The 72,089-nt window shown below is 35.5% G+C and overlaps 1 protein-coding gene across 2 annotated transcripts; it reads left to right on the top strand.

Annotated features, from left to right (window-relative positions):
• The first annotated feature begins 16,409 nt into the window (after nucleotides 1-16,409).
• Nucleotides 16,410-70,759, top strand: LOC149562513 (vesicle transport protein GOT1-like). 2 transcript variants are annotated; one of them, XM_089823890.1, is made up of 7 exons: nucleotides 16,410-16,639; nucleotides 31,135-31,337; nucleotides 40,429-40,520; nucleotides 40,618-40,698; nucleotides 69,947-70,044; nucleotides 70,222-70,303; nucleotides 70,386-70,759. In XM_089823890.1, the coding sequence occupies exons 2-7, from the start codon at nucleotides 31,310-31,312 to the stop codon at nucleotides 70,422-70,424; spliced, it is 420 nt and encodes a 139-aa protein (XP_089680016.1). In that variant the 5' UTR covers nucleotides 16,410-16,639; nucleotides 31,135-31,309; the 3' UTR covers nucleotides 70,425-70,759. The 2 variants fall into 2 exon arrangements, with proteins under 2 accessions (XP_089680016.1, XP_089680015.1); XM_089823889.1 differs by having other exon boundaries at nucleotides 16,423-16,639; nucleotides 31,150-31,337.
• The last annotated feature ends 1,330 nt before the right edge of the window (nucleotides 70,760-72,089 follow it).

The following is a 72,089-nucleotide window of genomic DNA, read 5'->3' as shown; positions in this document are numbered from 1 at the left end:
AAGAAGAAACAAATCAATAATGGATTGTGCAAGAACATTGATGATGGAGAAAGGCATATCATAGAAATATTGGAGAGAAGTAGTTGTTGTTTGTACCTTGAATAGAGTTCAAGTCAAGAAAGGTACAAATGCTACACCTTTTGAACTATGGTATGGTTATTCTCCTAATGTTAAATATTTCAAAATGTATCAAAGTGGATGCTATATACTAAAAGATAATAGGAATGGAAAGCTTGATGCAAAGAGTGAATGAAGGCATATTCCTAGGTTATTCCACAAAAAGAAAAGTTTATAAGTGTGTAAATTCTAACACTAACAAAATTGTGGAAAGTGTAAATGTGAGAGTTGACGAGTTTGCAGAAAAAGATGAGGTTTTATGTAATGAAAAACCTAAAGACTATAGTACATTCATCTATGTGGATGATGATCCTCCCAACACTCAATATGAACAGATAAGCCAAGTTGCAAGTTCCCATCAGACAAGAAATAATGGAGTGCAAATACAAATTGCAGAGCATCAGAGAGTCGATGCTGAGCAACAGACTCAAGATATCGAATCATAGATAGACAATGCCAACCATTAGATAGTGAATTTTGAACACTAATAACCTGAACTAGAACTAGAACAAGAAAAAGGAAATGAGCCTAAGATTGTTTTTCCAGGTGAACTCGAAGAAGAGCCAAGAAGAAAGCTACTTGTATTTGAAAAATATGTAAGAGGACATCATAAACCTGATCAAATCATTAGAAATGGTGAATCAAGTGTTATGACAAGGAGAAAAATCAAAGGTGACACATGCTTAAAATGTGAGTTTGAGCCTAAAACAATTAAATATACTTTGGTCAATGAAGATTGGATACAAGCTATGAATGAAGAAATTGACCAAATCGAGAACAACAATACTTGGACCCTAGTGCCAAGACCTAAAGACAAAAATGTCATTGGGAAAAAGTGGGTTTTTAGGAATAGGACCAATGAAAATGGTGAAGTAACAAGACACAAAGAAAGATTGGTATGCAAGGGTTATGCACAAGAAGGAGTTGATTATGGAGAAACTTATTCTCCTGTGGCCAGACTTGAAGGAGTCAGAACTCTACTTGCATACTCAGACTACAAGGAATTCAAGGTATATCAAATGAATGTCAAATATACATTTTTTATGGTATACTGGAGGAAGAAGTATACATTGAACAAACTGAAGGATTTGTAGATCCAGAGAAGAGGAACATGGTATGTAAATTGAAGAAAACTCTTTATGGATTGAAGCAAGCACCGAGAGCATGATATGAAAGGTTACATAACTATTTAGTGAAAATTAATTTTGAGAGGACAAACGATAACAACAATCTGGATATTAAGAATGGTGAGACCAATGAAGTATTGTTATCTAAGATATTTTTTGATGATATGATATTTGGAGGAAGGGAAGCATTATGTAAATCATTTTCTAATGAAATGAAAAAGGAATTTGAAATGTATATGTTTGGTGAAATCAAATTCTTTCTTGGATTACACTTGGTTTAAATGAAGTTTGGTATTTTCATTTCACAAACCAAATACATCAAAGAAATATTGAAGACTTTTGCTATGGAAGATTCAAGGCCAGTGAACACACCTATGTCTACAAGACATAAGCTATCTAGGAAAGATGATTCTATTGATGTGAACCAGACCCTATACAAATTCATGATAGGAAAATTACAATATGTTGTTCACAATAGACTAGATATGGCATTGGTAGTTGGGATAGTTGCTATATTTTCAGAAAATCCCAAAGAGAATCACATGATGGCTGTAAAATGGATAATGAGATATCTAAAAGGTACAAAAGATTATGGATTATACTAAATGAGAAGTGATAGATTTTAACTAAAGGTTTTCACTAACTCAGATTGGGAAGGAAATATTGATGATAGAAAAAATACTAGTGGAGATGCATTTTTTCTAGGAAAGAGATTGGCGTCATGGACAACCAAGAAACATAACTATATTTTCCAATCAACAACTAAAGCTGAGTATATGGAAGCTACAATGAATTGTTCAAATATAATTTGGATTAAGCAATTTTTAAAAGGTATGCAAGAAGATATTACAGATCCAATAGTTATCTATTGTGGTAACACAAGCTCTATTAACATTTCAAAGATTCCAGTGATGCACACTAAGACAAAGCACATTGCTATCAAGTATCACTACTTGAGAGAATTAGTTCAAGACAAAGAAGTGAAGCTAGAATATATGAATACAAGGGAACAAATTGCTGACATATTAACAAAACCTTTACCCAAAGATGCTCATGAATATATTAGGGGTAAATTAGGGGTTACTACCCTACCTAAAGCTACTTAAGGAGACATGGTGCATTGCATCACATGTGCTAAACATAACATTCTACACACTGGTGAAATACAACTCTGCTTTGGGACATGCCTATTTGGTAGAATACTTCAGTACACCATAAAAGATCAATCATAGATAGATGATACCTATTAGCCAAACATGCAAAATATACATAATTCAGATGTATGAAGAATTTGAAGCCAAGAAAGCTACATGTCTTTGGCATTATTTTGAAAGAGGGATAGAATGAAATAAGATAAGAAAGAATGAAAATGAGAGAATGAAATAAGAAACTCATATGAAAGAGGGAGAATCATGAAAGAAGTCACAAGATTACTGAGAAAAGAAAGATAAATCTTAGAGGGAGAAAATCATGAAAGAGAGCAAACTGATAAAGGGAGTTTAAAAGTTTAAATGGATGAGAATCAAAATGAAACTAAGGATAGCGGTCACTCATGGAAGCAAAATCTTTTGGATTTTATGGTAACTAATTTATTGCTATTATTTTAGATATTTGAGATGTTTCCATCAATGCCAAAGAGGGAGATTGTTGGAAAATTACAATTGGAACAATTGTTGTTTTGTCATTGATGTCAAATCTATGGATGAGACATATTGCTACCTAGTTTAAATGCCTTATTTATTGATTGATGAAGAGGATTTGAGAGTTACCCATAACTATAACACCTAGAGGAAAGGTTGAAGTTGTGAAAAGAAAGTTACAATGGAGATTTGATTAGATAGAATTTGATAAAGCAAAGTAATTGTTTATGTTGTGGAAGATAAGCCAAGTTGAGCAAAAGAGTAAATACTAAGGAGTGCCAAGTAATGCTAGTGTCAACCAAGCCACAATTAGTGCCAAGGAAATATAGTGTTGACTGAGCATTAGCATCAATTGAGCAATTTAGTTGATGCCGAGCAAATTTTTTTATATAATGAACGAGTATTTCAACATTGATTGAGTGTCAGAATTTAGTGATTGCTAAGTGATAGTAAAAGATCACATTCAAAGGAATCGTAAGATCAAGCTGACTTAGTTGATTTCTTGGGAGATGTAAAACATGTTGAAGATAAGTTTCATGAGTTGGATCATTAAATTCAAGGTGATGATTAGGTGGAGACCTAAAAAAAGGATTCTAGAGAGGTCTCTAGAGGATGATCAATAATATGTACAGATATATTGAATCGAGTTGACCCTGATTGTAAACCCTAAGATCTACGGTGTATGTAGAAAAGGGTAAAGCACATATTTAATATTTAAGGTGATACAAAGATGAACATTTGGTAAATCATAGATTGCCTATTTAAGGTGATATAGAGCCGAACATTTGGTGCCTTGGCTAGCCTAGTTCATCTCCAGCTTGTGTATGTGTGAGTTTGTATGTGAAGGAAGTCATATAGAGAAAGGTTAATTAGAGAACACACAAGTAAGTGGATGAAAAGATAAAAGAGAAGGCTTGCATATGTGATGTTGTTGTTGATAAGTGAATTGAGAAGAAGGCTTAAGTGTTGATGAGAAAAGTGGACTGATTTCTTGAAGGGTGACGAAGCAGATCAAGATTAGAGATGACAATGGAAGGCTTATCAGTGAACCAATGTAAGGGCTAATCAAAGATCTGAACCAAAAAAAGTGAGTTGTAATCACACATATCAAAACCTACTATTTTCTTCTTATCATTATAAACAATTTGTATTGAAGTCCTTTTAGCAGAGGTTGACCTAACAGTCATTTGAAGACTTAACAATCTATGTAAATACTTTAACTGGTTAGCATTATAAATGAAATGATCAAAGTCTTCTTACAAGGCCACTCCTAACAAGGTGATTAAATCCTCTAACTAGGTCACATTTAATAGTGTGTATTGTAATCTTCAACAGGGTTGGCTCCTAATAGAGCTCACTTTGAGAGAGTGAAAAAGTTTGATATGTTGCTGGTGGTTTTTCCCAAATTGGGTTTCCACGTAAGATCCTAGTCTCAAACTATGATGAATTTCTTTTGAATGGTTTACATATGATAATATTTTCATTAGGCAATGCAAGTTAAGTTTATGAAAATTTTTATAGTATAGACCGAGCAACAACATGATAATCAATATAAGAAGGGTAGTGGAGTTTAATCTTCTATTGTTTAAGTGGTACATATAGGCCTTATGTATTTGATTCATCCCCCCTCAGTTATTCTAAACATTTCTAACATATATGCTTGTAGTTAGGCCTAAGATGGATCACATTAAGGGGTTAAAATAACAATTAGCACATTTATTTTCTATGAAGGATTTGGGGGAAACTAAAAAAATCCTTTGTTTGAAAATTTACAGAGATAGGAAGAATAAAAAATTGGCATTATCTTAGGCTAATTATATTGAGAAGGTGTTGCAATGTTTCTCTATGGAAAATGCCAAAGATGCTAGCACACCTTTGCCTAGTTATTTACAATTGACTAAGGAGATGTTTCCAAAGACTTAGGAAGAGGAGGATAAGATGTATAACGTACCTTATGCTTTAGTTGTAGTGAGCTTGATGTATGTCATGGTATGTACTAGGCTAGATATTGCACATGCAGTCAGAATTGTTAGCAGCTATATGAGTCAGCTTGAGATTGAGCATTAGAATGTAGTCAAATGGATTATCATATATTTGAGAGGAACATCTAGTAAGTGCTTAAATTTTGGGGGCTCTACTAATGATTTACAAGGCTATGTTGACTTAGATTTGACAAGAGATCTTAATACCAGGCGAAGTACTACAGTTTATGTATTTACTGTTGGTGGGACAACATTGAGTTGGATTTCTCAGTTGTAGAAGGTTAATGCTTTATCCACTACAGAGGTAGAGTATGTTTCTTCTATAGAGGCAACCAAGGAGTTGATATGGCTTCAATTCTTCATGGAAGAGTTGGGGCACCCATAGATGGACAACTATTTGTTTACAAATAGCTAGAGTGTCATTCATCTTGCAAATAATTTTGCTCTACAATCAAAGACAAAACACATACACTTGCGGTACCATTTTATTCAGTTAGTTTTGGATGATGAAAAATCAAAGTTGGAAAATATACATACAGATGATAATCCAACATATATGTTTAAAAAGGTAGTAACAAGTGAGAAGATGAACTCCTCTTCAGCTTCGGTTGGTCTTCTAGACTAAACATAATAAAAGAAAAATAGAGTTCGGGGTGGTTTTACATTATAGTTGGAGATACAAGTTTAGCAGTACTATGGCTAGTCTCCAAGTTGGAGGTTATTGTTGTGGAGTATGATCAATCTCCAAGTGGGAGATTGTTGTGATGTAGAGCCTAATTGGACTTAAAGCTTATTTTTTCTCACTTTATTCAGTACAATTTCCCCCTAGATTATTATTATGGGGGTTTGGGAATAACACCCCCAAGATAGGGTCAAGGGGTAGTGCCCCTTGTGGGGTCATGGGGCAGAGCCCCTAATGCACTCCTCGTCTTTATATAGGGTGAGGTCAAGGGAAACTTCTCCACATGGGTTTTTGGGGGAAATGCCACTGAAAGCTAGGCCAACTTTATTATTGTAAAAGGCATCAACTGTTATTTTTCTATTGGATGATGTATTCAACCCTAATTTTGTAAGTGACAAAAATCTTGTATGAAATGGGTTAGTGCTAGGGATTTCAAATTGTATAATGAGATTGTAGCTTCTTGCAGTGGTATTGAGCTATAAGGGATTGCAGATTCCAATCACTTGATAATAAGAATATTGGACTTGCTGGTTGGTGGATGTAGCCTAGGGATTGGGTGAACCACATTAAATATTTGTGTCTTGTGTTCTCTATTGTGCAATTGATTATTTTATGATATTAGTTATATTTGCATGCAATTGTTGATTTTGTCTCTGATATTGGTTATATTTGCATGTAATTGTTATTTTTGTCTTTTTAAACCTAACATATCTTGATAGACTCACAAACACATGTCTACCATTTTTGTAGTAACTTTTGATCTACTTGACTAAATGAAAAACAAATAGCATATTCTTGTTTTATAGTCTAATTTACACATGTTAAACAATAAGATTGTATTCTCAATTAATTTGATGTAAGTTATGCTCAATGCACAAACAAATACTATATTATCAAGATGTAGTCACTTCAAAAAATCATACAAAAAATAACTCAACAAAAAAGTAAAAAAAGATACACAACTTCTAGAAACTACCATCCTACTAAATAATTTTTCAAAATACTAAATCTAACTATATCTTTTGTTGAGTGAACAAAAATTGCTATGTTATGTTTTTTGAAAAAAAAAGGGACATATTTTTAGGCATAAATGATTTGACCCTCTTAGTCTTATCCATCTCAAAAAAACTTTAGTGGTTTAGAAGCTAGATTCAGAGTAGTATAATTATTATTCTATATAAATCTTCTAATTTTGAGTGCATGATCCTCAACTTTCTCTTTAAATTTTAGGTTTACTTGATTTTAGGAAAAAGTGGCTTCTAATACCCCTCTCCCCCACTTTTTGCACACCATCTTGGTGTTCTTACCTTTCTATATCACTTAAATCTACAAAGTAGGTTCAACTTTTGTCTAGATTGTGTGGAAATATTCATACACTACTCCAATCAAGTATAAATATTTTCAATAAAGTTGATGTGTTGGTCCATGCAATGAGATCCATCTAGTATCAACATCCTTAAGATGCTTGTTTCCATTTGTTATTCTATTGAAAAAATTTTGAAATTCCAATTGTTTTTGGGACTTTGACATAAGCATGAGTAGATCTTAGTGACTAAATTTTCAAATACTTGTTACTACAAGTCACTTGCTTACACTTTTGAAAGAGATATTCATTTTTTGGTCCATGTAGTGAATGATAGTCATGAAGGGTGAGCAAGATGTTTCTAGCCTTATACAAAGACTATTCCTATGACCTTGCATTATTGAAGCTCCATCAACTCTTACACAAACCAATGTTTTACAATATTCAAGTCATCCATACCTCCATATTCACTTAAAAAATCTTAACTAATTGAAATAGAGTTTTCACTCTCATACTTTCCTTCAATTTTGGAAACACAATAGATGAGGTTAGAAGACATATTTTAATATAATATAAACATCTATATGTACCCAATTCATATTACTTCTTGGTCATCACTTTCTCTAAAGGAAATGAAATAAAATTTGAATCTTTTAATTTTTTCTTTAAATTTTATTTTTCAACTGAGCAACAAGACAATTTTCCCATTCCCATCAACTTTTTATTGACCAATGCTTCAAGGAACGTTAGGAATGCCCAAAAGGATAATAAAGTACAATATTTTAGGTAGTCTTTTGTATGACTCCCTTTGGTCAATATATGAAAAATAACACTTAACAACAATTTTTCTAGTTTTTGTATTGTCATTGCCTTTCCAAAATGAGTTGGAATATCTAACCTCTAGATTTAACAATATTTTCTTGTCTACAAAGTGATCATCATATTCTAAGACACACTTAGCATGATGAATCTTCTCCTTTGTTGTCCATCTTAGTACTATATTTTCAATTCCATTTATGAATTGTTTTTCTTAAAATTTACCATATGCTTTTCTATAGTGTCAAGTTTTTGTTGCGACTTAATCTCCTGTTTATATTCCCAAATATAATTTTTACACTTGCATTGTATTGGAGGTTCACCTTTCTTTAGATTCTTGACCAGTTAAATGAATAGATACTTTGATAACCAATCAATTTGATAATTCCTTGCCATCTCCCACTCGTGACATATTTTTTATTTGGTTTTATTTTGCCCTTTTATGCATCACCATCATCTCCAACATTATTAACCAATTTAATTATCTCATTCTCAATACCATGGATATCTACTAGAACATCTTCTTCATTGTTATTTGAAATATCACATTTTTCACCTCCTTCAATAATAAGAGTTAATTGTGAATCTTAAAGCTGTGATGTTGCAGTGTCATGCCCAAACTACGAGGGCAAAAACACACAAACTCTTTTTTTTTTAAATTTTAATTATAAGAGTGCTCAAAGTTCGATAAGGTTAAATTACATTTCAAGAAAGGACTCTCTTCATTACATCATAAATTACATATCTTGAGAAGGAATGAATCGTTAAACTAATATCGACGTTTATTTCATTTCAACTAATCTTAACACAATAAATTTAAATTTCCTCTATAACAATATAATTAAGATAGATTTGACATTTATTACATAGCATCTTTTATCTCATATAAAGTTAACATTATAAGAAAGAAATTTTAATCAAGTTCAACTAGATCAAGTTCAATTACAAATCTCATAGACAATTATCGATTTACAATTTAATCGATATTGAAAAGTCGCTAAGAAAAAAAATTAACTAGAATTAAAACATATTATATATATATAATTTAATTAACTTTACTCAAATCTCAATTTTATTTAAACCCATAATGCTATTAAGAAATTAAACATTTCCAAAGATATTTACAACATAAATTACTCTTAAATTTGACTAATTGATAAATAGGGACAATTTAACATTTTCTATATGTCTAACATATACTAACGCAATAAAACAAGATAATAGCTCTCAATAAGTTTATTAAAACTTTGAAAGCGTAAATTTATAATTTAAAACCAATAGCTATTAAACAAACATAACTAAACAACTAAATAATTAAAACTAAAACTATAATATAAAACACTAACTAAATTAAATCTAAACTAAACTAATTAAATACCAATAAACCAACTTGACTAACAAAGAAACTAACATAATTAAAACCTAAACTAAACAATACAATTAACTAACTTATAACTTTAAATAAATAAAAAGTTTAACATCAAATAAATCCTAACTATCCTAACAAATTACTATCCTAAACTAACATATAAAAAAATTAAATCCTAACACTAACTTACCTATTCACCCCTCACATCCTACCCTACTCCCCCCCAACATGTCACATCGACCCCTCAAAGCCCATGCTCTTTCCAAGCGTTGACCACTGCAAAGGATATGGGAAACCAAAAGGAAAGAGGGCAGTTTGCACTAAATTGAAACAAGACCCAAGCGCAACTACCCACGTCACATCAGCTCCCAACTTGCAAGCAAATGCTATAAAAGGACAGGTCGACCCAAGGAAGATGCACCTGACACAACAAAAAGGTGAGGGTGACGCCCAAGACAAATGGTCACACATCCAAAACGCTTTCAACACTAAACAAGAAAATTCAGTGCACTCTCCAAGGGAGAGAATCGACCCTTGCACAAAGTCAAGAGGTGATGTACAAGTGATGTCACCCTAGACTGACGTTTTCTACCATGTAAAAAGGCTAATCATAACCTTCCTAAGCGCTGGCGTCAAGTGGATGCAAGAATTAAAAGCTTAAAGTTTATATGGTAAGAAAAGATATTAGTTAGTTAGGATATTTAAGTTTTTATAAAGTATTGGTTTTGTTTTATTGACAGTCTATTATTATTTTAGTCTGTAATAGTATCAACTATATTTGTGTTTTCCATACAATTTCCAGAATGATATATGTGCTACTACAAGCTTTTTTTTTTACATGCATTTTGAAACTTACTTGTTGGTTTAAGTCTTACTATGGAGTCTTATAGGATTAGTGTTTTTAATTCTTAATGATATTAACTTATCATCTTATTAAACATCATGCTCAACAAAACAACTATTGCAAGATCATCAAAATCTATGTAAATCTCTTATGAATTCCTGGTTAATAATTTCCATGAACCCCAAATGCTATGCATTTCAATGATACCCACATTTCATGGAATAATCATCTAAATATTCATTTAACTATCTATTATAACTGATGGAGCACAAATTGAATAACATAGTGACTAGACTAATCTTAGGGTAATTGAGAAAATAAAGAGATTAGAATGATAATGCTCTATTCATTTTGAAGGGAGTATCAAAAAACACCAAGTTCTTTCCTCTATCGTGTTTCAAATTTAAGTTTGGATATCTCTTTCCTACATGTTCTTGCAAATTTACTTTCAACACAACCAACCATGAACTAAATCATATCAAACTCAAAGGAGATACCATACATTTAGAAATTAAATCTTGCATAATTGAACATCATCGTTTCATCTTATCTTTGATATACATTCATATGACGAAATAAAATATGAAAACTTCAAGAGAAGCAAAAATTACTCAATCACTTATTTTATTAGCAACCTGATTCAAGGGCTCAGCCGGGAAAGAACCAGGAAGAAAACTCGGCGTCGTGGCCACTACAAAAAAATTGAAATTACAAATTACATAGGATAACAATCCCAATTACAACAATTTAATTGAGTTTTCTTCATGACCCTCATCAAAGGATTCATAACAATTTCTGCAACACATTTCAAGAACCATGGAGGGAACAAAAAAACCTGATCAGGTGACAAACAAGCATAACCAAGAGACAATAAAACATGCATAATTGTACATGGTTTACACAAAAGGATTCACAATGAATCAAAACTAGGGAAAGGTGGATTCTTCCAACTAGGAGAAGTCAAGCACAACACCAAACAAATGCCCAATCGGGGCTATAAACCAAGAACTTCCGTTCTTCCATTTCAACATACCATAATCATACAAGGTTTGTGTTGACAGGTAGGGGCCCATAACACCCTACCCTTTCTCCCTCTTCTCATCCTAAGAAGAGACTCTACACTGGTTGGAGTCCAACTAAACAGACCTTTCCCAAAATTGGCCACTTCTGCCCTCTCCAAGGGTGAGTAATGCCAAAACACCCATGCAAGAACATCTCAAAATTCAACAAAAACATGAAAGGAAATCATCCAAAAATAACATGGTTTTCGAATCTTCCCAACATACCCACAAACATACAAATATTCAAACAACACCAAGGTAGCATAAGCATGAAACAAATATCAAATCTGAACAAGGGAGGTGACAATTCCTACCTTCACAAAGAGGTAATGGAAATGAACAAGTTTGAGTAGAGCTTCCCTTTCCGTGCTTCAATCTTCAAGAACTCCTCTCTAAATGTAGAGATTGGGTAACAACCTCCACTAGACCAAGAAAGGCCTCTAAATAAGCTTCAAACTCAACCACCCAAAAGGATCAATAACTTCTCCCACCCACTAACAATTCTAGAAACTCCTAACTCAACCCACACTATGGTTAAACGCTAAGTGGAGGTGGGGTAATGAAACTCATGGTAGCTATAGTCAATTTTCGTACAAAAGCAAAAAGAGACTTTTTGAGTGGCCTCAAAAGTCAATAAAAGGGGCTTAGGGGTTGGAAAAGACCCCTAACCCATACCCATACCCCTTGGGTATAAATATTCCATGTTTTAAAGCCTTAGGAAAAGGTTTAGAGCCAAACAAAAGTTAGGAAAATAATTAGGGCCAACTAACAACTCTAAAATGAAGATTAAGCACTAATCCGGATTAAGGATGACTAAACTCGATTAAGGACCAAAATTAGCAAAAGATACTAACTTAATCCGACTTAGGTCCATGGGTTACACAACTAACCCTAACTAGTAGGCTAAAGGGCACAAACAATTCACGAGTGTCAAACGACACTAAACGAACATAGTTACGAACATTAACATTCACTGAACATAGAAAGATACATACATACATCTCATAATACAATACTTGAATTATGAACAACAAAGTTTCCAAAATTAACACATAGGGATCAGTTCTGTTCCTCCGTCGATTTCCTCGGCTAAAAATATCTGCACACTCATTGCACACATTAGTAGTCCCAAAAATCACATGTACATATGTATATATACGTATCAGGAATCACATAAATTGAAACATACATCAATCAGGGTTTCTTGCATCCTACTTATATCCTTAACCATAAAGATTCCAAAATCAATGTGTTCATCCTACATTTTACTTAATTCATCAACATACATATACCTAAAACCTTAAATGATGAACATTAAATATCTGAAAATAACATCACACAACATGAAATAATATAATATGTTCAAGTATCTGATAATGTCTCGACATCCTGAGTCGTGAGTAAAATGATATAGTAATAACTAAGGCTACGAAGGGTTGGGGCGAGGCCTCACATGCAGCTTGATCTATTAGACCACAATGTTACCAAAGTACAAAATTAAGGTTATGTACTTTCCTAGCTTGTCTAGCTCTCACCACATTCAAGACTCTTACTCTTCTTCCTATTTGACATTTTCAACTAAATAAAGGCTAAAAAAACTATCTAGTTGTTTAAGAGACAAAAATAGACTACAAGTTTGATTGGCCCTAGGGCCTATAATCTACGATGTCTGAGATCTCCCTACAAAATAAGAATAAATTAGAAATTGCAAATGGATTGAGATAAATCATATTATAACACTTAAAAAATAATCACTTACTTTTAGATTATGAGTGAGTAGCATTAGTGGTTGATGTTGCAACAACAGTTGCTCCTAGTTTGCAACTTGGCTATTGATATGAATTAAAAGCCCATAATTAACAAAATTCTGTAAAAAGTAAATTTGATCTTTTACTATAGTTATGCCAATCCATATTTGACAAATTTAGTGGGAATTTTAAATGGTATACAAATATTTGATAAATCCTACTTAATTCTAACATGTTTAATGTAAATGTTGTACGAATCAAACCTTGACAAAACATACATGCTATAATTTTCTAGGTGATTATGAACCATCGATTATGATGGACTTACAATATTATTGGTGAAATCAATTCTCCCAACAACATTGAATAATGGTGTTGTAAAATACAACAATGAATTAAGATATACTTCCAATTGTGTCCTCATACAAATTTAACTACTAATGGTATTGGTGGTATTGAACTAAGACACACTTCCAAAATTGTAGATGAAAATATTAAATATACTATTGTGAAAACAAATTTTCTATTGAAAAAATCTTTGAATTGATATAATTCATGAATTAAAATGATGAAAAAATAAATTACATAGTCCAAGGGGTTTAGCTTAGTTGGTTGAAGCGATGAATTCTCATTGTAGAGACCTTGGTTCGAATCCCAAGAGGGACATCTTTGTGGAATTCTAAGTTGTGACTCTTGGTCTTCTATTGGTTGCCTTTTTCTCATTGTAAAAGGTGGATTCTAAGTTGTGACTCTTGGTGTTCCAAATGTTGTTTCTAGTGTGGTTGCTTGAAATGAGCTTGAATAAGTTTGTAATTCTCATATTGTTGCTTGAATGAGCACAAGATTTGTAAATAATTTCAATACTTAAAAAATTAAAAATAAAATTACATATGATAAAAAATTGATAAAGTTGGGGAGATCCTACCACCCCATTCAATCCAATCTATTCATCAATTTTGAAATTGTCTATAACAACTATTCATTGCCAAAGTTGTCCATGTCATAGTTGAATGTATAAATGTATGAAAAGATATGTATAAATAAATGATAATTAGTAATACAAGTGATATTTACAAAATTGAATACATGTATCATAATATTTTCATTTTGGATTGAACATTGTCATCAGTAAGTCTCTGGACATTATTTGTTGTGTGGTGTACATATCACATCATTATCATCCACTCTTGAAGAACAATGCCCCAAAATGTGTTATTTTTCTTGTTTAGAAATTGAAAATACTATCGGGAAAGTACAGAGCGACCAAATAAGAATTAATTATAATAAATTTAATTTAATTTTATGATGAAGGAAGACCATTCACATTCTTCAAAATAGAATCTAATGGCGAAATGTAATATGAAAACATTAGTTCCTGCTATTAAAAGGGATGGACTAATAAACCACAAGATCATCAACACCCATTCCTATAAAAAGACAATAACAACTTAAGCTATTTAATAACATTGACAGTTGAAAGCTTGGCCTCACATAGACTTGTTTTTCCCATCACATTTTAATAAACATTGTGTACAATTATAATTTTCATTATCTTCATACAAAGCAATGAAAACGATACTTATTGTTACCAAAAATATAATGTTTTCCTCAAACCACTTCTAGATTTAAACTCTAGAGGAGTCTTTTTGAATCCCAAAAAGTAAAAAATAAAAGCTATCTTTTCAAGATAGTCGGGATGTTCTTTCTGAGAAAAGATTATATTCTCCAATTGTATTGTTGTTAAAATCTCTCATTTCAAAACAATGTAAATAAAAAAATGTGATCCTATAATAGAAACAAACACATTATATATTGAAAAGTAAGCATTATATTTATTTACTTACTAAATCTGGGGAATGTTGAAAGGGTTGTCTATGTCAGATGCCTCAAATTAAACCGTAACATGTATTGGAGTCCAAACATACACATGAAAACATTAACAACAATGGCTAATTGGTAGAATAAACAACAATGACAATGACATATTTGAAGACAAAATAATCAATTTTTCTATTTCCTAAGAAATAGAAATAGTTTTTCACACAATGGAGATAATACATCATTGTCAAAAGTATCTAAATGCAATGTAAAAGGCATAGTAATAGAGGAATCCCAAAAATATATTTCACTCCATTATATACCACATGCATAGTAAATAGATCATTGTATCATCATCACATTAGATTACACCAGAAACTATAAAATCTCAATTCAAGCTTTTGGATATAGAATAGAAATACAAAAGTAAAACTTTACAAGAAATTGTGCAAAACAAAAAAATTCCACATTGGAAGATTATTTACACTTTGAAATTGAAGCAAGCTTAGGAAGAACAATAGTGGCTCATATTTGCAATGAAATTACATATATGAAGAAACAACTGTCAATATTCACAAAGATTCTCAATTGCATATAAGAAATAAAATTCATGGAATTATTATTACCAAAGGAAAATTTAAGATATATACAAAAAAAAACAAACAAAGTAAGCACAATCATGAGAGAACATCTAACATGCCTAGAAACCCATGATGCACACTTAACTCTCAGGCAACAGGACCTTTAATGGAGGATGGCGTAGAATCAAAGAATTCTAAAACAAAATTTGCCAACAAATGAATGTAGATAGAGAAGGGCGAAGATGCAAGCTTTGTGAACTATCTTTTTAGCACCTTCAAGGACTATGTCTCATGAAGCCTCCATGGTTACATAATATGGAGCAATATATATTTAATATAAATCCTTTGAAATTCTTAGGAAATGCAATTGATGGGTGCAAATCTAGATTCCACGATGCTTCCTAACATTCCTCATTCATTGGCGCTAAAATGGAAGTTTTTAAATGTGTACAAACAACCATTCAAGAATTATTTTCTTTGCAAAATATGGATTTGATTAAATGGTTTTTGAAACATTCAAACAAATGTATGTTGAGAGACATAGAAACAAATTCCACATCCCTTGCTAACATCCAACCTGCCTGCACTAAACTTAGATCCACATAATAAGACATAGATGATGCAAGACTTTAGGGTTTGATTGAGCTATGGAGCTTTGTTTTAGAATAAAATGGTGAGCATTTTATAAAGAAAATAATGATTAACAAGACTTTAGAAGGGATTTATGGGTATGCAATAGATGCAAAATATAATATTCATTCAAATGACATGTTTGGAAGCCCATACCATGCTAGAGGAAACATAGAAGAGACATGCTTGCAAAAGCCATTAATCCCTCGAAACCTATTTTTAGTGAATTGACATATGTTTGCGAAGTGTCATGAATCCCTCAAGTGCTATTTTTGATTTTTAAGAGTAGGAAAATTAAAAGACTGCTGAATAAATGGAGAGAGCAAATAAAAAATAGAAATAAAATTTGAAAATTTTGTGTAATAATTTTTTTTTGTTAGAACCATGGTATAAATGAGAATTTTTAGAATTAGGAGGACAAAAGAAGTAACAACTAATACCAAATTATAGGTTTGAAAACTATAATTCACCAACCTAAATAAAGGGACTAATAAGACTAAATATAAAATAAGCACTTATAAAAGCATTATCGCAATCACAAAGCCAAATAATTTTTTTAAGAAAAGGCATCCAAAAAAACAAGAAGAAGAAAAGAAAAGTCAAAATATTTTCTGCGATTGTCTCCAACCCACCACAACAATTTTTTAAATGTTCTAAATTTGATAAATATAATGTATCTTCCGCATCAAGCAAGATTGTTAATTGTTCTAAAATTTTAGGGACCATCGGTATTGGCAAAATCTCAAATCTCTTAATCAAGTCGAACCAGAAGTTCAGAGTTTGTTTTAACAAAACACGAGTCTCAGATCTCTTCTACACTGGCACTCTAATATTCGCAATGTTGTCCGGTCAAACCAACACTGTTCAATCAGAGGAAAAACCATCTCGCAATTCTCAAACTAGGCTTATAAATTGATAGAGGTATATATCAATAATTTGAAAATATTATACACATTTCTCTGCATGGGAATTTTCTGTTTTAATTGGCATGGAGTAATTACTCAATGAGAGATTTGTTTTCCCCTTTCTATTTGATGATTACTTTTGGTTTCAGAGATTGATAAATCAGCCTTATTTTGTGGCTCAATTTTAAGTTTGGACCGCATTCGTAAGAATAATAAACATTAGGTTCCAATGTGCTACAGAATCTTTTAATGTCATCCTGACTACTTTTCCATTTACACAGACATTCCATGCTTGCTTATCGTAGAAAGGGATTTGGAAGTCTAATTACGCCCTCACAAATTTTCCCAGTTATCTTTCCTCCGCAACCTTTGGACTTGGACCACATTCTCGTGACTAATAGACGCAGTGTCTCAATGGAATGCACCCTAGAATTTTTTACAAGGAAACCACACCAGATTCCAGGCCCGCTTCATTGTAGTTATCTTTAACTCAGCAAAAGTGATAGAACGAGGCAGAAACCAACACCGTTTAAATCGAAAATCTATGAAGATTGTCAGTCAAGTTGAAATTGAAGTCTGTAAGATTTCTTCTCTTTTTAAGAATCTGCCTCTTTTAGCATTGCTGGGTAAACTGCTCTACTAGGCGCCTATACTCATGGCTTTACTTATTCCTATGCCCTCGCCTTTGTCCTCAGTGTTAACGATTCACCATTGGCAGATAATCTGGAGCAACTGGATTTTATACGAAGTATAACCCTATCGTAGCCAGCTGATGATATTGGTGTTGCCACTGGGATTTCCACAAGATTTGTTTTGTAGTAACCCCAATACGTTATAACTTCTTCAAACACCAAATTTTTTTATACTTTAGTTGTTTGACATTTCATCAAACACTTTGCAAGCAAGCTCTGATGCTACTGTAGTAACCCCAACAGGTTATAACTTCTTCAAACACCAAAATTTTTTATACTTTAGTTGTTTGACATTTCGTCAAACACTTTGCAAGCAAGCTCTGATACCACTGTAGTAACCCCTCAAGGAACTAATATTCAAATGCAATTCTTTTGGTATTATTAGTGCAAATACATGGAAACGAGATGTAACAATGATGCCAAAATTTTTGATTCTGAATTATTACAACAAAATCATATGCTGATGAAGTACAATGATAATAGTGATGTCAGAGAATGGAAATAAATCAAGCATAGATGCTGTAGTGCGGCATCCTGCATGCGTACTGTAGCAATCAAAATTTATTCTCCAATTTAAGCACAAAATAGAACTCCTGAATTGAAGCTCCCAAATACCAAATTCAATAGATATTTCACCACCTCAAATGGTTGCAACACTGAAGAGTTGACGTTCTCCAATGGCTGGTTGAAATTGAAAACCTTAGTTTCTTCTCCCAACTTGATATCAAATGCAATTCACAAAATCAGAGGATAAACAATGAAGCTCTCACCTCTTTTTATACTTTTCCTTGACCCTCATAGAAAGAAATAAAATATTTAATAATTGCATTCTCTAAAAGTTTCCCCCTTCCAATAATTAATGCACTTGCTAGAAGCTTCTCTCTTGCAATACAATAATTAAATAAAATATTTAATAATTTAGAAGTTTCCCCCTCCCAATAATTAATGCACTTGCTAGAAGCTTCTCCCTTGCAATACAATAATTAATTGTGCTTCTAGAAAATTAAATTACTAGAAGCTTCCCCCTTCCAATAATTAATGTATTCTCCAATAAATTAAATTAATTAAATATAAAGTCACTCTTTTAAAATTTTTTTTTTTTGACTTTATAAGAAATTAATTTTATCAATTTCTCCTTATTTCTCCACTTAGCCTTCGGAGAATGTAAAGGCCAAGAACTCCATGTATATGCTAAAAAGATGGGGACATTACAGTCCACCCTCCTTGAAATTTTAGTCCACAAGCAACTTTAAGTCTGGATGCTGAAAAATCTCCTCATTCTCCCATGTCGCATCCTCAACTGGCAAGTCCTTCCATTTTACCAAATACTCCCTTATAGTGCACTGCCTCAAGTTCCTTTCCTTGAAATCGATGATAGCCTCTGGCACCAATATCAATTTTCCCTCATCATCCAAGGGAGGAAATATTGCAGAAGGCACCACATTCTGACCCGACGCCTTTTTGAGGCATGACACATGAAACACATTGGCTCCAACTCATAAGCCACCTCACCAACTCGCTTGACGATCCTAAATGGTCCATAATATCGTGGCTTGAGTTTCTCTGCACCACTTTTCTTGAGAGTGGATTGCCTATATGGCTGCAACATGAGGTAGACCATATCATCTACCTCAAAACTACGCTCAGTCCTCTTCTAGTCTGCATACTGCTTTTGCTGGTTTTGAGCTCTAGCAATGTTGTACCTGAGAGTAGCAACTATATCCTTACTCTCTTGTAATAGTTCACCTGCACGGGGTACCTGACTGTCACCCAACAACAAATCTAAGAAATTGGGTGCCTCATAACCGTAAAGTGCCATGAAGGGTGTCATTTGTATAGTCATATGGTATGTAGTATTGTAGCAATACTCACAGAGATATATCCATCTGACCCAAGCTCACTGCTGAGCTGCTACATAATTTCTCAAATACCCTTCCTCCCATTTGTTCATAATCTCCGTTTGACCATCGTTCTGTGGGTGATAACTAGTGCTAGGTGTAAGCTCGGTGCCACAGAACTGGAATACCTCCTGCCAGAAGTGACTCATGAAGCGGCTGCCCCTGTCACTCACAATGTTCCAAGGCAAACCATGTAATCTGAAAACCTCCCTGAAGAAGACCTATGCCACCTGAGCTGCTGAGTATGTAGTAGTGATAGGGAAGAAGTGAGCATATTTTGTCAGTCTATCCACCACATAGATACAATCGTGCCCTTGGGCCTTGGGCAAGCCCGTGATAAAATCCATGGAGATGCACTCCCATTTCCTGTCAGGAATAGGAAGTGGTTGTAGGAGCCCTACTGGAATAGTGTGCTCTTGTTTGTTCTGCTAACAAACAAGACACTTATGCACATACTGCAAAACATCAGCCTTAAGCCCCTTCCAAGTGAACCGCTTCCGAACTAACTTGTAAGTCTTGAAATACTCGGGATGGCCTGCTGTAGGTGAATCATGGAGTGCTCTCAAAATCAACTGCTTCACTTTCGATCTTGGGACTAAGTAAATCCTATTCTTGTAAATGATCAAATCATCTACAAGAGTGTACCTGGTGTCGATCACTGTTCCCTCCACTATTTCAGAGGCCTATGTGTCTCTGGCATATTCTGCTACAATCAAGTGTCGCCAATCCTCTGATATTTGAATCATAGAAGTGAAGTGTGGCCTATGAGATAAAGCATCTGCAACAACATTTTATGTCCCCTTCACATATGTGATATCAAAATCATAGGCCTATCACTTACTCACCCACTTCTGCTGACGATCGTTCAGGTCCCGCTGTCCCAAAAAGTGCCTCAAACTGTTATGATCAGTTTTAATACAAAATTTGCAGCCCACAAGATACTGTCTGAATTTGGCCAAGGCATGCATGATGGCCAACATCTCTTTATCATATATGTTGAATGATCTCTCAGGCTCTCTGAGTTTCTTGCTCTCATAAGCTATAGGATGCTTGTCTTGCATGAGTACAACACCAACTCCCTCTCCACAAGCATCACATTGAAGCTCAAATGGCTTCGTGAAATCAAGCAATGCTAATGCTGGGCATGTAGTCATTATTTCCTTGAACCGCATGAAACAATCCTGTGCCTCCTGAGTCCACACAAATGCCCCTTTTTTTAGAAAATCTGTCATAGGTGCTGCGTGTCGTGAGTAGCCACTGGCAAACCTATGATAGAATCCACATAGACCAAGGAACCCCCTCAACTGCGTAAGGTTCTCTGGTGGTGGCCAATCAACAATAGCGTAGATCTTTTCAGGATCCATCCGCACTCCCTTCACACTAATGATGTGTCCAAGATACAACAGCTCTGTCATCCCCAAATCACATTTGGACTCCTTGGCATACAAGGACTCCCTCTGTAGAATGCTCAATACTGTCTCCAAGTGTTCTAAATGTTCCTGCCAAGTCCTGCTATAGATCAAAATATCATCAAAGAACACCAGCACAAATTTCCTCAACTGATGGTGGAAGACCTTGTTCATAGTGGACTGGAAAGTGGCAGGTGCATTAGTCAAACCAAAAGGCATGACTACAAACTCGAAGTGCCCACAATGACATCTAAAGGCAGTTTTCTCAATATCCTGCTCTCGAACTCTGATCTGGTGATAGCCTTATCTCAAATCAATTTTTGTGAAATAACAAGCCCAATGCAATTCATCAATCAACTCATCGATGCGTGGGATGGGATACCTGTTCTTTATAGTTCTCTTATTCAACACCCTATAATCAGTACACATTCGTAGAGTACCATCCTTCTTTTTTACCAAAGCAACAGAATATGCTATAGGTGACTTACTTGGTCAGATGTGTCCCACTGTTAGCAACTCCTTGATGGTCCTCTCGATCTCATCCTTGAGTCGTTTTGGGTGCCAGTATGGTGTGATCATGACAGGCTTAGCGCCTTCCTCCAGCTCGATAATGTGCTCAATGCCTCTGTCTGGTGGCCTGCCTGGTGGAATCTCGCTGGATGCCTTCTCATACTTGGTTCTCAATTTCTGAATATCCGGATGATATTCAGTCTTATGCTGCTCCTCCTGGGTAGGCATCAAGGTGCATATTGCCGCCCACTCTATATCATCATGCTTGGCTAATCTCTCCATCCTCCTAAATGAGATCGTCTTGACATCACCATTATGGATAGCCTTCAACACATGAGTCCTGCCATCCACCTCGAATCGTATCTCCATATCCTTCAGTCTCAGGGTAACCTCCTCCAAAGAATGTAGCCACTGCATCCCAAGTACTGTGTCCATGTCACCCATGTTGACCACATGATAGTTCGCCTTGAACTCATAGTTGTTGAGGTGCAAAGGTAGATCTCACACCATCCTGTCACAACGAAGAGTATATCCATTAGCTACCTTGACTCTCAATCCCTCGAACTCCTCAGTAATGAGTCCACGCCTCTCCACAAATCATGCATCAATGAAATTATGTGTGGCACCTATATCCAACAGAGTAATAACCTTTTGTCTAGCCAAGACTCCTCGAAGTCTGAAAGATCCCTCTCTCTGAATACTAGACAGGCGTGCCTCCTGTAAATGTAGCTCTGGAGTCTCTTTTTTCTCAGCACTATCTACCTCCTGTTCACCCTCTGCCTCATCAGGATCCTCATCATGGCGCTCTGAGCTATCTAAATCCGAACCCTTGTAATAAGCCCACATCACTCGGTTAGCCTTCCCCTTAGGCCTCATAGGACAGTCATGACCAAACTCATAGGGACCTTTGCAAAAGAAGCATAGCTTCTTCTTACGCAGGTCATTAAGCGTCTCCTTATCCAAAGGTGCAACTGACTTGCCTTTTGAGTCACTAACCTTCTCTTTACCCTTGCTGAATCCCCCTTTGTTATCTCTAAATGATGAAGAACCTTTCGAACTACACCGGTTTGCTGGAGCTGCAAGTTCCATACTGCGGGCTTTCTTCATGGCTTCCTGTAATGTAGGATGATCAAAGGCCTTTACCTGCCCCTTGAGTGGTTCAGTCAATCCCTCTGTGAATAAAATGACTAGCCTCCGTTTTGAAATGTCAGGCACCATCATTGCAAGCTTCTGGAAGTCATTGATAAATTGTTCTAAGCCTCCTGACTGTCTCAATTGGGCTACCTCCCGGAAATAAACTTCAGGATCCTTTTTATCAAACCTTCCAATCAATCTATCCACGAACTCCTGATAAGTGGTTACTTGATTGTGTTGCAATGTGATCATGCCATGTGTCCACTAATCATGAGCTGCCCCGTCTAAGTGTAAAGTGGCATACTTGAGTGCTTCAAATTCTGTCATAGTCTTCAGAGATAGGAAAGTATCCACCTTATGAATCCAAGCACGAGCAGTCATTTTCCCACTGCCATCAAATGTGGGTAATGCCAACTTGTTGGTGACTTGTTGCAACTCACTGCGTTTATTTGCCTGCTTTTGCCTGACAACTTTGTAGTTCAGGTACCTGTCAAATATCCATCCGTCCTATACATATGCTGGTAATGAATCCCACTCATTCCTCACTTGTCGGAGTTCATCTGCAATATTTGTTACCATAGCATCAGGTGTGAGTGCTGGAGTTTCTTCCTTGAATGTAGGACGTGTGGGTCTGTCAGCTATCCCAGACCGAGTCCTATGATGTGATCCTGCTATGCTCCTGTCATCCTGGTCATGATTATTTCTCCTGTTTTCCCCAATCAAATGTTGCATCATAGCCATCATTGCCTGTGTACTTGCCTCTATTGACTGTAGAAGCCTATCCTGATGCTGTAAAGCCTCATCATCTCTCATAATTCTGGGTGGGCTTTGAGAATGTCTATCAGCCATGTTCTTAGCTGTGCTGGTTCCTTGTGTAAATAGAGCCCTTTTGTTTTGGCTTTTGTAGACTAAATTGAATGGTGGCTGCATAAACCCTCTCAGGCTGGCAGGGAACCGCTCTGATACCACTGAAGTAACCCCAACAGATTATAACTTCTTCAAACACCAAAATTCTTTATACTTTAGTTGTTTGACATTTCGTCAAACACTTTGCAAGCAAGCTTTGATACCACTGTAGTAACCCCTCAAGGAACTAATATTCAAATGCAATTCTTTTGGTATTATTAGTGCAAATACATGGAAACGAGATGTAACAATGATGCCAAAATTTTTGATTCTGAATTATTACAGCAAAATCATATGTTGATGAAGTACAATGATAATAGTGATGCCGAAGAATGGAAATAAATCAAGCATAGACACTGTAGTGCGACATTTTGCATGCGTACTGTAGCAATCAAAATTTATTTTCCAATTTAAGCACAAAATAGAACCCCTGAATTGAAGCTCTCCCAAATACCAAATTCAATGGATATTTCACCACCTCAAATGGTTGCAACACTGAAGAGTTGACGTTTTCCAATGGCTGGCTGAAATCAGAAACCTTAGTTTCTTCTCCCAACTTGATATCAAATGCAATTCACAAAATCAGAGGATAAACAATGAAGCTCTCACCTCTTTTTATACTTTTCCTTGACCCTCGTAGAAGGAAATAAAATATTTAATAATTGCATTCTCTAAAAGTTTCCCCCTTCCAATAATTAATGCACTTGCTAGAAGCTTCTCTCTTGCAATACAATAATTAAATAAAATATTTAATAATTTAGAAGTTTCCCCCTCCCAATAATTAATGCACTTGCTAGAAGCTTCTCCCTTGCAATACAATAATTAATTGTGCTTCTAGAAAATTAAATTACTAGAAGCTTCCCCCTTCCAATAATTAATGCATTCTCCAATAAATTAAATTAATTAAATATAAAGTCATTTTTTTTTTTTTTTTGACTTTTGACTTTATAAGAAATTAATTTTATCAATTTCTCCTTATTTCTCCACTTAGCCTTTGGAGAATGTAAAAGCTAAGAACTCCACTGATATGCTAAAAAGATGGGGACATTACATGTTTCTCGATACACTACTGGATATGGATATGGATATGAATAAGCAACAGCGTTAAATAAAGTTTTCACATTTCCGAATTTCTACTGCTGGGATCACTCCCTTATTAGTAATGAATTTGTCTGTGTAACAAGGGAATTGTTTTGACATAACTATTGAACTTTTTGGTTACTGCATTGTATAGAGATCATCTTCTCCTTAGTTTGCTTCTTGAGGGCACATCTGAGATCCTCAAGATATCAATGAATCCAACCTGTTTATTTTCGTTCCTATACATGCTACCTATGTAAGTCCATAGCTTGTAATAACAAGTGGGAATGATATGTGTTTTGGTCTAGGCCTAGCCAACACTCACTTTGCTAGGGAAATCCTCTGACAAGGCCAGGGTTGCTCATTCTTGAATAAGGTCCAATTTCCATGTCACCATGACCACTCTTTAGAAGTGACTAGTGCACATTTTCAATTCGATTATCTCTAGCTTCTGTAACTTGGGCAACAGATCAATAAGGTTAGGGCACGTATTCATGTGCTGAAACTCACCAAATGAAACTAAAATCCCAGCCACTGTTGTTTTAATTTGTTACTTTCCTGGCAACACAAAATAAAACAATGGATGTTGAAATTCTGTCTTTAAATTTTTAGGTGAATCTCCTTTTATTATTCTCTAAAATCTAAAACAAAAAACAAGGTTGCTGATGTGAACACCAATTTATTCTTCAAGGATCTGCATAAGGATAAAATAAATAAACAAACTTGACCTATTTTGTTTTGATCTGAGAGGTTAGATAATGAGACATTAAAGAAATCCTATCTCAACAACCAATTTTCTCAATTTATGATAGCCAAAGCATAGACAAGAATACCATCAAAGGGTTAAAATATGGATCCCTTGGAATCATAACAATAATTTGATTTGGAATAGAAAACATTACACATGGAATAGCAATGCCCTGAAGAAGAAAGATAAAGAGAAGTAATTGTTACTAAGACATTCAAAGTTGATTTGTAACCATGAACGCTGTAATTACATAGTTAACATAGATCTTCCTTCTGAATTGAATTATTTGAACGATTACAACATGGGGTTTTCTAACTTTGAATAGAAATATTAGTGGCATAAGCAAGCTTCAACATCTCATTCACTTCATACAAACACAAACAAGATAATTTAATTTCGAACTTGAATGACAATTTTTGCAGTTTAAGTTTGGTTCAACTCTGATTACAATTTTTGTGTAGATGACACATTTATAGCCTTTTTCTGCAGTTTCTTGAAGTTTCAACAATAACAAATTAATTTCTTTGAGAGCAATTCTATCTTCTTGCTTTGAATATAATATAAAATGTTACTTTCTTTTCTTTTCCACTCCTTATCTCGAGTGTCCATTTGAAACAAGGACTATCCTCTTTTGATTTTGTCTTTATTTTGCTTTTATTGATCCTTATCTCCTTAAGAGAAAATAATAAGATATTAATATGTTTCATCTTAGGCATCACTTTGAATGGAGTGCTTGTAGTCATCTCTTTTTCTCCTTTATTTCACTTTATTTTCTTTCCAATTTTCACTTGAGCACAAACATTAACTTGGGTGTCATTTTTGTTATTTCTAGGATCGTTTCTGCAAATGTACTAATAATGCCATTGTATTGATTATCTTTCAAATGCAAATTTGAGGACTCATAAATATGAGAGGAGGAGACATGTCTCATCATGTCTCTATGGGTAAACATCACTAGTTAACATATTAATATAATAGTAATATAAATAACCATAAATATTACTCATCTTAAGCATATATGTAATATTAATATGTTAACTATGTATGTAATATATTATTCTATAATAATATATAGTATGTATTATTATATTATTATATGATAATATATAATGTATAATATATATAATATATATTATGTATATAAAGATACTTACTATCAACAAGTTATCTCAAGTTAAAATCATTCAATTCACTATGAGGCTAAGTTTCTCACCTTTCATAACACACAATAGAAGCAATTTCCATAACTTTAAAACACCACCTTAAGTGTGGTCTATAGTAGTAACTATGTCATGGTGTTTGGCAAGAGCCGGCCCAAAGAACCATAACAAGTTGATTATCATGGTGTCTGGCAAAATCCGGCCCAAACAACCATAACAAGTTGGTTATTATAGTGTCTGGCAAAATTCGGCTCAAAGAACCATGATAACAGGTCTACCATTGATAAGATCGCCATCTTACAATGGTTACCTTTTGCCTGTTCATTATCATGACTTTCAACACTTTGGGACAGCAACTTAATGAAGTTTGTCATGATAATAGGCTTACCATTTATATGATCATCACCTTATAATGGTTGCCTTCTATTTATAAATGCCAATGAACGATCGTCACCTTTCATTACATATCATATGTGAAATAGTAACTACCATGTACCAAGTTAGAGGGTGGTGCAAAGGCTTTCGCCTTAATTCTTTCTCATAGAGAAGAATGCATTACAAGGAATTTCACTTAGAAATTCTCCTCATAGAGAAGATATCATTCACAAAGGATTGCACCTCAAAAAAAAATCTCCCTCTTAATAGTGATCCTGGGAAGTCAGGTCCTGTAGTTACTCCCTTAGAGGCTCTCTTCCCCCAAGGATTCTTGTTAGATTCACTCTGAATCTAATATCAATTTTTTTGATTTTCAAGTGATAAGTCATCACTTCCTCATGATATGCCTAGGAGTAGGCTCATCAATATCATGCAGTCACACACATGTATTTCTAGACTCCCTTTGAGTATCAATCTTCCAAGCTCCTGTGTTGCTTTAGAAGAAGTGTCATACTCTTTCTTAATGTAGAAGGATCTCATAATCTCAATCATCAAAGATGTTTGTTTCAAGAGCCTCACTTTATCCTTTTTGATCATCAGGGTCTTTGGAGCTACTATCATTAGATTGAGTTTGCACAATATATGGTAGCATTTGTAAAGTACCAACTTTCTTTTCCTCTGCACATCTTCTTTCTAAAGATGGTTCAAGTGGGAATGGAACATTGTTTATTATATTCCCCTCTTACAATGTTATACTCTGACTCTTATGTCATCAAACAATTTTTGCATTATATTCAAGGTCTACACAAAATTCTTGGCTTTCTAGAACACCTAATGTATGACTTGGTGATCTCAATGATCAAAGTATCATTGTGAATGATATTGTTGATGCAATATCCTGAGTATATTCATGCTTGAAAAGCTTGTATTTGTACATGAATGACTCTCTTATGCAAATGTACTTGTTTGATTTCATAGTAACATGAGTGAAAATAATAGAAGATAATATGCTTCCCTTCTAAAGCTTCAAGTATACGTAGTATCAACATCTTGTCTTCTATCCAAGGTTGCCTTTAATGGACTGTCAAGCTCCCTATGAATCCTAATCTCCTTCTTCCTGCAATAACATTCTTGGTAGCAAAGATCAAACACATAGCTCTTATAGTGTGTATTGAGGATAAAAAAGAATGAGAGAGAGAGAGAGAGAGAGAGAGAGAGAGAGAGAGAGAGAGCAATAATACTCAAGAATAATCAACAATTTTGCATAATGATATAAAATCATTTTAATAATATAGATAAATGTCTATATTTTGAGCATATATTCCATCTATATATATACTTAATAATCTTAAGTAACATATTCATAATGAAATAGAATAATACGTACCCCTACCTTCCATCCGCTTAGGTAACCTTCAATGTACGGTGGATAGGTACTATAAAATGTATCTCCTCTGTAAGAAGCAATCTCTGCACTTGAAGGGTCTTTTGGTGGTTCACTGATGTATCCTACCAATGAAAGGTCTTCCTTATCAATACCTTCTTAACTACTGCCCGCCCTATTTACTCTTATTATGGTCTGCGGTCAATCTATTCATATTCTTTGATGCCCTTATTCCTTTGTTTGTATATATCATTTTTGACCCCATCATTTTTTCATGCCATGTTGTATCTGATTGCCAAACATGGGGGAGTAAACTTGTACCTGATGCTGATGTGTTGTTTTGCATATTGAAGCAGACTATGCTTTGTCTTTTTCCTCCTGATTTGATATGAACTGCGGTTTATATATAATTCTAACTTTCGAAGGACGTGATGTGTGGGGTATGGGGTCTGCCTTATTCATTCTTGTTCATGTCCTCCCTGTGTTACATGAATGTCATGTCCTGGTTGCTTGCTGCTCCACGTGGCGGTACACTGTATCCATCCTGATTTGACTGTTGCTGCTTATATGTCTGATGGTTCCTCTGTCGGATGACCAAACTTCCCAACGTTTTCACTGCAAAGCATGACCAACTTGCAAGTTGAGTATTCTAAAAGTTTATCCTTCTCTAAACCATTTGAACCTGGTGTTCTCCTTATGCAAAAGTATTGGTCTTTATTTCTTGTAGTACATTTGCAACCTGCTTTGACACCATGTTATTTCTAGGATTGTTTCTGCAAATGTACTAATAATGCCATTGTATTGATTATCTTCCAAATGCAAATTTGAGGACTTATAAATATGAGAGGAGGAGACATGTCTCATCATGTCTCTACAAGTAAACATCACTAGATAACATATTAATATAATAGTAATATAAATAACAATAAATATTAGTCATCTTAAGCATTTATGTAATATTAATATGTTAACTATGTATGTAATATATTATTCTATAATAATATATAGTATGTATTATTATATTATTATATGATAATATATAATGTATAATATATATAATATATATTATGTATATAAGATATTTACCATCAACAAGGTATCTCAAGTTAAAATCAATTCGATAGAAGCTATAACCTTAACAATTTTTCCTTTCTTTCGTTCTTTGTTTTGGCAAGAAAAGGATGCTCTTTTGGAGTCAAAGAATTTAGGCGCCCAACTATTATTATTTTATAAACTTCATCTTAGAATCATAAAAACATTCTAATTTGATTCTCACTGGGAATATAGTTATGTAACCCAAATTTGATTTTGGTGCTTATTGGGAATTTTACCTTGGTGGATGCCAAATTGAGTATTTGGATCACTCAACGCTAAATTGGTACTCATAAGGGATTTTCTTTGATGGATGCCAAAATGGCCAGTCCATGCTTTAAATGCTAAAACCAATAGTTGACACTCATTAAGAGTTTTCAACTTTTTTCTAATGGATGCCAAAAATGGGAAGTTGATGACTTGGGTCCCAAAATTGAAGTTTTAAAATATGATGCCAAAACTTAAAAAGGCATGGGTACCTGGAATGCTTTTTGATGTTGCAGAAACTCAATCTTCGTTAAAATTGCTCCATTCTGTTCTTGAATGTTGTTACATAAAATCTCTCAACTTTTATGAGTTTTCGATCATTTTATTGCCTCAACTCATCTTGGCCGGTACGTTCTCTGCCAAAGAGAAAAAATGACAATAATAGTTTTCCAAAAGCATAATTTTGGATTTTTGTGCTTGTATTTCAATCGGGGACAAGAATAAACTTAAAAGAAAAAACATAAAGCAAAAGGAAGCTTTTTCTAAAAATAAAATTTGATTTGACATTGAAGTTCCCTATCTTGAATATTGGACCTTCTGAAGTGACCACTTCACACTTGAAAGATAATCCCTATCATAGTAGTCTTGAGAAGATTTTCCCTATCCTTGATCCTTCCTACCTTTGCCTTGCATCAGTTGCCATAGTCGTTTTTTAACTTCACTCTTATTTTTTCCTTTGCTTGTGGTAGAGTCTCTTTTAGGATATAGAACTTGATAACCTTAATGATGAGTAACCTGCATACATTGGTAGCCGGACAAAATAACAAATAAGGACTTGGGTTATTTTGACTTGAAAGATTACATAGTTGACATTGATGTAACAAGAATGATTTGACATTTGGCTACAAATACTATTAAACACAAAGTATTTTAGTGTTTTGGGTACATCAGTGAACACATTAGATTTGGTATACCCTTCTATTCAAGACCACAAGAGGAGTTGGCTCTTTTGCCAAGTCCATTTAAAAGTTTTGTGCATGTGCAAGGTTTCCAAGTTTATTGTATCAGACTCATTTGTGGGTTCACTATGTGTGCTGAGTTCCTTAAAAGGTTCAAAAGAGAAAAAGTCATACTTGTTCTTTTATGCAACTCAAATGTAAGGTTTTGTAAGCAATTTTGCCAAATAAGAGTGATTTTTGCTCTTTCCTATAAAGTTTTCTATGGTTTCAAACAACTATGTAATGTAGAACACTATTGTACTCAAGTAAATGGCTAATGGAGAACATTGTCATGGTTAATAAATGGGTTGCAAGAAACAGCTCCATATGTGAACAACATTTTTCAAGCGTCTTCTTGGGATCCTTTGTCACCATTGGTAGAATCAAGTACGGAATGAGAAGATCCCTTTTTTGAATGTTCATGCATATTTTAATGTGCATAAAAACATGTCTTTGCTGAGCATGAATTCAGTTCAAATTTGGCCATGGTAACATCATATGTAAGGTCTTCACCTGAATGTTTTTGTCCAGTTTTGCAAAGATTTTGACCAGTGGATGCTTACAAGGGGGGGCATCTTGTAAACATCTTTGGTTCACATGTTCTTAACAATGTGGGATAAAACCTCTAATTTTTTACCATGTCCTGGACAATTGTTGGTTGTTTATGATGATTTGACTTTTGTAATTGAGTGAAAAAAGTGTCACAAAACAATACTAGTACACGTTGCTTCAACCAGTTGATGGCACTCTTATCTATTGTTGCTAGTTAAACTCAAATTTTCATAGATCTCTTTTTTTTGCATTATTCGTTGACAGAATACACATAACTTGATGTGATCAATTTTATGCTTATCACATGTTATTTATATCCCAAAATTTTTATTTGATTACCTAGATTATGACCTTATTATTTCTTAGTGCTTTTTGTGGAAGGTTTCAGGCCAAGAAGAGGAGTACACAGAGGCATGCTGCGCCCCACCAAGAATATACTTCAATTTTAGCCTATTTTAAGAAGGCTGTTGTGAGCAAACATCAGTTCCAGATTTGCAGTTTATTTGCTTTTTGAACTTGAGTTGGACTTGTAGTCTGTACCATGTCTTATGAAATGGATGATGTCAAAAGTAAGTTTACTTATCCTACTTTGTAGCTTGTACGCACTCTCCAACTTCTGTTTCTCGGATTTGTTATTGAAGCCTTCTTAAATTTTGTTTGACTATATATATTATATATCTTGGAATAAATGAATGATGCAATGCTTGCTATGCATATATTAGAAAAATAATAAATATATAATCTAGAAGAATTCAGAATATGCTAAGCAAATATGTAGACACTTGCCTTAGAAATGAAAATGATGCACCTGCAGCATGAAAAGATGAAGATCTCTTTGCAAACTTAATGGTTGGGGTGGACCCCATAATAACTAGACAACAATACCATTATGCCTCATTCACTACACCTTTCCCATTATTCCTAGGGTGAATAAAGATCCCCACTTGAACCAATTTCAAGACCTTAGGGAGCAATAACAAACAACCAAACCGTTGGAAAAATTTGCTTTGATTGATGTAACCATAGTCATCCCTTTTTTTCTTTACCAAAACCATAGACAAGTTGGAATCTTATCATTATTTCATTTTAACCTAGTTGAACTTGCACAGGTTAGTCATTCAGAGATTGCTGATCTATCATGATGTCAAATGGGTTAAAATTAAGTATGAACACAAATAAATAGAGTTGCAGCAATTGGTTCTTTTTTGGACCATGAAGCATACTTGGGGCATGGGAACTTCAAAATCTTTGGTTAAAACATTTTGATCAATGTCTTATTTGTGGGGAATATAGTCATGCCTAACTTAACACCTAGCCTACATAGGAAACCTAAAACGATGCAATAAGAAAACACACTATGTGAAAGGGAACCGTTTACTGCATAGATTAATTGATTAATGCACACAGACAATGAACAAGAGCAGCAACAACAGTACTCCGTTTATCATTCGCATATGCCAAGAGATTACATACAGAGCATAAGATAAGATAAGATGAGATGATTTACAATGATCCCAGATGGAGTATAAATACTTCCTGCCGAACCTTCCTGAAAGGATCCGTCGGCTACGTAACAATCCTAATCTACCCGTTGGCTACAAAATCTTTACCAACGACATCAACCCGTCGGCTACACAATCTTTACCGACGACATCAACCCGTCGGTTACACAATTTCTACCTATGACATCATCCCCCCAAAAGAAAAAGCCATCTCCAGACGACAATTACAAAATATTCGAGACAAATTAACAAACAAAATACATTAACTGACTAACTGCACAAGATAGATCTGTTTCTGTCACATCACTTTCACATTCGTCCTGTGCCTGCAACAAACTGGTCTCCAACCCATTATGCATTTGTAGTCTCTGCTAACACACTACTGTCTCGTTAATCAAGCTGACCTTGATAGCCACTCGTGCTGCTTTTTCTTCTTCCAACTCCTGGGTACCTTGAACCAAGTGTTGCTGAACTGCCTTCAACTGGATGATCAGCTCCTCCTGAGCTCTCTATGCATCCACCAAGACAGCCTCACGTTCAACATCTACTCCAAGTGCCTCTGGTACACAGACACTCCATGCCTGCAACAGCTCCAGTTCTCATCAACTGGTCATACTTCCCACGATTGATAACCGCAACGACTGAGGGTCTAGGGGGCATCGCCCCCAATGGGGTTAAGGGGCAGTGCCCCAGGTGCCCCTTGCCACGAAGACCAAATTAGCACTCCGAAACCCACACAAAACTGCATGGACCACACTATTTTCATGATTTTCTTCCGATTCCACACTTTCTGGCAACTGCTTATGTTTTCCCTACCTTTTGGCATTATGCGTTATTCATTCTGAACATTTTTTATTTGTCGACTTTTATTTTATTTTAAAGAAAACCTTCTGACACCTTTCTTCCACGTCTGCAATCTTCTTCTCCCTCTCCAGTTTCTACCGTATGGAATAGCTCCCTTCCTGCATTGAAGCTATTCCCACTTCTCTGACGTACGGCTTCCCTTCATCTTTAGCTCCGCTTCCTTCAGCTCGAAAATACAAATATAATTACACTTGCCTTTGCTTTTCCGCTCACTCTTTGCGTTAATCCTTGGTAGCTTCACTTCGGCCGCCCAATGTATGAAAGGTAGTATATAGAACAGTGGGAAATGCATGGGTTTAAAAACCGGCCGGTGAAGACATGAGATGAAGCTGTGGACTAATAGGCAAATCTGCGGAAGGACCAAGGTAACTCCAAATTTTGCGAGAGAACAAGCCGCCTGTGGAAGAGAAAGTTAAGCCGCGAGGAAACAAAAGACACCCGCGGAAGGATCACACGCGAAAAATCTTGTCCGTGGAAAAGGTATCCATAGGGCAGTCCGCGAAACACTGTGAAAAACCTCATCCGCGAGACAGGTGCCCACAGAGGTGTCCGCGGGGCCACACTTTTTGTCAGTTTTTTATTTTTAAAACAAAAATACAACCTCAATTTTCCCTCTAAACTTTGCCATTCTGCGACAATGAGGGAGTCGTTTGGACTTCATCATTTTGTGACGACACGAGAGTTTTCCTGGCATGGTACTTCTTCAGCTTCAACTCGTTCACCACCTGCGGTACTTCTTGTCCGTCCAAAGTCCACAATTTTATTGCTCCATTGTCGCCCACCTCCTGAATTTGGTATGGCCCTACCCATCTGACCTTAAACTTTCCTGGTTTGATCTCATTTCGTCCGTCATACTTCAACACCAACTGGCCCGGCTGAAACTTGTTTAGCTTCAGATGTTTATCGTGCCACGCTTTGCATTTGTTCTGTGTCACCTCTATGGCCCATTGTGCCTGCAATTTCGTCGGCTGCCATCCCTTGCCATCAATAACTGTATTCTTGATTTTAGAACCTTCACTCTGTATTGTAGAAGTTTTTATTAAGCCTGTTCTCTTTGTTTCCTGTGCAGACCGTGCGATGTGTTTTCCTTGTTGTTGGCACCCTTCTACTATATCAGTGGTTCGTCGTAACATTTTCTTTCTGTGCAGTCGTACGGTGGGATCTTTCCTTTTTTTGAGTTCGTATTGTATGTTCTTCCCCTCAACCTCAGCCGTAACTGCCTTTCCTTCTTCCACTTCTCTATATTCCTTCGGACATTCATTTTCCTCTTCTTTCTCATCGTCGTCCACCCTTAACATATTACAGCTCGGAAAGAGTTCGTAGTCCTCTATCTGCTAGTGGTAAAGACTGTTGACAGAATCCAAATCGTTGTCTGTTGATCCTCCTTCCAACTGTAGGACTCCCTCTTGATCTTGTTCCATATGCTGCCTCCCTTCATCTTCTTCTTCAGAATCTGATGATGCTGCCTCCTCACCTACCATTTGTGTGTGCAGGTCAATTATGAATCTTCTGCCTTCGCGCTCCATTGATAGGGTATTCTTCTTCTAGTCACGTTTAACCTTTGCTTGAATAAGCCATTTGCGGCCTAGAATGGTGTCGTATTCTTTTCTCTTCAATGGGATCACGACGAAGTCGAGTAGGAATGGTTGTGTGCCAATCGTCACCGGTTGTGCCATCAAGACGTCGAGAGGTTTAATGCTATGTTGGTCCGTTGTCAACAACTGGAATGTAGGTGGCCACAATGTCGGCTGTCCCAACCTCTTCCAAGTATCCTCAAGTAAGACATTCATGCCTGACCCTCCGTCGACGATTGTGTCTGTCAGCACATTTCCGAGAATCCCCATCTCGACGACTACCAGATGTCGTCTGGAGGTGAGGGCTAACAACATTGAGTCTTCTCCGCCTGCGGCAATTTCCTTCCCTCTTCTTGGTTCTCCTAGTAACTTAGCAGTTGGTGCAATATTTGTGAGTGCCAATCGGAGTTGAGGCATTGTGAGCAATAGATCTCTTATTTTGATGAGTACCTTAGTTTGCAGTATTTGCCATATGATGTTCTGTTCCGCACAGTTCCTTGCTGAGGTGCTGGTGGTATCCTTCAATTGAGATGTCTCTGCCTGTGTTGCTTTCTCAATTTCCTTCCGTACTTCTTCCAGCCTCTTATTTTCTTCTGCGGGGTTGGGGTATAGTTTTGCTTGTTCTCGTGTGATTGCTAGTACCTCCTCTTTGTCCTTCTCGACAGTGATCAGATTCACTCCAGACTTCGAGCACTTGGCATCTTCATGATTGCCGGGTTCCCACCATCTGCATAATAATTTTGGTGTGTTAGCCATTGTACAATCTCCGGCAAAGTAGCCCCACAAATTATAGGCTCGGCATTGCACGATCGACTGTTCGTTAGCATTGTACTAAATTCGACTTCGGCTGCCATTGTTATTATTCGCATTGTTGTTGTTGTTTTGCCCTCTGCTATTATTTCTGTACCCACCCGAAGTGGCACCATCAATGTTTGTGTTTCCATTCCCTCCCGACGTGGAAGTTGCCTATGTCAGGAGCACTTGTTGAGGTCCTTTGGTTTTCATATTGAAGGGGCATTCTTTTATGGAATCTCCCATGATCTGGTGGATCTCGCAGAACTGATTCTTTGGACAGGATCCTTTTGTGTGACCTTCTGTCTTACATTCCGTGCACCATAGCTCACTTCCCTTTGTTTCTTTTTGCATGTTCTTAAATTCCTTCATCATCCGGATCATGTCCTTTTGGAGAGCTCGGACCTTCTTCTTGTTGTTTTCATCATTGCTGCTTTCTTCTTCTGAAGACGCATTGTCATCTGACTCAGAGGAGCTACTCTTTTTCTTCTTTTTCGTCTTCTGCTCACTTTCCAAGTTCATTGCTCGATTGTACACTTTCGTGTACAACGATGGCAGCACAATCTTCATCTTCTTCCGTAGCTTCGGGTGTAGGCCTTCAATGACCCATCTTTTTTGCATTCTGTCGGCCGGCTTATTTGCCATTTTATTTATCAAGTCTTTTAGTTTCTTGGCACAGACTGGGATAGTTTCGTTCTTCCCCTGCTTAATATTGTATATCTCTGCTACAATCTCATTGTCATTCCACAACAGTTGAAATTCCATGATAAACTCCTTCTTGATGTTGTCCCAATTGTTTAACTTTTGTGGATCTGCATTGGCGAACCAATCAATTGTGACACCTCGTATGGTTGTTGCAAATTGTCAGACCCATTCGTTTGTATCGGTGAGGCCATTTGCCCTCCAAATCATTTCGCAAGTTTTATAGTGTCGGATTGGATCAGCCATACCATCGCCATCAAACTTCGGCAGCTTTTCCTTTGGTTCCGCCATTACTAGTGGATTTTGTGTACGGGCGTTGTTTGGTCCTACAACACCGGCGCTATTCATTCCCACACCGGTGGTCTGCACTCCCACATCGGCGATCTGCTCTCCCACATTAGCGGTCTCAACAGCTGCGAACCTTGGTGAAGAAGGATCTTCTGAAGTTGTCCCTTTTGGAAGTGTATCCCGGACGAAGAGTTCACTCCACGCTCGTGCTCCCTCGGCACTCTGAGCCGTGCGAGTCAATTCCCTTATGTCTGAATTCTCTCCCTTCGGCGAATATAGGCTCAAAAATTCCTCCCTTGCTTCCTTCACCAATTCCACCCACTGGCGAGTCTCTTCCAACAATTCCTCAGCGCTACGGTGTTCGTTGGCAATCTTCTGAAACCTCCTTCGGTGCTCGGCCTATTGTGCCAAAATTAAATTTTTTTGAGCTGTGCTTATTTCATCTTTGTCCTTCAGCTTATTCTTATTTTTATTTAACTGATTCGCCATCAGTTGTCATTCCAACCTTTGTTCCAGGTCCATTAGGCAACGACGCCAAATGTTTACCGCATAGATTAATTGATTGATGCACACAGACAATGAACAAGAACAGCAACAGCAGTACTTTGTTTATCATTCGCATATGTCAAGAGATTACATACAAAGCATAAGATAAGATAAGATGATTTACAATGATCCCAGACGGGGTATATACTATAAATACTTCCTGCCGAACCTTCCCGAAGGGGTCCGTCGGCTACATAACAATCCTAATCTACTCGTCGGCTACAAAGTCTTTACCGACGATATCAACCCGTGGGCTACACAATCTTTACTGACGACATCAACATGGAAAGGAGAAATACAACACGTAACACAAGGAGGAAAATCCTGCAACCTTAAGGCTTGATATTTTTTATGAATTGCCCAGTGTAGGGCATTGAAGATGAGTACTATCCAAATGAGCAAGATACTATGTGTTGTCTACTTAATTGTGTCAGATTTGGAAGGGCCAAAGTTCAAGGGATCAAACTATCTATGTCTCCCTTTGAATTTGTGATATTTGTCACAAAGCAAGACCTAATCATTGAAATCTCTCTATTAATCATTCTTGTCAAACACCTTTTTGATACAATATTTTTTTATCTTGTCAATTGTTCCAGTTCTATCCTTCTCAAGCTTGACGAGAGGAAGTATGCGCCTTTCAATTGGGTATTTGTAATGTCAACAACTTCAGATTATGGGCATGAATGTCTTTGTCTTGCACATGATGATGAAAGAGAAGTATCAATTACTCGCTTGAGCATAATTAGGTCAGCTAAAAGGGCATCAAACAATTTTGTATGTCACATTCTTTGATTTTCCTCCACCAATATGTATAGTATATACAACCCTAATAGTTTTTAATTTAAAGATTCCACTTGTCAATTCCCTTGTGGATTAATTTAATGAATGGTTCAAGAGAATGCCATATTTTGCCACATCCCCTCCGTTCATGAGGCATCATGTTGTTACTTGATATACTGTTTTTAAACATCAAAACTAATAATTATATTATTTATAATAAAATAAAAATGTTCTTTAAAAATTAATTTCGAATCGTGACCAACTTGTTTAGTCAATTTTGGTGCTGACTTGGGTGTTGCACACTTGGCCAACCTACTTTTCTATCATGAATTCAAACATGTGTAAATTTATGTTCTTTGGAACCATTTTGTTTAGACAAATTTGTTTAATAACACTACAGTTCACAACTCTCTACTTGGGACGAGGTTGGTTGCCAAACCCACCTTGGTTTTGCTAGGACAATTTCTCCTCAAGATGTTGTAGTGAATTTGACTCAATTCATTGGTTATAGGACCAAGGCAAATAAAGGATAAACTTGTTGATGTGAGTTTTGTTCTACTATAACATATAGAATCGAATACTTAGTTATTCAAGATGAAACACCAAATCTTCAACTCTCTCTTGAATAAGGATGCTCATATGCTAAACAATGTAGGCGAATTGCATGATCAAATGAGACAACCTCAAAATGGAAATTATAACTTAGTGGAAATAAAATATCATATTAACCAGTAAATGACCAAGAAATTGTTAAATTAAAGAGCCTCAGGATTCATTATTGCATTATAAACCAGCAATATAATAACATAACATGGAGCCCACTCTTACAAACAACAGTAACAGTTAGATTGGGAAAATATATAGAATTGAACCTATGACTCCAATGTGAACTCTGTCACAAATTCACCTCCAATGCTGAACTGGGTTTGCGTTTGATTTGCCAAGTAGAGCCTGAAGGTTTTCGTCCTCAAGTTCTAAATATGAAGCTGAACACTTCACACATTTCTCCAAGAGAAACTCAAAACCAAAATCAATATCCAAGCATACTGAAATGAGCTTCTCTTCCTTCTTTTAAACACAATACATCGACTCTTCAAATTCCCCTGCCTGTCTTATCATTTCTATTCTCTTTTCCTAGCGATAGTGTGTCAGAAAGAGCTCGATGAGGCGCTCCAAGTCCAATAGTAAAAAATCCATAAATGCAGATCCCTGCCAACTTACTATAAATGGTAAGCATTTGCAAACCTTGCTATCTCGATTCCAATCTACCTGCAGTTGAAGAAGCCAATGTCGAATCTCACACTGATCCTTGCAGAATCCTAGTTATCCCACAGGACCATGGTGGAAAGGGCTGATGAAGCCTCTGGAAATAATGGCTAGAAAAAGGGGATTTTACAGTCCTCTCTTCCCAAAGATTGCTTGCCCTCAAGCAATCTGCATCTTCCTGCTGTGACTAAAATTCCCAGATCCCATACTAGCCTCCTTGGGTCTGCTCTACTCTGCTGCTGTGCTACTCTAATACAAGCAACATGTCTTGAAAGGTGAAGGCACTCATCACTCCCCCACAACAATGCATCAATCATACTAATACCAAGATCCCAAATTCCCCCATATGCATGATCAATCAAATCAACCTGCCATGTGCTGCTATCATATACAAGAAGATCCTTGAGCTGACTGAGAACCTCACTCAAGCATGTGATTGATCCTCCTTGGTCCCACAAACAAAAGGCCATCCACCCTCCCAATCGTCTGTAATATCCTATCATTCCGCACTCGTAATAGGTGGGATGTCAAAAATATCCAACTACAACAACACTGCCCTCTAACATGTATTCCAAAACAGTAACTATACTGGAGAAGCAAGCTAGCAATACTGTAGGACATGGCTTCCTCCTGCATGAAGGGAAGTGTACCAAATGCCACACCCATGCAATAATTGAAAAAGAAAGTCCTTCGCTAGAGGGCTGAAAGAACCAAAAAAAAACTATAATGTGACTATATTGTGGAGCACTAATCAACTCCTTTGGGAATATTACCTTTATTTGAAAATAACAAACTTGTATATACAAAATAAACCAATATTAGAGGCTTTTATGATCCTTTCTTAGGGTTCACTGACAATTGTATTTTAATAACTTAAAGTTACATGTTTCTCATAATTTAACTTTATGATGCTCTATAGCACAATTTAAGGACTAGTTTCATTTGCATCATTTAAGGTTTAAACTAAAATCTGCTTTGCCCTTCTCTAAAGAAGCATGCACGTGAATCTAATCTTGTGATTCTTTTCAGTATCATCAAAGGAGAAAACCTCTATTTCATACTAAGCTGTTCTTGTCATTCATGTTTCTTGATAACGAAGATTATAAGTCCTCTGAAATATATTCTTCCCTTCATCTATATCCACGCTTGACATTCTCTTTCCATTTATGATTTAATTTTAAAGTCTGTAGATTTTGTCATCTCTTGTTATTATTATTTTGATGCCATGTATTTTATGACGACTATTTGCTTCTTCTGTTTGTTTATTTTACAGCGATTGAACCATAGCATAGCATGACCTTATAAATTCATGCAAGAAACTAAGATTACCTTTGCCAATGTAACAGAGATTGGGATTGGCCTAACTGGATTTGGCGTTCTTTTCTCATTTTTGGGAGTGATTTTTGTTTTCGACAAGGGTTTATTAGCAATGGGAAATGTAAGCTTCCTACAGATCTTCAGACGGCAATAGAATTTTTCATTCTTAATAAATTTTCATGCATACTTACATCATTGGTCATCATAATCTTTTTCAGATTCTGTTCTTGTGTGGGTTAGCATTAACCATTGGTATAAAGTCCACAGTACAGTTCTTTACCACACCTCAGCATTACAAGGTATGAGTTCAGCACGTTAGTTGCACACAAGGTGATAATACTTTTCTTTATCACTGCCGCATAAAATGCTGTTAAGGATAGTGATTCCAGCCTTTATGTGTGCCAGAACTGTCTTGATTTAGTTGCAAAATATGTTTGTGTTGAAATGCAAGTGCCAAGGAGTACAACTTGTGCTTTGCTGCTTGTTCAAGTTTTTATAAATTTTCTTTCCAAATTTCAGCTTCTTTTTGCTTCTTTTTTATTGTACTTATCTTCATTCCTTTCTTCTAGCATATGCAAAGAACCTCAGAATACTGGAGATTAGCTTTCTCATAATAGGGGAAAAAGATGGCCTAAATCCTTAAGTGTGATAATTTACTAGATACAGCTATTTTATCTTACCAAAAGCATTCTGACTGAAGAAAGAAAACAAGTAATGCCAGAAGCCAATAGAATCTAATTGTATCATTCATTTGAAGGCAATATCTTATGGAGTAGCAGGTTATGGATATTAAACATAACTTCTTTATTTTCTATATATGCTAATGCATTTTATTTGGAGAATAACATTAGTTTTACACATTGTGAACTCCTTTATTGATGGCCAATCACAAACTCAACACATGCTCGCATGTGATATTGTTTGGTGGATTAACAATTAGTTAGTTGTACCCTTGTTCCTTGTGCCTTTTCCTTTTTGAACTGGTTACAATTCTAATTTTCCAGATATTGTCCTCAGAATTGTTAGTAATGGTTTTGTTTATGCACTCATTGAAACTTATGTTAATTGCTGCATATGAGGTTTTTGTTCGAGTTGAATGAATTAAAAGAAAATAACAAATTTGTCAATTGATGAAATTTGGGAGAGTTTTTGACTAAATTCAAATATCTGCAATTTATCTTTTAAATATAAGAAATACTTAAACAAAATTGCCTAAATAGGTAAACGTTTGTAAATGGATTAGAAATTTATATAAAACTTATGCTCACACTTGTAGACCACAATAAACTTATCAAGGTTAAACCTATAACAAATATGAAATCATGACTTTAAAGATGTTTTTTGAATCATAGAATGACAAGTCTCAAGTCTCCAAAACTTAAAAAATGATCTAAGCCATAAAAAGCACCTGGTTGAGTTGGCAAAGTCTCACCATCACTAATTACATTCATTTATTCATCGCTAAAAAGGTCAAGATCATGTTAATGTTTCATCCCAGAATTTAAGATAAACAAAACAACAGAAACAAATAATAAGTACTAAGACTACAATTTATCCTAGGAAAACCGTCCAACTTGAGGGAGAAAAACTCATCCACAAATACAATCACTTTATTGATGAATAAGCATAAGTCTGAAATACAATATGCCCAAACACAAGGCTGAAACTGAACACAACAATTTATCCTAGGAGAACCCTCCAACATGAGGGAGAAAAACTCATCCACACAATACAATCACTTTATTGATGAATAAGCAGAAGTCTGAAATACAATATGCCCAAAGACAAGGCTGAAACCGAACTAATATTCAGAACCATAAGTTATCAATAATTGATCTCATACGAATTTCTCCCGAAGAATATATAAAACTGCCTTGACCCTTCATTATCTTGCCGTTACAAAGTGAAGACCCCTTCCTTGTCTTGACCTTTCATTGTCTTGATTCTTCAATTTATTAACTCTTCAATATCCACACACAGTCTCTTCAAAGGCATTGCTATAACTCTTTGTTTACACAAGAGAAGTTTGTTTAGAACACACACATGACCTTCAATTAGCCAATGCTGAAGACTCTTCACGATCTTCAAAAGGCGTGGCTCTTCATATGAAAGATCCTTCATAAGTGAAGACACTTCACAGCCTTATTATAATAAAGGATTGGGTAATATGGAAGAGAATTAGGTAGAAAATATCCCAAATATAGTGCTGATGCAATCACAGGTACATAGATATCTCCTGCAGCTACCAAACTTTAACACTCTCTCTTAGCAAAAGAGATATCATTCTCAAATTCTCATGTCATGGCTCTCAACATGTCAGTCACAGTGGCTACACCCATTCTGAAGGAACCAAAACTTTATCATGGAATCTCTCAATGTGATAGCATCATGGAGTCACCAAACATGCTGTTCACCATGGCTACTCCCATGTGTAATATAAATACTACCATAACGGAGTCACTCAATGTGATGTTGTCATGGAGTCTCTCAACATGACATCCACTATGGCTACTCCCATTAGTGGAAAGAGCAATAGGGGATTTCGCCTCAAATTTCTTCATCTTAGAGAAAAATGCATTGCAAGGGCTTCATCTCAAATTACTCTATCTCAAAGAAAAATGCATTACAAGGGCTTTCACCTCTTCTCCTTCTTAGAGAAAAAATCATTTCAAGGGCTTTCATCTCAATTTTTTTCGTCTCAAAGACAACTTCATTACAAGGGCTTTCACCTCAAATTTCTTCGTCTCAAAGAAAAATGCATTACAAGGGCTTTCACCTCAAATTTCTCCATCTCAAAGAAAAATGTTTAATAGCGCATAATAAGAACGACTCAATGTTGAGACTCCCTCTTAGCAAAGACTCCTTTTCAGCTGGGGCAGACATTCCCCTAGCTTTAATTATCATGATAAATTACAGTTGGCTCCAATATTTGACCACACAATGAGCTTTTGAAGCGACCAAGCTTGTTGATCCTCTATAGAGGATTTGACACTCTTCATCTGCTGCCAAGCTCCCTCTGAATCTCTAACCCAATATGAAGGAAGAGTGAGCACCATCTCGTAGAGAGCACCAATCCTCATCTCAAAGCATAGAGACTGAACAACTGAATCACCAAAATTCCAGTCAGCTGAGGCATCAACCTCAATTGAGCACCAATTCATAATGACCGAATCTATAAGCCTTCATTGCATCACGTACAAACTCCTTTGATCTTTATCCTTTTCATTGAAAACTTTTTAATGAAATATATTGTATACACTCACTTTCTACACACTAGCATGCACTTAGCTAAGTGTGCTTACTTCTAAACATCTCTGTAACTGGAATGTCCATTGTCTAGTCTTATAGAATTTGGGGACAATTTCTTAAATTCATATGGACTAAACTTCCCTATTCAACCTCCAAAATAATTTTTGGGGTAATGCAAAATGTAATTTCATTAATTTTGAAAACCTTCATATCAGTTATTTTCATAATCTTGATATGCATCTTTTGTATTCTTCACTGCTTGTAAATCCATCACATTAATTCTTCATCTTGGGTCAGTACTTAATACAAACCTTTTTGAAATTGCACATACTTCATTTTGAAATCTAAATATTCCTCTCTTCACATTACTTATTCATACTACTATATGCCTAGAATTATGCACAATTTGGTAAATATATATTTTTATGCCTTTGTAAATAGACGCCTATGTTAAGTGATTGTGTCTTAGTTAAATTCTATTATTACCAACATGACATTATAGTCACTGTGTTTAGCTTTTATTGTTTTCCTTCATATAGTCGATGAAGTTAGGTGACTAATGCTTGATTTTGACACTGACCCAACCTTAGAAACATTAATAATTGCCGAATTGGCAAATTTCTAATTTCAGCTCCCCACAAGCATAATCTTGTTTAATGGACTGTCAACTTTAGAAAATGATATTACTAAATATGATATTGCTACTTCATTGCCGTCTCTCGTCGATGAAGACTTCATTTAATACATGTCTTTCTCATTTTCCAATTTATACCTTAAAAACTTCTTGCACATGATGCTCATTGCTATACTTGATTAGTTGTTGTGTAGAAGCCAATTGTTCTTGATTTATACCATATGTTGCTTTACGTTAACATTGAATTAGGAGTATACTGCAACAAATATTGGATGTAATAGATATAAGCTCCCATAGAAGAACCACATCAAGTCAAACCTTTAGGAAACTCCAAACTTCGCACAGAAGAAGCCTTTCTTTCAGTAATTTCTTACTGCCAAGTCCATCAACATAGTACACTCCAAAACAAAATTTGTCACTATTATAATAATGATAAGCTTCTATTATTAGTTAATGGTTATCTATTTGTAATCTATTGTAAATATTAGAATGTTTCTAATATTAGTTAGTCTATAGTTATTTGTTAGCTTTCTCTAGCTTTCTTTTAGCTAGAATAGAATGTTTCTATTCTTTATGAATGTTTCCTAAGGAAATATAGTTTTATTCTTTTGTATATATTGACCTCTTGATCTCTGCTAATATTAAGCAAGTATTTTACCAATTACATCTTAATATGGTATTAGAGCCACTTTTTAAATTTTTTTTGAAAATCATAATTTCATTTCTGAAATTATTAGATCCTATTTTTGAATTTTTTTTTTTTCTGAAATATTTGCTTCAAACTAGGGTTTGTCTGAGAATATTGACCATCAATATTCATATTTTATTTTTGGCCGTTGTTTAAAAAACGAGACTATTTTTTGGGCATTTTCATTTATTTTTCCTACACATCTAGGGCTGGGAGCGATGCTAAGGGTTTCTTGAAAACCTCAATAATAGATTCATGCCCATAAATTGTGTTTTTTGCTGCAAATTTGCCATTGATTTCAATCTTTTTTAGTCCAGGATGTTTCCGTTTGAAACCCTAATTCTTGGGCTCTAATTTTTTTTTTGATCATAAATTCTTGGTGGGTTTTTTTAGAGTTCAATTGGGTTGTCAAATTTTTCAGGGTGCCTCAATTTTCATGCTAGCGGATCCAGGAATCGACAACATATTCTTTCTGGGTTTTCAAGCTCTCTTTAGGGTACTTCTTCAATTTTTCTAGGTCTTTTGATACTTTGCCTCAAAGTGTGCGCCTTCACAAATTTTAATGCTTTTTCATTGAAAAATGTGCTATGGCATCTCTGACTAATATTTTGCTCGAGAACAATTCAAAATTCAATGGTCAAAATTATGGCACTCGGAAGCAGTGGATAATAGCAATTTTTGAATATCAGAATACTTATCAGATTGTTTTGGGATTCACATAGTGTCTAACTGCCCTTGATACTAATCAGAATACATGGGATCTAAATAATCTGGAGGCAATGATGCTTCTCAAATTATCCCTAGCTGATGATCAACTCTCTCAGATTCGATCCAACAAGACAACTGTCGAGATATGGGCACATCTCAAGAATCTTCATGGGACTTCTGACAAAAGTAGAGCTTTCTTTTTGAAGAACACTCTGTTTTCAATTAGTATGGATGAGCGAACATCACTCTAGGCTCACCTGAATAGGATTTAGGAAATCTGTGATCAGTTGCTTGCCATTGGTCGCAAGATGGAGGAAGAGGACATTGTGGTTACGCTTGTGTATTGATTTTAGGGACTTGAACAGGGCTTCACTAAAAGATAGGCACCCTTTACCCTCTATGGAGTAGATTTTACAGTATGTTTCAGGGTTTGAAAGGTTTTCTTTGTTAGATGGATATTCTGGTTACAATCAGATCTTGGTAAAGGATGAGGATCAGTTTAAAACAACATTCACTACGAAATGGGGAACTATGGCTTATAGGAGAATGCCTTTCGGATTATCTAATGCTAGAGCTACGTTTCAGAAAGCTATGGATATGGCTTTTGGAAACTTAATGTATAAGATGGTATTGGTATATTTAGATGATATTCCTGTTTTCAGCAAGGAGGCTAAAGACCATAAGTTTTGTAAAAACCCTCAATAGGCTATATCCTTAACAAACATCAATTTGCTTTTGCTAATCAAGAGTTTGATATTTTGCCAAACATTTGGCAGACAAATTATTATCACTCAATAAATAATGTTTTAAATTCACAACCAGCTGCTCACAATATTAATAGATTGTCTTTATCAATTTGGACAAATGAACACCACTAAACAATTTAGAAGTAATTCTATAATTGATGGCAATGCTACTAATATCCAATTTAAAAATTGACTTCTGAAAATTTACAAGAATGCAATAATGAACTTGGAAATTGACTTATAATAGATGAAATATGAATTGTAGCTCTCAAGAAATAATCTAATTTACTTGCAGGTTCAGCAATACATGCTCCTTGCTTATAATCGTAGGTGCTCTAAAACCTGATTGCTACCCTCCAATAATTGGTTGCAGCCTTCCACAAAGTCTGAAATCACTGCTAAATATAAGGATGACAGCCACAATACATTCCTCTTTAACCATGCCAAATAGTAGACAATAACGGCGTTCCAGATCACAAATTCTCCAGCCACAATGAAATTTCCAGGTACAATACATAACAGTAGGGAAATACTATAATTTAATTAAGACAATTCTTAGAATTAATTTACAATACCTCAGTTGTGAATTACTAGGCACTTCTTAATTCCAAACTCTTATACTTCAGCAAGGGCAAAAAAATTAGCAAACTCAGAAACTCTTCGCAGGCAACAAAAGAAAATAATCAATTGGATGCTTTACTCATCAAATGGGCTCATATTTATAATCTCCAAATGGCACAAAGTTTCCCAAATGAACTTCACTTAAAAAGCTTCCCACACACAACATTAAAACATAATAAAGTGCCATTATAAACTAATTTATTAATTGCTTTTAGCTCCAAAAATGAACTTTTTCACCATAACTTCAAATTCTGACATGTAAGGCCACTGTTTCCTGTTCCCATGATTTAAAACTTTTCGTCTTGGTTCCAAGGAGCTATGATACTGAGGTGACCAACCAACAACACTAACAAAAATAGCTACCTTAGCATATTTAGATGAATAATAATAACAATTCACTCGTCTTGCAAAAACAATTGAAGAACCATCAGAATCGAAATCTGACAACACCAAAGTGATCCTGATGATGAAAGACGATGAATGAACCTGACGGGGTGACTTAATAGAAATAGACGCTCCCTCCAAGATTCTTGGAGCCCAAACTAGAAGCTTAAAATAAAAACTGAGAGCATCCTCCAACTCCTCTGACTCAACTGAGCTCATCAGAACCAACTGATTGATTTACTATAAATAGTAAGTCGCTCAAACAGAGCCAAAACACACCATAGGCCGTTGGAAAGCCTATAACCACACAACTAAGACCCTCAAATCCTATTGTCAGCTCACGAGGGTCGCGATGGTGAACTAACCTGGCCAATTGCAGGAAACTGCTAAAACTGGGGACATTACAGTCCTCTCTCCCTAAGATTGCTTGTCCCCAAGCAATCCTGGAGCAAAATAGACATCACAATCCACCTGGATCCCAAAGGTAGAACTACATACTATCCTTGCTATATACAAACAACTCTTGTAGCACCAACACCCAAATAACAGACATCAACATTAGAATCATCTGAAAATTGACTTGAGGTGCTGATGAAGGCAACAACCCATTGGAACTCAATGCAACTGAAATACCAACTCTGTCCACACCTGAGTTCCCATCAAATTGATAATCACACCCAACTGCACTGTGGAGATGGTAATAACCACAGGTACCTGAATTACTAACACCAACTCCAACCTCTGCCAAAATGTCTGGGGTGTGTAGACACTACAAGCAACTTTCAATCCCATCTACAAAAGATGGTGCTAACCCATCCCATAATGGATGGTATGAAATTGGAGCCAACCCACACCGACGTGAAACCAAGTCCTCTACCTCTGGGTCAAAAGAAAAATGATGAGCACTTCTCACAGTGTAATGTCGATAAAAACCCCCAATCTCTGTCAAGGGCTTATCATCATTGAATTGGGAATTAGAAGATGGCTTCAATCTTTGACTCCAAACTATTGGTTGGGCAGGATCTTGGGCAACCCTCTCAGCAAACCCAACTTCAAAATCTCGGTGGGGAAGCATAGTAGATAGAGTCTCTACAATCTTTCCCACTAACCTCTGAATAGCATGAGAGCCTCGGATGAGAGTATCCTCAAACACTGTATGAATCCTCCCTCACATCTGAACTCTCCAATAGATACTCCATGAAGGACTCTATGCAGTAGAAATTATATGTGGAAGCATCAACCTGCTCCCCTATGACCCACAGCTGATCCCTCTGAAAATGTGGCACTGCCAACTTTCCAATGCTATCGGTTGTATGAGATGAAGAAATAGATTCGCTTCCAACAAAAGGAAGCAAATCAACATGAGAGCCCAACTCCCCTGATACTCTCATCTCATCTATATCTACTGCACCCATATCTTGGACGGATGTGTCGGCCGCATCATCATGTCCATCATCCCCAACCGTAGAAGCAAACTCACCACCAACCATAATATGCAACTGAATTGGATTTGGGGTTGGTGTGGTCTAAACATGCTCCAACTCCACACCTCATCCAATTTTGACCGTGACTCTTGAAGAGCCCATTGAGTACACTGAAGAGAGTCCACAGTCACCTTGAGCTCTTGGGTGAGCCCCACCACCTCCTCCTTTTTCTCTAACAATGTCTCATGATAGGTGCTACCCCGCTCCAAAAGGTAATCCCGGTCAACAACTAGCTACAAGTAATTATGCTTCAAGATCCTGAGAGCCTCTCAAAGCACATGAACCTCTGCTAGAGAAAGAGTACTATCACTGCGCTCATTAGACATAGGAGCACCCCAACCAGATGTAGCTAGCATTTGATGGACAACATCATGATGCCCAAGAGCTGAAGAAATGTCACTATCACTCACCTTTAGTTGACTGGTCACATGATGTCTCTGTAACCGCTGACTCCTATGCAATCTCTCTATCTCACTAACTGCACTGTGACAAGAAACTGAATCAGAACTACCCACCACAAGATCACTCATACATGTGCCATCATCCTCGCACAACTCCTCATCTGAAGAAATGGAAGCTCTCGCAATATCAATCTCCTCCTCAAACGTAAGATCATGTAAACATTGTTCTTGGGACTCATCAAAAACCTCCTCGGAGCCATCACCCAATATCTGATAAGGGATATCATTCCCGGTGTAGCTTATAGCATCATTAGATGTGTCCATACCATTTGCATCCACATCTCCCGACTTCGTTATAACACCTATATCACAAACATCATAGTTGGGTGACTCCATACGTGCTTCGGTCCCACCTAAGGAAGCAACTGTCTCCTGTATTGGAGCAACACTACAGTAGCTGACATATAAGTCGCCAATAACAACTCCCTCCTTTGGTGAGTCTGAAAAGTCAGTGGCAACTACATCATCAACTACCTCTGAACTAACCATAGCAACTACCTTGGGAGCCTCAACTACCTGAAGCTTAGTGCTGCTATCTATCAAGGGTACTAACACATCTACTGATCTTTGTGAAATGAGTCCATCATCAACATTGTGGATGGGGCTAGCAAATGCCATACTAAATATAGGTACATCAACATTATGGACATTTGTCAGGGAAAACTCAAGCTTCCTTTCCTGCAACCTCAATGTCGGCCTTCTAAAGGCGGAAACCATAATACCTTGCTGCCCTCTAAACTGTCATGGGATTTGACAAGCTCTCCGCTAACCTTTATTGATGAAGCTTCAGTTTCTCCAAACTCTCCTGCAAGGCATTCATTTTTACGCTAGCTTCCTCGTTACTCCATTGACTTCTAGAATTGCTAGTCCTATGTCTGTCCAAAGCTGGAGAAAATAAAGTGTTGGTCACTCTAGAAATCAGATTTGAAAATCTTCAAAGTCAACACCGAACAAAATAAAAATTGAGCCCAATTCCTATAGGCTGGTAGGAAACCGCTCTAATACCACTGTAAAAACCTTCAATAGGCTATATTCTTAACGAACATCAATTTGCTTTTGCTAATCAACAGTTTGATATTTTGTCAAACATTTGGTCGACAAATTATTATCACTCAATAAATAATGTTTTAAATTCACAACCAGCTGCTCACAATTTTAATTGATTAAGTCTTTATCAATTTGGACAATGAACACCACTAAACAATTTAGAATTAATTCTATAATTGATGGCAATACTACTAATATCCAATTTAAAAATTGACTTTTGAAAATTTACAAGAATGCAATAATGAATTTGGAAATTGACTTCTAACAGATGAAATATGGATTGCAGCTCTCAAGAAATAATCCAATTTACTCGTAGGTTTAGAAATACATGCTCCTTGCTTATAATTGTAGGTGCTGTAAAACCTGATTGCTGCCCTCCAATAATTGATTGTAGCCTTCTACAAAGTTTGAAATCACTGCCAAATATAGGGATGAAAACCCTAGTATATTCCTCTTTAACCACGCCAAATAGTAGACAATAATGGCGTTCCAAATCACAAATTCTTCAGCCACAATGAAACTCTTAGGTACAGTACATAACAGTGGGGAAATACTATAATTTAATTAAGAAAATTTTCAGAATTAATTCACAATACTTTAGCTGTGAATTACTAGCCACTTCTTAATTCCAAACCCTTATACTTCAGCAAGGGCAAATAAATTAGCAAAGTCATAAACTCTTCGTAGGCAACAAAAGAAAATAATCAATCGGATGCTTTATTAATCAAATGGGCTCATATTTATAATCTCCAAATGGCACAAAGTTTCCCCAATGAACTTCACTTAAGAAGCTTCCCACACATAACATTAAAACATAATAAAGTGCCATTATAAACTAATTTGTTAATTGCTTTTGGCTCCAAAAATGACCTTTTCCACCATAACTTCAAATTCTGACATGTAAGGCCACTGTTTCTTGTTCCCATAATTTAAAACTTTTCGTCTTGGTTCCAACGAGCTATGATACTGAGGTGATCAACCAACAACACTAACAAAAATAACAACCTCAGCGTATTTAGATGAATAATAATAATAATTCACCTGTCTTTGAAAACAACTGAAGAAGCATCAGAATCAAAATCTGACAACACCAAAGTAATCCTGATGATGAAAGGCGATGAATGAACCTGGTAGCGTGACTTACTAGAAATAGACGCTCCCTCCAAGATTTTTGGAGCCCAAACCGGAAGCCCGAAATAAAAAAATGAGAGCATCCTCCAACTCCTCTGACTCAAGTGAGTTCAACAGAACCAACATATTGACTTACTATAAGTGGTAAGTCCCTCAAATGGAGCCAAAACATACCATAGGCTGTTGGAAAGCCTATAAACACACAACTAAGACCCCCAAATCCTATTGTTAGCTCATGAGGGTCGCGATGGTGAACTGACTTGGCCAACTGCAAGAACCTGCTAAAAATGGCGGCATTACAATTTTCATCTCAAAAAATAGCTGGAACGATACAGAGAATTTGGTATTTCCCTCAATCGTAAGAAAATTGTATTTGTTGTTCATGAAGGAAGACTTCTTGGATATATTGTTTCAAAACATGACACCATTATAGATCCTGAGAGAGTAAAGCAATTTTAGAGTTACCATTGCCTAGCCATAAGAAGGGGCTACAAAGTTTCATTGGTAGGATCAATTTTGTTAGGCATGGCATACCTGATATGGCAAATCTTTTGAAGCCATTAACAACAATGTTAAAGAAAAATATTATTTTCAATTGGACCAAAGAAGGGAGACGTTTTGAAGCAATTATAAAAGCCTTGTCTGCTGGCCCTACTTTGGTTAATCCAAATTTTACCAAAGATTTTATTTTATATGCTTATGGCAGGTTTGACACCATTTCAACAATGCTGGTACAAAAGAATGTGGAAGGATTCGAGCAACCTGTTGCATTTTTCAGCAAAGGTTTGCTAGATTACGAACAAAGGTACAACTTTGTTGAAAAACAAGTTCTTGCTATTATTAAAAGTCTGAAAAAGTTTGAACATTTGGTTTCTAACAGCAAGATTCATTTAATGGTAGCCCATCCGAGTGTGAAAGAATCTTTATTAAGCAGAGATTTAAATAAAAAGAGAGTAGGCTGGATAACTCGTGTCATGGAATATGATGTTGATATTCATATCACAAAACTTGTCAGAGGTAAAGGTTTGTGTTAACAATTGGCTGATTACACTGTTCAGGAGGTAGAAAATAGCCAAAATTTGTTGTTGGTTAATAATAATCAGGCTGTAAATGACCAATCAGCATGCTGGTTGATTGGAATGACTCATTATTTGCGAACAAGGGAGTGCCCTTTGAGGTTGGTAGAGCTAAACACAGGTACTTCAGACTTCAGTCTATTTCTTATGTTTTGGTTGATGATCTTTTGTTCAGAAAAGACCATAGCGGCATGTTATTGCGTTGTATAAATGCTGATCAGACCAGCAAGATCTTGGAACAGTTCCATGATGAAGGGGGTCACTTTTCCCCAAAGACAACAATCTACAAAGTATTAAGGGCAGGATTTTATTGGTCTAATCTGTTCAAAGATGCCCATACTTGGGCAAGGAAATGTCAAAGATGCGCATTATTTTCTGGCCAAGAAAGGCTAACAGCCTTACCTTTGCAACCAATCTTGGTTGATTAGCCGTTTATGAAATGGGGAATTGATTTTGTGGGCCCCATCAATCCATGTTCTAGTGCAGGTCACAAATGGATTCTTACAGCTACTGATTACTTTACACGTTGGACTTCAGCAATAGCATTGAGAGAGGCAAATGGATCAGCTGTATTTAATTTCTATGATGATTTAACAACAAGGTTTGGGATTCCTGATTCAATCATTTCTGATAATGTATTAGCTTTTGTGGGAGCTAGAGTGACTGAATGGGCATTAAAGAAAGATATATATCTCAATACCTCATCAAATTATTACCCTCAAGGTAATGGTTTAGCGGAAAGCACGAATAAGAATCTGTTAAGGATCATCTAAAGAACGCTAGAGGAGAACAAGCGTGATTGACATTCAAAGTTAAAATCTTCCTTATGGTTGGTAGGATTACCCCTAAACAAATCATTGGAACATCTCCTTATGTTTTGGTATATGGGAAAGAGGCTAACTTGCCTATTACTTCTGAGTTTCCTTCCCTACAACTTGCTGATCAGCTGATATTATTTGAAGAACAAGATCCTCCCAAACTAAGGTATGCTAAATTGCTAGAGTTAGAAGAAGAAATGAGTGAAGCGTTACGGAAAATGGAATATCAGCAGTTATAGATGAAGAAGACATTTGGTAAAAAGGAAAAGGATCGTCATTTTAAGGAAGGAGATATGTTGCTGAAGTGAGATGTCCTCAAAACGAGACCAGGGCAGCGTGCTAAATTTGATCATTTTTGGGTGGGCTCTTTTTAGACAATTGAATGCAAAGAACATAATACATTTCAGCTTGCTACTCTTGAAGGAGATGTTCTACCAATCCCTGTTAATGGGATACACCTTAAGGCTTGCTTTGAGGTATGATCTATCTTTTACTTGTTTTCTAGGATTAGGTTTCATGTTTTCAATAAATGTATCTGCATATTGGTTTAAGTTTTCCTTAAGTGCTGTCCAATGGCATGTCAGTTTGTTTTCTTTCCTAGCGTAGTTTTTTGTTTTTGCTTAAGTTTTTAAGTTTTGTCAAGTTGCTGGTTTGGGTTGTTTAAATTTCATTTCATGCCTGCCCACCTCATTCATACGCATCAATGCATGGGTTGAATGCATGCACCTAATTAGCACGCACATACATATGATACACCTAGTGTCATAGCCATTTCATGTCATACTGGTAGTCTCATACTCGCATACATGGCTGTCAACCCTAGCCATATGCATGCACATACGTCTATTAATCATCTGTATCCATCCAATTCATACATTGACATGCATGCTCAAGATGGATAACTATGAAAATTTTGACTTTTAAAGTTGATACTGAGATCTGATCGTACATGTAAATCTGTCCAACAAGAGTTTTTAGGTCTCATTAGACTCATTTGCATACATCCCAAACCCAACCAGCAACTTTAGGAGTTGTGTTAGGTTTGGTCTAGGTCCAAGAATGCATAAAATTCAGACTCTCATGCCCAATGGATATCAAAAGCAACTGGTCAAGTGTCTAGTAGGCAGACAATTAGCAAAGGTTGCCAAAAATGTTACTCAATTTTCACATATGTTCAAATGGAGTAAAGCATACATGTTTATCACTTTCAAGCTATACTTAGAATAGGAAAAAAGAAGCATTTTTATTCATATTGAAATAATATACAATGTTTTTGTATTATTTACCATGATGGTACAATTAATGTTTACAAGCGTGGAATAAAGATGCTAAAAGTAAATTTCTCTTACACATTTGACTGTAAGAGTAGTCTCTATCTACTGATATATATTCCTACTCTACTGAAATGAATAACATGAAAGAAGTATAAAGAGAGGAAAGGTCATGGGCACTAGTCATTGCCTATAATGACTGGTCGAGTTGCATCCATTTGCGTCCATCTGTTTGCTGCCTCGAACTGCATCCCTTCCATGCATTTGATCCCTGCATTCATGAAGAAAGATAGGTTAGATGCAATGGATCTCAGCAATGCTAGTACCTCGCTTCACCTCATATTCACAGTCCTAACATGCTACTCATCGTAGCAAAATAAAGACATACATCAACAGAGAAAGAGGACAATCACGATAAATGTTTCAATATTAACATGTTTGATTCTTGTGCAATAGATTATAACAAATTGAACTATTTGCGTGTGACTGATTCATAACAAAAAAAAAAAGCATAAAAGGGACGAGTCATATTTGATTTGAAACTTTTTGTTTTTAATATCAGAAAAATTCAAACATTAAAGGGACAAGTCGAATAGGCTTGAAACCTTTTGTTTTAGATGGAATAATAGGGCTGAAAACATCAAGTTGCAGCAATGAATCAACAAGCATGCTGAAAAGTGAAAGCTACAGGGAATATGGGCTGAGGGAAAAGAATAGGCAGCGAATAGAGAAATCAGCCAGTCAAAGTTGAGAAAGCAATAGTAAAAGAATGTTCTTTATTGCATTAAAAGTAAAAGATCTGAAAGTGTACAGCTACAAATGTACATATTCTATTAGAAACATCAATAAGGGAACACAAATTTGAATAAGAATACGAGTAAATATCCATGCTTTTAAGGTGTTCACTCAAATTATTTCAGGTGGTAATATAAAAATATAGGCAAACAGTTAGGCGTACATGTGCAAGCAAATGAATATGAATGATGAGTATCTGGAGCAGTCACATATTGAAGTTATAACAGTTTTATTCAATGGGAAGCTGTATCAAAACTGAATAAATAAATAATAAAAAAAAACATTGAAGGGACACAATTGTATTATTTTGAAACCTTTTGGTTTAATATTTTGTTTAGGAACAAAGTGTAGAGAAAAGAGAAGTAAAAGACTGCATACATAACTCTATGTGATCCAGATCACAACAACAAACAAAGCCATGAAGTTTCATATCCAAATACTAGCTACAATAGAGTCGTGACAAAAAACAGAGCCACGGCATAAACCAGCAAGGAAATGAGTCAACAAAATATCCAGAATGAAGCCGTCAGCAAACATCCGGCCATGGATAGATACAATAATAGCCCAGATTTGAACAAGCAGTGGCTGTAAGCAGAGGAAATGCAAGATGAAATGCGTCAAAATCACCATGAATGGTGGCTAAAACAGTGAGTTGTAGATCTCCACAAAGTTTTGGAGATAGAAAATATCAAAAACCTCCACATACACCTAGAGAATTGACGGCTATAACCAGAACCAAACGACAACAAGAAGCAGAGCCACAAAATGAACATAAAGAAGCTCAGTTATGGCTTACCCAGTTACAAGTAATAGCAGAGTAACGACAAACAATAGGAGCTCACAGCATGAAAACAACCCAACACTTACGCATTAAACCTGTGAAGAACTACAACTTACGGCAAGCAGTGAAGCAGAAGACGACTCATTAAAAGTGAAGAGATTAAGAACTCACGGCATCAACCTAGAACAATCCAAGCGCTCACGGCAAGCAATGGTAACTTGACTCACGATATGAAAGTGAAGTACAGCCACGAAAATAGCAGGAGAAACAATGACTTATGACATGAAAGTGAAGCACTACATAAACCCCTGAAGAACAATGGAGTCACTGCAATGAAAGAGGAAAATGGGCCACAAAATGGAGCAAGAATAACTCACGACATAGACAAGACCAGGAGCCAAGAAATAGAGAATGCAACCACACTCATAGTATGAAGGAGAATAACCAGTTGAACCAGGCATGGAGGAGAATGACAGCAGCAAACAACCCAACAAAGTGCAAAAACTCGAAAAAATCCAGATTGCCTTAATTTCGGCTAGGGTTTCATAGCCTTTTTCTTTCTTCATGCGATTTCCAAATAACATTCGAATGCCAAAAATAAGATTTTTGTTACCTTTTAACATTCCTTTCTTACGTTTCATGAAATTTCAGGTCCGCAACATTATAAGGAGATGGTAAATTATTAATTAAGACTAATGGTATAGGATTTAATTTTGAAAATCCATATTATTTGTTTTGGTTAATAATGTATTTATTATTATTGCGTTTTGAAGAAATTGTAAAATTATTATTATTAGTTGATAAATTATTAATCAACTAGTAAATAATAATAACTCAAAATGCAATAAATAATAAATAATGTTAAAAGGCAGAGTTAAAATTAGACTAAGTGTTGTAAAAAGGGAATTTGCATGTTTTAATGTCTAAATTCGAGGAGTTGCTATTTTTGGACTTGTAGATTAGACTCATGATTTTGGAGTCAATTATAGAGCTATTTTTGGCATTTTTAGAGTCTTCTTGGACTCGTTTACATGCGTGTGTGGTCAAGGTATAATTTGGAGTGCACAAGGCATATTTTTGGAGCTGTTAGGCTATTTATATAAACAATTAACTCATAATTTCGACCCTCACTTCCTGATTTTGTGGGAAGGTGGTGTTGAGTTTGTTATTGTTATATACCCCTCTTGTTTATAGAGAAGGGGTCCAGATTTTGAGAGGAGAGGGATGTGCATGTGATATTCGTCTTGGCATCTTTTTCTTGATTTTTCTGAGCTATTATGCAGAAATATTGTTATTTGGGCTTTTGATCGTAATACAGTTTTCATTAGATTCAGCTTTTGGAGTAAAGGATTTGATTGTATGCTTTGTGGTGATTGATGTTATTCAGTTGTGTTTTATTGATAAACTTTTTGAATTATGTTTCGTTTTGCATCTTCTATGTCTGATATCTATTTTCATAGGTTTTGAGTTGTGTTTTACTTAGTGATATATTCGATTGTGAGTGATTTCCTTTCATATATTCATAGTTTAACCTTCTCTTAAAATATTGATATGAATTAATAGTTCTTTCAAGATGTGTTTTCGTGATTCTCTGTTGAAATCATTCATTGTGTTACAAGTATAACAATAATTTGCATTATCAATTCTAGTGTATCACCTTAGTTTTCATCATTTAGGTTTCATTTTCAAGTTTACATCTTTACCCTTTTTCACACAAATTTCACATCTTCATTAGCATAGTTGAGATATCAGATATATCAGATAGGAACTGGCCTAGAATCTAGAGGTTCAATCAGGTCATAGGTTACCCACAACCTCTGGTTGATCTAATGTTCCTCCAAAATTGTTGAGGGTTTCAAGACTTTAAAGCAATTAGGGTGCAGATTTTGGAGATAACAAGTCTATTGTTACAGTGGGTCTTGAGGATCATGGTCTTTTTCGACTTATTGATTTTGGTGATTTTGGGGAATTAGCTATGGCTGCTCAACAGTCTTTTGGTAGCACACTTTGGCATCAGTGATATGGGCACTTAAATGTGCATTATCTCTCTTAGCTTGCTCGGGACGAGCTTGTCCTTGGTTTGCCAGAGATTCAGACTCAGCAACTTGAAGTTTGTGATGCATGCCAGGCTGGGAAGCAACATCACACACCTTTCACTAGTGGCAATTCATGGCGAGCTTCTCAGGTACCTCAGCTTGTTCATGCCTATAAAGTTTCTACAAATTCTGTAATAAATTAGACTTAGTTTATACCTTGTACTTTCAGAGTATAATCTTCAATGTTTAGACTTGAGTGAATGGAGAAATATAATTCTGAAAATACTTTTATCTTCTGCAAGTCGTCTTAGGTCAGTATTGATTAAGGAGAAGACTAGTAATTCTTGTATGTCCTTAAACTTCAACCACACCCTTATTAAATATAGAGATCAAGGGGCATGTCCTTACAAAGGACATGTCCCTTCCAAAGTCGGCTTGGACTGCCCTTCTCAAAACTGACAACTTCCCAAAGAACAATATTAGTTTAATGCCTAAACTAACCAAATAGATTAGTTAGATAAAAAAAAATTATCTAAGAGAGACACCAATACCTATCAAGAAGGGAAGACACATATATAAAGACTTTAGAAGGGATCTTAAGCAAGAACAGATCAGTTTGATTTGTAATTAGAGCAATATGATTTGAAGTTATAGAATTAACACTCCCTCTTAACTTGATAATCATACTGAGAGATATCATATCTAGCAACTTCAATTAAGATGAACAAGCAAAGATTGATACTCTATATCTATCTGAATCTTCTTAGCGTGTGTTATCATTGAACACATGATACGAAGTCATATTCCATCTTATGATATGACTTATCACTTATACTAGTGATGTTAGTACTGCATGTAATGCAACATAGGATAAAGTCCGAAGAATGATTAAATTCTTCATTTATCCAGGTTGTGACTCATAGGTATTGGCAATCCTATATCACAACTTGATCCTGAGTTAAGATCTACCAGAACACGAGATAAAGTTTGAAGAATAAATTCTTCCTTTATTCGAGTTGTGACTCAGACATAGAAATGTCTATCACAAATGATCTTGAACTCATCTAGATTTGATAGTAGTTTTTTATTGTTCAACACATTATCTAAGAGATCGTCATCTCTCATAATGTCTTTTATACAAGTATTCATTATCTTAGAGATCGTCACCTCTTAAATAATGAATATAGATGGTGGAGCCCATAACAGTGAATAGCTTGACAATAAAATTATTTTTATTAATAATTTAAAGAATACAAAATTTTATAATTCAACCATACTAATTGTTTTCCTGAAGTGATCTATCTTCACTTGAGAGAGAGGTTTGGTAAGAATATCTGCTGTCCGATCTGCAGTGCAAATGTATTCTAATTTTACAGAATTCCTGTCTACCATATCTGTAACATAATGGTAAGAAATTTCAATATGCTTGGACCTATCATGGAAAACTAGATTCACAGAAAGCTTGATGGAACTTTGATTATCACAATGAATAATTGTAGGATTCATGGCTTGACCAAATAATCCCACAAGTAACTTTCTAAGCCAAATTGCTTCCCAAGAGGCCATTGCTGCTGCAATGTATTTGGTCTCTGTGGAACTTTGTGCTACTAAAGACTGCTTTCTGCATATCCATGATATCATTGTTGATCCTAAACTGAAACAACATCCTGAAGTACTGTGTCTATCCTTAACACTTCCATCGCAATTTGAGTTTGTGAATCCATGTAAATCCAAGTCAACTTTGTCATATTTGAGCCCAAGGTTAAGAGTCCTTATAAGTATCTCATAATGTGTTTAACTGCAACTAGGTGAATCTCCTTTGGCTCACACATAAACTGACTTAAGGCATTAATAGTATAGCAAATATCAAGTCTTGTTTTTACCAAGTACATAAGAGACCCAATCATTTTTCTATAGAGAGTAGAATCTATGGAAGGTGATTCTGCTATTGCTTCTTTAAGTTTATGTAGATTAGTCTCCATTGGAGAAGACATAGACTTGCAGTTCCACATTTCAAATCTCTTCAAGATATGTAATGTATACTTTTCTTGATTAAGTATAATGTTGTCAAAATTCTGCCGTACTTCTAGTCCTAGAAAGTAATGAAGGAGTCCCAAATCTTTCATCGCAAATTCTTTGATTAGATCTTTCTTGCATTGAGCTATGAGATGATCATCACCTGCTATTAGTAAATCATCAACATACAGTATCAAAATTACTATACCATCTTTATCCCTTTTATAATATAGATTTGGATCAGCTTCATTCTTGGAGAATCCTAAGCCACTGAGATATTTATCAATTCTTTCGTACCGAGCCCTTGGAGCTTGTTTAAGTCCATAGAGAGCTTTCTTGAGCCTACAAACAAAAACTTTAGGGTCATGAGTTCCAAATCCTTCAGGTTGCTCCAAATATACCTCTTCTGTAATCGTTCCATTTCGAAATGCTGTTTTTACATCCATCTGATGTACTTTTCATCCCTTCGATGCTGCAATAGCTAGGATTGCTCTTACAGAGGTGTATTTGGCAACAAGAGCAAAAGTTTTTTCATAATCAATCCCCTCTTTTTGAGAGAATCCCCTGGCAACAAATCTAGCTTTATATTTTTCAATGCTACCATCAGTAGCATGCTTTATTTTAAATATCCATTTGGAAGAAACAATAGATTTTCCTTCAGGTCTTAGAAAAATTTCTTAAACATTATTCTTCATAATGGATTGGTATTCTTCTAGCATAGTATCTTTCCAAGCTGAATGTTTAATAGTATCTGAAACATTGGTTGGTTCTAATTTAGACAAATCATTCATGTTTGCTGTATAACTAGAAAATCTTCTGGGTCTTTTGCTTTCTTTGACTATTCTAGATAGTGCAGCGAAGTCTTGTGCTTCCTCTATTGTCTTAATGGCCCAAAGTGGTTTTTTCTTAGAATTTTTGAATTTCTTCAAAATTGAGACTTTGAATTTCATCTTTAATTTCCTCAATGTTCTCCCTCTGAGATTCAAATTCAGTATTTTCTTTAGCACTAGGTAAAGGAGAGGGATCCCCAGAACTTAGGGCCCTTTTGAAAGCTAAGTCTTATTTAAAAAATTACATAGCTAGTACGTTCAATATTTTTTTGATTAGGTATGGAAATCCTATATGCTTTAGATGTTTCACTATACTCTACAAAAATACCTTTTCTCTTGGAGAGTTCTAACTTAGTTCTCTTTTCTTTTGGAACATGTATGTATACTGGGCACCCAAAAATCCTAAGATGACTTATATTAGGTTTAACCTTAGTAAAGACTTCTTCAGAAGTTTTATCTCTTAGGTTGGAGTGAGCAATTCTGTTCTAAATATAGACAGTAATACAAGAGGCTTCTGCCCAAACATAATATTCTAGATTTTGATCAAATATCATAACTCTTGCGGCTTCTATAATTGTACTATTCTTCCTTTTTGATACCCTATTTTGTTGTGGGTTATAAGGAATGGTATATCCCTCTTAATTCCTGTTTCTTTACAAAACTCTTTAAACAAATCTGAGGTATATTCCCCCCCATTATCAGTCCTAAGAGTTTTAGTTTTGAGTCTTGAAAAGTTTTCAGTTAAGTTTTTGAATTCTTTAAATCTCCTAAGGATTTCTTCTAATTCTTTACACTTTAAGAAGTAAATCCAAGTTTTCCTAGAGAAGTCATCTATGAAAACTATATAGTACAAGAATCCTCCATTAGAAGGAACAAACATAGGTCCACATAAATCTGAGTGGATTAATTCCAAAATATTGTTAGTTATCCTAGTGCTATCATGAAATGGACTTTTGGTGTTCTTACCCAGAGCGCACCCTTTGCATATGCTTGAGTGATCTTTGTTCAGCTTAGGTATACCAGTAACCATCTTCTCCATAGTTGATAGGGTTTTAAAATTTAGATGTCCTAACTTTTTGTGCCACATTTTGTTTATATCAACAACTTAATGACTTAAGGCTTGAATAGTTTGGCAAGATTCTGTATTTAGCTCATATGAGTATCCCTTTCTTTTACCAATCAACTTTGCTTTCTTAAATGAGGAGTTCTTAGACCAAGTCATTACTTTACTATCTATGAATGCAACATTATGTCCATCATCTTCAAGTGCTGTAACTGAGATTAGATTCCTTTTTATTCCTGGTACATAGAGTACTCCTTTGAGATGTAGAGAATTGCTTGACTTTAGTTTCAAGGTGCAATTCCCAATTCCTTAGACTGAATGAGCGGAATTATCACCAATGGTAACTTCACCATCAACTTTTTCAAATATAGAGTCTAGTGCTTCTTTGTATCTAGTAATATGTTTGGATGATCCACTATCAATCACCCATGCCTTGCTTGATACTTCATTTGATAGTGCCGAATACAATACACGATTCTCAGGATCATAGTTATCTTCCTTAGTAATGTTTGTACAATTTACTTCTTGTTTAGAATTGTCAGGGCAATTAGATTTGTTGTGTCCAAACTTTTCTCATTTGAAGCATTTTATTTTGGATAGATTTTTCTTAGGTTTGTCATTCTTTTGATTACCCTTTTTCTTCTTGCCCTTATAGGAATATGTGTTAAGAACATGAAGTTCTTCATCTTCAGTTTTCAACTTTTCCCCCTTTCTTAAATTTTCTAGATTCTTGTTGAAGACAATCTCCCTTAAGTCTATTGAAGTCGGGAAGATTGTCTTTGGTGCTTACTCCTTGTGCGAATGTTTCCCATGAATTTGGTAATCCATCTATAGCCATCAGTGTCAATTCCATGTTATTAATTATAGTTCCTATACTTGCAAGTTCATCTCTTAGATTGACAACCCTTAGGAAGTAAGAATTCATCAATTCTCCCTTCTTTATTTGTATATGATTAAGTTGCCTCGTTAGTGCTAAAACTCTAGTTGCATTGTTAACCTCATGCATTTAATAATGCTTTCATCATATCAAATGTTGTTTGATGTTTCGTTAGCATGGGTACTATTTCATTTTTCACTTCATCTAATATGATTTGTATAGCTTTCCTGTTCCCTTTACTCCAGATGGTTTTATGAGGTTCAACATTAGGTTGTTTGGATGTTGAAGCAACAAATTGTTTTACATCATTTTCTTCAAGAACCATCATGATTTTGAATTTCCAAGCCTCAAAATGTTCTTTCCCATTAAACTTGTCCTTGAGTCTGATTGTGTATGCCATTGAAGATAAAAGAGTAATGCTAGATATATATCAAGTTTGATTATTTAATTTGCAGAGCCTAGGTTCCACTACCAGAGCTTTGATACCATATAAAGTTTCTATAAATTCTGTAATAAATCAGACTTAGTGTATACCTTGTTCTTGTACTTTTAGAGTATAATCTTCAATGTTCAGATTTGAGTGAATGGAGAAATATAATTCTAGAAATGCTTTTATCTTTTGCAAGTCATCTTAGGGCAGTATTGATTAAGAAGCAGACTTGTAATTCTTGTGTGTCCTTAAACTTCAATCACACCCTTATTAAATATAGAGATCAAGGGGCATGTCCTTACAAAGGACATGTCCCTTCCAAAGTTGGCCTGGACTGCCCTTCTCAAAATTGACGACTTTCCAAAGAAAAATATTAGTTTAATGCCTAAACTAACCAAATAGATTAGTCAGATAAAAACCAAGTTATCTAAGAGAGATGCCAATACCTATCAAGAAGGGAAGACACATATATAAAGACTTTAGAAGGGATCTTAAGCAAGAACAGATCAGTTCGATTTGTAATCAGATCGATATGATTTAAAGTTATAGAATTAACAATGCCGACATCTGTGGCCCTATGACCACTCCTATTCTTGGGCCTAGGTATTTTCTATTGTTCGTTTATGATTTCAATAGAGAAATGTGGGTATATTTTCTTCAAAAGAAGTTAGATGCATTTCTTGTCTTTAAGAAGTTTAAACCTTTAGTTGAAAAAGAGTCTGGGAAATCTATTATTACTCTTAGGTCAGACAATGGGGGGGAATTTTGTCCTAATGATTTCTCTAGCTTCTTGGATACTCATGGCATCAAACGCAGTTAACCACACCCCGCACACCACAACAAAATAGTGTAGTTGAACATCAGAACAAAACAATCGCTAAGATGGCTCATTCCATGTTCGAACACAAACATGTTTCGAAGAAGTTCTGGGCAGAAGCAGTTAACACTGCAATATATCTTTTGAGCTGGTCACCCACAGTGGTGATCAAAGGTAAGACTCCGAAAGAGGCCTAGTTAGGTCACAAGCCCTAAATTAGTCACCTGAAAGTTTTTGGCTCCCTTGCTTTTGTTTGGATCCCCGATGCTTCTCGCACCAAGTTGGATGCCAAGAGTCAAAGTCTCATGCTTGCTGGATACAATAGTCTTTACAAAGCCTAGCGCTTGATTGACACTGAGACATCTCGTCTCTTATATAGTCGTGATGTAGTCTTTGATGAGCAGTGAGGACCATTAATGCTTGTTTCTCCTGTTCCTAATCCAACAGACCAGCCTATGAAGGCTCATGATTTGAGAGTTAGGCTTCCATTAGGTCCACCTGATGGGAGGGCTCCAATAGCTCTTGCAGCTCTAGTTATACCAATGATCTGTGTACAGACACCTCCAACTTCTCTTGTAGGATTTGTAGATGCTTTATCTGAGTTTGATCCAAAATCTTTAGATGAGGAACTTGATCATAGAGCATCTCTTGATACTAATGTTGGTCATTCTCCTCTGTGGCCTAAATGATGGGCTAAGAAACTTGCTGATCTTCATGATGATGACTTCATTTATGGGAGAACTGCACGAAAAAAGAGAAAATCTATAGTGTTTAACTTTTCTCTCATGGCCAACATTCACAATGTGTTTGAACCTCAAACTTATTCCGAGGCTAAAGGAATTCTAGAGTGGGAACAAGCCATGACATTTGAACAACAGAGCTTGTTGAAGAATAACACCTAGGTCTTTTCTAATTTTCCACTAGGGAAGAAACCCATTAATTGCAAATGGGTTTACAAAATCAAATACAAATTTGATGGATAAGTACAAAGCTTGTTTAGTTACAAAGGGCTTTTCTCAGCATTAGGGCATTGATTATGAGGAGACCTTTTCTCCTACTGCAAAGATGAGCACAATCAGATTAGTCCTAGCTATGGCAGCACAATTTGGCTGGAAGGTCCATCAGATGGATGTCAAGAGTGCTTTTCTGAATGATGATCTCCACGAAGAGGTCTACATGATGCAACCTCCTAATTTCAAGGTTGCTAGTAAGTAACATCAGGTTCTCAAATCAGCGAAAGCTCTCTATAGCTTGAAATAGCCCCCTCGGGCATGGTACATGAAAATTGATAAGTGCCTCAACGATCAAGACTTCCAGAGGAGTTCGTTAGACTCAAATTTGTACATCAAGACTACTGACAGTGACATCATCCTTCTGGTTATTTATGTGGATGATTTTATCATCACTGGCAGTTCAATATGTTTGATTCAGGGATTCAAACATAATTTATGCTAGTCTTTTGATATGACTGACCTTGGGCTCATGCACTATTTCCTAGATGTTGAGGTTTGGTGACAGTCTTCTGGTATATTCATCTCTCAATCCAAATATGCTAGGGCTCTGTTAGACAAATCTACACCCATGGAGAAAGGTCTCAAGTTATCAGCAAAGTTTGATTCTCCTTCCGTTGATGATACTACATACAGGCAACTAGTAGGCAACCTCATCTACCTCTCTGCTACTAGGTTTGATATCAGCTTTGTAGTCAACTACATCTCACGTTTTATGACAGCTCCTAAGGCTGATCATTGGATGGCAGAAAAGTGTGTGCTTCGTTATGTGAAGGGTACTTTAGATTATAACCTTCTTTATTCTCGGAGTTCCAACCCTAGACTTAGTGGGTTCATAGATTCAATTTGGGCAGTCTCTATTGACGATAAAAATTCAACTTCTAGATGTGTTCAATTTGGGATTCGGTGCTGTCACATGGATTGGTTAGAAGCAACAGACAACTTCTTTCTCCTTTGCAAAGGTTGAATACAGAGGGACAGTTAAGGTAGGTTGTGAAGTTGTTTGGGTTCGTCAAATGCTTGAGGGTATGCAGATGTCACCAACAAGACTAACCTCTTTGCTTGTTGATAACGAAGGTGTTATCAAGTTAGCACAGAAGCTAGTCTTCCATGAACGAACCAAGCATGTGGATGTTCATTATCATTACATATGAAAGCTGGTTGAAGATGGGACAATAGACTTGCAGTATGTTCCTAACACGGATCAGACTGCAGACATTCTCACCAAGCCTCTTGGTCCTGATAAGCTTGTTAAATTCAGAGGACAGCTTGGTGTTGTGGATAGATTAACCATTAAGGTAGAGTATTACGATAATAGATAAGTTTCTATTATTAGTCAGTGGTTATCTATTTGTAATCTATTGTAAATATTAGAATGTTTCTAATATTAGTTAGTTTGTAGTTATTTGTTAGCTTTCTTTAACTTTCTTTTAGCTAGAATAGAATGTTTATATTCTTTACAATTGTTTTCTAAGGAAACATCATTTATTCTTTTGTATATATTGACCTCTCGATCTCTATTAATACTAAGCAAGTATTTTACCAATTACATCATGATAATCACTCCCCCTCAAAAAATACTAAATCATTTATAGAATACTTAAAGAAAAGAATTTAGCCGGTCATACACATAATCACAAAAAGCTCAACTGTCCTTCAACATATGACATTCAATTTTGAATATTTATTTCAACTCTTATTCTTGTATCTCCTCAGCGGCAAAAATTTTACACGCACTACCTAAATCTGAAATGCCGTACATTGTTTAATCTAAAACACAGCACACATTAGTTTGAAACACATATTATTAATATACATCAACTATACACTGAAAGTGCTGCACTCAAAGAAAATACACCACCCGGATGCCTCTATCCAACATACATAGACTCATCTGATCTACAATAGACAGCTTTGTAGAAAGCACACAACTTCCTCAAATTGAAACCGACTCATTAAATAATCGATATAGTTGCATTAACTTTTAATGAAATCAATTTCATGATACATATGAGAAGGTCTATCTAGCTAGTGCCAAAATAATATAAAGAAGAATGAAGACACTCCAAAGCCACCTCCCAAATGGAATGAGAAATGCTTGAATTTGATTACCCTTATTTTGTGTTATCCAACCCACTTAGATACCATGTTAATGATTTATACCAGAATTGACAATAAACAGAAGAAACAAATAATGAACATGAAGAAATCAGTTTATGCTGGGAAGGCCCTCCATCTTGAGGGAGACAAACCCATCCACACAATAAAATCTCTTTATTGATGAGTAAGAAAAAGTCTGAAATACAATATGCCGAAACACAAGGCTCAAACTGAGGTAATATTCAGAAACACATGATATCAATAATCAATCTCATACGAATTCCTTCTGAAGATTATATAAAATTGCCTTGACCCTTCATTATCTTGTTGCAAAATGAAGACCCCTTCATCGTCTTGACCTTCCATTGTCTTGGCTCATCAATATACATGCACACTCTCTTCAGATGCAATGCGATAACTTCTCGTTTACACAAGAAAAGTCTCTTTAGAACACGCACATGGCCTTCCATTAGCCAACGTTGAAGACTCTTCATGATCTTCAAAGGGCATGGCTCTTTATATGAAAGAGCATTCATAAATGAAGATTATCTGCAGCCTGACTATAATAGGATTAGATAACACAGCAGAGAATATCTCAAATACAATGTTCATTGCTGATGCAATCATAGGTACACAGATATCTCTTGCAGCTACCAAACTTTAAGTGATCATGTATATTGACTTTTTTTGAAATGTATTAGACTTGTGGAGAAGAGGTGGAGTCTTTTTGTTGTTTTGTTCATACACAATTTTACATTACTCTTTAAGTGTAAAATAATATCTTCGAAAAACAGTGTTACACGGGGACTCACACCCCCCTCCCAAGCCTCAAAGTACCCATCCGCAAGACGTGCCCGCACCAGGTACTCAAGTACCTAAGTAACCCCCCACCTTCGCCATTTGGCAACCATGCTGCCACTGGAATGGGGACTTGGATTTCTATTTGAATTTTGATTTTTGAATGTTACTATTGGGTATGTAATATGTTACTATGTTGAATGTTCAATGGTTCTATTTCATGTTGCAATTTTGCTATATTCATGTATTTTAATTTCGTATGTTCTAGTGAAACATCATTTCATAACCAGTATTACAAGCATTTCAATTTCTATATGTATACTATACTATACCATACTATGCATGTTTAGTAGTAATGGTTGGGATTTGAAATATGATATGCAATCTATGTAGCATTTATAATTTATCATATTGCAATGTATGAAAGCCAGCCAAAATGTTGTAGAAAGCACAAGTTTAAAATATCTCAGTATTTTTCAGTAGCACAACACTGGAAAATAAGATATATGGAAATAAATGTGTTACTAAATGGTATAGTGGAATATGTATGCCATTTATGGATCAGTACAAGTTATCTAGAACACTTCTTAGTTTAGTATCAGTTCCCTCAACAGATACTGAAAGATGAATGTATAGGCATGATCATGATGGATGTTTATTTGGAGAACCATCTTGACATGCAAGCTGGAACCTCAATATAGCAACGAATTAAAAGTAACCACATGTAGTACATAATAGCATATTTAGGTTGCAAATTCCGAGATAATTTTTTTGTTTTGTTTTAAATTTATGCATTTACCCCTACAATAACACATCTTATTTATATGCCTTCACAATAGAGGTTTGGGAATATGTATTAAACATTCATGCATATTTGCATCCTAACAAGTTTGTTTAATGTTATTTAGCACTCAATAATTCGAAGCATTTACCATTATGCCATTTGTTTAATACTTAGTGCTCAATAATCTGAACCATGCTCTTTACATAATTTTAAGCTTCCTTTATTTCCCAGTTTGCCAACCAGGTAGTCTTGCGATAGTTTCCCTAGAAACACTTCAAAATACTTTCAGAAATAGTTTGCATCAATAGCCTTTCCATTCACTTCTTTCTTGATTGATAAATCTCCCTTGTGGGATGTCCAGCTTAGATCCCCTAAGAGGCATCTCTTAACTCACATTTGTATAGGACTTACACTGCCTTATCCATTGTAGTATACTACACAAGGTATTTGATGGGAAGATTTTCTCATCTCAACAACTGACATTTATACATTTAAGCATGTAACATGTCTCCCAGGTATTTCAACAAGGGTTTCATGTTTTCAATTTGAGCTTGTGAATTTGACGTGTATTCAACTCTTTTCAATGTAAAAAAGAGCTCTGTGTTTGTTTCTTGATGTTCTCATGATTTCTTTTAAATATGCTCTGAGAAGCCATGTTGAATAGTTTGTACTTCAAGGTAAATGGTTAGAATTGGTCTTATGGATATCAGCAAGGATGTCTCACAAGCCATAATGTCATCATGCTTGGCTGTGGCCTGAAAAGCTAACTTTACCTTTTCTATACAAGATTTACTAGCCTTTATTTTTTATATATCATATTATAATGTATGTATTATGCTGCAAACAGTTTATTCCTGAGCAGTGATCTAAATACAATTTTTGCACTCTGCAGGGCACAATTGCCTTTGTCATAGGTTTCTTTGTACTTATTGTCGGTTGGACATTTATTGGCATGTTGCTGGAAGCATATGGATTTTTTGTCCTCTTCAGGTTCATATCTCTAGACTCTAATACATATTCTGGAATTTCAGATACCAAACAATATGCCATGTCTTATTAATGGTACAAGCTATAAGAAATCTCAATGCCTTAAAGTTTTCCTTTGTCGTCAACAGTTTTGATAAGATATATATGGTGCTAATCTTTGAATGGCTGTTTGGTTTGCAGTGGTTTTTGGCCCACTGCTAAAGCATTTCTGTGTAAAGTGCCTGTTCTTGGATGGTTGCTCCATCACCCATTTCTTGCCTTCGTAAGTATGTTTTGATTTGGGTCTATGAAATTCATTGACATTGCAAACTTGGGATCTTACATTGTTTCATGCACATTTGCAGATTTTCGATCGTTTTGGACAGAGAAGGGTTGCAGTCTAAGAAATCAGTTGCCAGTCAACAATTTTTTGTTGATTTGGTGTCTATGTTGGTAATCAGGTGTACTGGGTATGGCTTTGTAGCATTATTTATTTCTTTTGGAATGTATCAGTGAATTATATCTTTTCACACATTGTGTATGTTTCTCTTCGCAAATGTAACATCTTTTTGATAATTTGTTGCTAGCAATAACTGATGTTTAATTTACTGTACTAACAACAGCACGTTACGGTGCATTAAACACATGATCAGGCAATACTTTTTTGGATGGCTGTAACTTTGCAATATTTTTTTAATTATATTCTAAATAAAGGTTTGTAATTGTGGGTGTTGAAACATTTCCTCCTTTGTCATATGAACTCAGATCACCACCATTAATGCTTCATGTGCAAAAATACCTTATTAATGCTTCATGTGCACAAATACCTTGATTGCATGTTTCTTTTATAGTGACAAAAACTATGAAAGATTCTATTCCCACAATTGCTAAATAAATGTTTCTATTACCAGTAAAGCTAAAACAAGGACTGTTTGTTGGCACAATCATACTGTTAAGTTGAGGCAAACTTAAAGAAAAGGTTCAAACCTATCGGTCTATCTCTGGTTCTTATGAAAATATCAAAAGACATCTAGTAGCAACCCTAAACTATGCAACATAGTTTTAATTAAAAATAAATAAATTAAACAACCAAAAATTAAACAACTCAATTTATATCTAACAAAACAATGTTGAGATATACTTCAATGAACCCAAGATACATTTTAATATTATTTTTATCACAGTTCAATTATAATGATTCTATTCATAAACTATTTGTAATGAAATAAAATACCATCTAGACCTAATAATACATATGCTGAATAAAATACAATCGACTAACAATCTATGATTAAGTAACTAACATGTACATTGTTCAACATCAACTACAATCTAGCATACAATAGTTAGATATATAACTATCATTATGATAATGTGTAAGTGTATTTAAATCCTTCACATGGTATAATCAATTCACATTGTATAATCAATTCACATTGCATGTTTAAGTAATTAACATATACATAGTGTTCAACATCAACTACAGTCTAATATTGCGATAGTTAGATATATAACTATCATTGTAGTAATGTGCAAGTGTATTTAAATGCTTCAATGCTCCATGTCAATACAAAGGTGATACTTGCATATTGTTTGAGCTCAATTTTCTTTAACTACCTGGGTTAAAGTGAATAAATAAACAATAGAGATTGTAACACAAAAAGTTCATAATTTTCATCTTTCTTAGATTCATTATATGTGCACTTATTGTAAATAAATCCATAATAATATAATATCAATTATATTAGGGCCCATTCAGTTGTTGGAATTGTCAAATTCTACTATTTGACAATTGTGGAAGTCAAAAATCCAAAAAATAGTTTTTAGAACATGTTTGGAACCCTTTGGTTCACATGGAATTCATAATAAGAAGATGCATTTTCTATGTTTGGTTCCTTGGAATTGGAATACCACCTGAATTGGAATGAGCCACTTTCCCATGACTCATTCATTTGTGAAGCTCAACAAATTCATTGAACCTAACCAGCTTTGACATTCCTTGTACAATTATTGGTGTTCAACTGTTTTATGTTTCTCTTTTGTGAAAACAACCTAGGATTGAAATGAAG

This window comes from Cupressus sempervirens, chromosome 4 (genome assembly GCF_028749045.1).
Source record: "Cupressus sempervirens isolate cs-2001-9-10 chromosome 4, ASM2874904v1, whole genome shotgun sequence".
In the NCBI taxonomy this organism is placed as follows: Eukaryota; Viridiplantae; Streptophyta; class Pinopsida; order Cupressales; family Cupressaceae; genus Cupressus; species Cupressus sempervirens.
This window is presented reverse-complemented; position numbering and strand designations above follow the sequence as displayed.

Bases quoted from the DNA above. Each gene is read 5' to 3' on its own strand.
- LOC149562513 (XM_089823890.1), top strand. From the start codon at position 31,310: ATGTCTTATGAAATGGATGATGTCAAAA. The intron at 40,521-40,617 runs GTAAGCTTCCTA...AATCTTTTTCAG, and splicing joins GTTTATTAGCAATGGGAAAT to ATTCTGTTCTTGTGTGGGTT. The intron at 70,045-70,221 runs GTTCATATCTCT...TTTGGTTTGCAG, and splicing joins GGATTTTTTGTCCTCTTCAG to TGGTTTTTGGCCCACTGCTA.